Source organism: Zingiber officinale, unplaced genomic scaffold (assembly GCF_018446385.1).
Source record: "Zingiber officinale cultivar Zhangliang unplaced genomic scaffold, Zo_v1.1 ctg251, whole genome shotgun sequence".
Taxonomy (NCBI): Eukaryota; Viridiplantae; Streptophyta; class Magnoliopsida; order Zingiberales; family Zingiberaceae; genus Zingiber; species Zingiber officinale.
In genome coordinates, this window is record NW_024589922.1 from 140,878 (window position 1) to 212,966 (window position 72,089).

At 40.7% G+C, this 72,089-nt stretch overlaps 6 long non-coding RNA genes and 1 pseudogene across 6 annotated transcripts; 6 read left to right on the forward strand and 1 right to left on the reverse strand.

Moving 5' to 3' along the window:
* Positions 1-906: 906 nt before the first annotated feature.
* Positions 907-978, reverse strand: LOC122037313 (annotated as a pseudogene).
* A 335-nt stretch (positions 979-1,313) lies between these two features.
* LOC122037302 lies at positions 1,314-2,566 on the forward strand. Its single transcript, XR_006127605.1, has 4 exons — positions 1,314-2,020; positions 2,147-2,217; positions 2,293-2,356; positions 2,512-2,566. It is a non-coding gene; the product is annotated as an uncharacterized LOC122037302 (long non-coding RNA).
* Positions 2,567-9,144: 6,578 nt separating this feature from the next.
* On the forward strand, positions 9,145-10,397 carry LOC122037305. Its single transcript, XR_006127608.1, has 4 exons — positions 9,145-9,851; positions 9,978-10,048; positions 10,124-10,187; positions 10,343-10,397. It is a non-coding gene; the product is annotated as an uncharacterized LOC122037305 (long non-coding RNA).
* A 6,566-nt stretch (positions 10,398-16,963) lies between these two features.
* On the forward strand, positions 16,964-18,216 carry LOC122037304. The gene is made up of 4 exons (XR_006127607.1): positions 16,964-17,670; positions 17,797-17,867; positions 17,943-18,006; positions 18,162-18,216. It is a non-coding gene; the product is annotated as an uncharacterized LOC122037304 (long non-coding RNA).
* A 6,533-nt stretch (positions 18,217-24,749) lies between these two features.
* On the forward strand, positions 24,750-26,002 carry LOC122037306. Its single transcript, XR_006127609.1, has 4 exons — positions 24,750-25,456; positions 25,583-25,653; positions 25,729-25,792; positions 25,948-26,002. It is a non-coding gene; the product is annotated as an uncharacterized LOC122037306 (long non-coding RNA).
* Positions 26,003-32,558: 6,556 nt separating this feature from the next.
* Positions 32,559-33,811, forward strand: LOC122037301. The gene is made up of 4 exons (XR_006127604.1): positions 32,559-33,265; positions 33,392-33,462; positions 33,538-33,601; positions 33,757-33,811. It is a non-coding gene; the product is annotated as an uncharacterized LOC122037301 (long non-coding RNA).
* A 6,571-nt stretch (positions 33,812-40,382) lies between these two features.
* LOC122037303 lies at positions 40,383-41,635 on the forward strand. Its single transcript, XR_006127606.1, has 4 exons — positions 40,383-41,089; positions 41,216-41,286; positions 41,362-41,425; positions 41,581-41,635. It is a non-coding gene; the product is annotated as an uncharacterized LOC122037303 (long non-coding RNA).
* Positions 41,636-72,089: the final 30,454 nt, after the last annotated feature.

A 72,089-nucleotide genomic window follows, 5' to 3' on the forward strand; every position in this document is an offset into this window, starting at 1 on the left:
GACATCTTTAGTGCTTATTTCAGTCCCTGAGAATTCGATATCTTTTATTATTACTTACGATATATCCATACACTTGCGGAGAGTCAATAAGTCTTTGGCGCCGTTGCCGGGGACTGCGCTATAACATTAGAGATTATCAATTGAGTTAGACTAAACATAACATAACTTTTCTTTTCATTTGCATAGTTGAATCTAATTGTTAGAATTCTGTTTTTATAAGTTTTTTCTTTCTTGTATAACATTCTTGTCAATTCTTTTTGTTGTAATTCTAATTCTGCATTTTTTATTCAAACATTTTTGTCTAACTTTTCTCTGTTTTTCTTTGGATTTAGTTTCTCTCTTCTTTTTCTTTTGTAAACATATCTTGCTATCTTGCTCTTGTGTATGCGAAGATCTAACTTTGCAGGAGAACTTCTTCCTCTAGATCTTGAGATAGACAGAACATTTCATAGAAAGAAAAATTCTACAAAGACAACAAGAAGAATAAGAACATTCTATCATGGCTAATAGACCACTAAAGGATTATGCAACACCTTACGCTAGAGGTTTTCGATCTAGTATTTCAAGGCGTTCAGTTGAAGCAAATAATTTTGAGATCAAACCTGTAATTATATCTATGGTGCAGCAAAATCAGTTGAGTGGAGGACCGCATGAAGACCCCAACCAACATTTAGAGGTCTTCTACGAGATATGCGGCACAATGAAGATGAATGGTGTTCCTTCTGAGGCGGTGCGCCTATTATTATTTGGGTTCTCTTTGAGATATAGAGCCAAGCAATGGTTAAAATCTTTGGCTCCAAATAGCATCACCACATGGGAGCAATGTGAGTAACAATTCCTTGACAAATTATATCCTCCAAGTAAAACGACTCATATGAGGAATCTTATTGCAAGCTTCAAGCAAGCGGACTCAGAATCTCTATTTGAAGCTTGGGATAGATACAATAGTATGCTCAGACAATGCCCACACCATGGTTTGGAAAGGTGGTTAGTGCTACATACATTTTATAATGGCATCAACTATCATACAAAGGTGTCCCTTGATTAAGCTGTTGGAGGGACACTTATGAATAAGAGTTTGGATAAAGCCGAAGAAATAATTGAAAGCGTAGCACAAAATCACCATCAATGGTCTAATGAAAGAAGTGGTGGCTATTCTTGTGTGAACTTAACAACAAAAGCATCAGGAAAGTTTGATGTCGATGCAGTTACTTTATTGGCTGCAAAACTGGATGCTCGTACGGAATATTAATAAGGGAATTTTCCGGAATTTTTAGAAATTTTTCGGGAATTTTTCGGAGCTCGTACGGACGAGTTAACGGGGATAAAAATGGGGTCCGGAAAAGCCTGTTTAGGCTACCTCGTTTTAAAGAGGAAATGTTTGATTTTTCTCCCTTTTTCTTTATTCTTTTTCTTATTTTCCTCCGCCGTTTTCTTTCATTGCCGCGCGCCCGAAGTCCTCACCCCCTTGCCCTAACCGGCGCCGAGCTAACCGCTCGCGATTTAAGCCCCGATCAAGGTTTGTTCCTTTTTCTTCTTCTCCGCTCTGCCGTCCCCAAATCGCCGGTGCCTAGCCTCTGCCCCGACTCCAGCGATGCCACTGCCGGCACCGATTTCCCAGCCTCGGCTGCCTTTCCTCTATGCCCTAGCATCTCTGCCGATGCCACTGTCTCTCTTTCTCCCGACGCCGAGCAGCACCGAGCCCTAGGTGCCAACGCCGTCGACGCCTTTTTCCGACCTCTTCTGTGCCACTCCGAGACTCCTTGTCCGAGTTCTCACCGTGCCCTAGCCCCCGCTCAGCAGATAGCCGGCTGCCAACACTCAAAGCAATTGTCGATTTGTAGCCTCTGCCCTAGCCTCTGTTTCCGACGCTGGTAAGGGTTCTGCCGTGGCCACCACTTGGGATCTGTATGTCGTCGTCGCCCCTTTGCTCTGGTTTACTGCCTCAGTAGCCCTTGCTGGAAACAACACCGGTGACCTAACTCCTCCGTCCTCTAATCCAGTGAGCTACTGGATGAAGGTAAGGATTAGGTTGAAATTTTAGTTGTGCACTAGTAGTTGATTGGGTTGTTGATGCATTTGTAGTGTGATTTCTTTCGATTCGATTGTTGGAAGACAGTGACCTAGTTGGTTCCGGTTATCACAGCATCAAGAGTTTGTTGCTGTCTCTGTTTGATTCCGGCCACCACCCCCTGTCAACAGCTTGACACACCTGAGGTAAGATTAGGTTGTAAGATGGGTTGTTGTTTGATTTGTGATTCCCAATTATTGATCTCAACATGATCTGATCAGTAGGAAGGATTCCAGCAGCAAACGATCCTACTTCCAACAGTGATAAAACGGCTGTGAGTTTCAGGTAAGGCATAGGAATTTGATATATGCTATTGATCATGTATGGGTTGAATTGGGTTTATGTGTTGGTCAGGGATTTGCCCTAAACTAGGGTTAGAGAGTTATTTAGCTATTTATGAGAATGTAGCTAAATGAAATATATTTATATTCGTGACACAGGATCTTGACGCGAGACGAGTATCTTGGAGTCAGATTTGGATCACTTTATTGGAGGCGGGTACTTTGACTTGTGTCTTTTGATATGCATGATAATATGTTTAACATATAACAGTAATTGTGTTACTTGTTTATTTCGGTTGGTCACTACATGATTAGTACATGTTGTTTGTTTATTTATTCTGCATTGCATATTGTCTACCTGATCACATATGCCTTAGGTAGTGACCTAACCACATGCTCTGTTATATTCTGGATCTAGGGTTTATTTGATACCCTCTTCGATTTGTGTACCTTCTATTTGATACGTCTTCTTGTGGTACACACTTTGTATCTATTTATATGGATCATGCCATGTTATTCATGAGATTGCCATGTTCAGTATCATGCATCATGATTGCATGCTGTGCGATTGTCGGCTCTACTTTGGTTGAGCTCATCGCCAGTTACATGTACTGCACACATCACCCATGGATTTGTATATCTGGCTGGTGTGTGGCGGTTCTGCTGTTTGGCTCCGTTGGTCAGGCGACTCAGCGTGGTAGCCGGCAGTCAGTTCCGCTCTGTTTGGCTCCGTTGGCATTTAGGGTAGCAGCGTGGTAGCCGGCAGATGGTGGACTTTGTTTGGCTCCGTTGGTCAGGAGACTCAGCGTGGTAGCCGGCAGAGATATCCTCCCCGTCATCGTGTACCGGGAGATGAGAGCATTGAGCTCCCCCATTTTTGGGGTCACAGGACAGGAGTACTCCGACAGCATCCCGTTTACTCTGTCATTGCACAGGAGCATTGATTTCAGAGTATGGGGTTGACATATGCATTTATTGCATTTTTATTTGCTTGTGATTGCTGCACTTATATGCTGCATTTGTTTGGATGCATTGATTGACATGCATACAGGATTATGACTCACTCGGTCTGACGACCTGTTACCTTTATACTTTGATCCGGTCAGTACAGTTATCTTCTGATTTCATTTCAGTTGCATTTATCCTCCTCATATTCAGGAGACTGTACGCATGATTAGTGTTGTCTGTTATTTGTTTTATTATGCATATCAGTTGTACCTGCTGAGTGTTGGACTCACCCCGCCTCCATTGTTGATATATTTTCAGGTTGAGGCTGTCCGGAGCAGTTCCAGTCGCTGGCCCCCATCTGCACGTAGAGCTAGTTCTCTACTAGGTTGTTATTTGCTTTATTTTGGTTTTTCTTCCATCAGACTATGTTTTAGTTTTGTTTTGGATTTTATTTATGGATATTGTACGGATTGTTACCGTTTGATGGATTTTTGGATGGTTTGGTTTTTATTCTACTATATGCCTGCCTAGACGGCAGAAGAGGTGAGTTCGTTGGATTTGAGCTTTACGAATGTAGTGGAGTAGGGTGGATTTCGAGTCAGAGTCCTATTGTTGTTGTTTACTATTATTAACTGCGTGGTTGTGACAGCCAGAGGCTGGATATCTTTATTAACTGCGTGGTGTTTGTCTTTATTTTTTTGTTATCATTCCAGCCGCCTGTGGCTGATGTATATGTGATATGTAGAAAGTTTCATATTGTCCGCCGTACAGGGGAGATGCTGCCGAAATTTCTTCGGACAGAGACTCCTCTGGGGCGTGACAATTTAGTGGTATCAGAGCAGGTATACGATACTTGCTGTGTGTTTTGGATTTTTACGATCTTTGTTTTCGTATTTTGCATAGTTGGTATAACCTGATACCAATTGATATGGTATCAGAGCGCCAAAGTTTGGCGATACTTGTTGGATTTTCGTGTGTTGGATTTTTGAGATTTATCTGATACCAATTTATTTGGTATCAGAGCGGGTTATGATACCTGCTTTCGGTGTTCTGGTGATTTATCGGATACCTGTTTTTGGGTATTCTGGATTTTTGGATTTAGCCCAAGTTTGCGAGTCAAACTGGGTAGTTGTTTGAGTGACATGAATTTTTCCATTACGATTGGGTTTGGATTTCCGTTTCGGATTTATATGGATTTCCGTTGTTGTTCTCGATCGGAAATTTTGAGGTCAATTTGGGGACTGGACAGCGACGGAACATCTCCAGACGGCATATAGGTATGATGTTTAATTTTATAGTTTATGACAGGTATTAGCATTCTTTATTTAGTACCTGTCTGGTTGCTGTAGCACATATTTTTTGTGATGAGTTAGCCATTAAGCATGGTTGACCTTAATAGAGATCAAGGATTATAGTCTCTGGTGATTTTTCACATCATACCATCAGTAGATTTTAGCTTCTGTTACTATTAGTAGGAGATGGAGGCACATACCAGCCTCTGCTATTGTTAGCTGGGTAGTGGATGATACCTACATATTTATGTTGTTTTAGCCAGTGGAGGTTTTATACTCATATCTTTTGGATATTAGGATACCCGATATGATGAAAAATTGTTCATTAGGGGAGTTACCATGTTTGATCATTATTGAGAATGGTTTGAGGTTGAGGGATATTGTGAGATCAGATATTTTGATGTGTTGATTTCTAATGATTTAAGAGAGTAAATGTTATGTGGTTGTTGATGATCTTTTAGTGGATAACTATTTTGATGATCTTTTATTTGGGTTGTCATTGATGGTGATATAGTGAGTATCATGTATGATGTTCACAGGTTGATGTTTATAGTTGGTGATCAGATTATAAATTGGAAGCTAGAGAGTTTATGTGCCTATGAGATTTTTGATTTTAATAAATCTGGTTAATTATGGTTAGTTAACAGGATGATAAAATTGATATTTGTTTCATCTGATATTGAACTATGTGGATAAATAATGATTTGATGTTTTGAATGCTAACTTACCCTCATGGAGAGTAGAGACTTATTCATCTGATATTAGTGGGCTGATATTTTTGAGGATAAAAAAAAAATGAGGGTGTCTTGATGATATTGAATTCTAGCTTTTTCTTTTGGGTCGTACACATTTATTCATATGATATTATGTGGATTGACATTCTCTAGTTTGAGATGATGTATTAGTGTTGAATTGACCCATGAACTGATTTAGTTATTTGATAATGTAGTATACCATTTGATCGTAGTTTGATATACCTTAGTTGCTTGTGGAGGATTAAGGTATTCTTGATTAGTTAGTAGATGAATGATTTAGTTTTGTTGGTTGATCAGTAGAGGATTGTCATACTCTATTCTTAGAGGTTTGAACCTTTAGGTTGTTTGTGCTTAGTTATGTATCTAGAGCACATTTGAGTACATGCTTTGTACTGACGTGGAAAGGACGGATTCAGCCGTATATCATTGTCGGCTTGGATAGGTTATAGAGGATCGATGTATCCTATTCCATGAAAACTTTGACCATGGACTGTATATATCTGGTGGGATAACTTAGAGGGTGCATTGGGATATATGACCCCGCTGATGTAAGGAAGTGTAGAGTTAATTGCTTAACACTTATGGGATACACTCGTTACTAGTGTATACTGGGAGAGTACATTTGGATTTGTGATGATAAAATTCTTCCCATTTGATATAGTCTTGGTAGGGTATGACATTGACTTGCAATGTTATACCACGGCTGTGTATATTTTTCTTGTCCGATACTAGTTCCTTTGAACTTAGAGCAGGGTTGTTACTGGATGATTAGGCTGCTCCATTTTGAGTTGCTTTTGATTGATGTATTCATGCTTGATACATATGCATGAATTTTGTTTAGATATACCCGTAACCCATGAGTGTTGGTAGCATAAGGTTGGTCTCTTTGATTGAGCTGGTATGCTGATTTTGCATGTCTATATTGCACGTATATGATGATTGTTATGTGTTGTAGGAATCCTGGGTGGACTGTCCATTTGTAAGTAGTATATGTATCCATGTTCTGATATGGTTTGAAGGTTCCTTGTGAATCATAGATATGTAGTTGGGTGTATGTATCTGGAGGTATTATTGAAGATATCTTGTTGATTAAATCCGAGATGTAGTATATGTACATCGGTGGTGTTTTGTTGGAGGCATTTTGTCGATTTAATCTGAGTTGTGATATGTACATATGTGTTTGGTGTGGTATCTGAGGTATCTTTTTGATTATGTTTGATTTTATGAGTGCACCTGGGTTTAGTAGGTTTTATTGGAATTATATGTTGGTTATACTATATGTTATGTGAGTGTTGTTTGAGGTGTATTGTTGATTTTACCTACATTGATTTTGCACACGTGTTCGGTATGTATTGTTGGAGGTATCATACTGAATATACCTGAGTTGTGAGTATGAATGGTGTATAATAATTGGAGGATTTTGTTGATCATACATATATTGTGTGAGCATGAGTGCTAGGTGTATACATTGGTAGCAGTATGATGATTCTACTTATACTGAATGCAGAATGTGGAGTGACTGCATTATGTCATTTGTTGAATTAACCCATCAACTAATTTTCCTATCAGTGGATGACCCACTAGGATGCTGATAGAGTTGATGATGAATTTGATTAGTTACTAGGTTGTTATATCCTAGGATAACCACAGCGAATTGTGGTAGAGAGATCTTGTACAGTCTCTAGCTGGATAGTTAGGTGCCTTGGGGTACTTAGGTATTGTTTTGTGGTGGAGCGTTGCTCCCACATATCACGGATTGCTGGTAGCGGAGCATTGCTCCTATATTTATTGCAGATACATATTTCAGATTATTTGTGGTGGAGTGTTGCTCCCACATATTGAGGATTTCTTGTGGTAGAGCGTTGCTCCCACATATGTAGTATTTCCTGTGATGGAGCGTTGCTCTCACCCTGGAGGATCTATTCTTTGGTGATTTATGTTATTGATGATCAGATTTTTCGATTTATTATTGGAGATCTTATGAATAGGAATGTCTGTGATACAGACATTATGTGTATTGGTTTTTGCCATATAGGCTTACAGTGCCTTAGATGTTTTCAGGGACTCAATAATCCTGGTATGTCGAGGATGTTTGGATAGGTGTCCATTATCTTTGTGGACGATGTTGTGGTTTATTACGGATCCGAGGTGAGTCACGTACACTATCTTTGCATAGATCTAGAGATGATTCGACGAGAACATCTATATGTGATTATCAGTAGTGCTGGTTTGGATTGTCTTTTGTTATGATGTTTGGAACACACGGTCACCAGTAGGAGTATACCGTGGTTCCACAGGAGATAGAGGTTGTTACCGTTGGGAGCAGCCGAAGTCAGTGTAGGAGATCCGCAGTCTTTTGTGACTCGCAGGATATTACAGACCTTTCGTCGAGGGTTTCTTCCGCATAGCTATGCTACTTTCACGCGTGACCATGAAAGGCGTGAAGTTTACTCGGACTGAGGATTGCAAGACCAGCTTTTAGGAGCTGAAGCGGAGACTAGTGTCGGCTTCGATTTTTGGTTTTTACCTTCTGGAGAGGACGGATATGTCCTCTACACCAACGCATCTATTCAGGATTTGAGCGCTGTTCTGATGCAGCACGATTGAGTAGTCTCTTATGATTCTCGATGGTTGAAGGAGCATGAGAAGAGTCTACTCAGTACATGATCCGTAAATGGCCGCTATTATTTTTGCCCTGAAGATTTGGCGGCAGTACCTGTATGATATTACATTGAGATTCTCACTGACCATCGGAATCTCAAATATCTGTTCACTCAGAAGGAACTTAATCTTCGACCGAGGAGATAGATGGAGTTCTTGAAGGATTATGATTGTACCATTAGCTATCACCTGGGAAAAGCTAATGTGGTTACCGATGCACTTAGCTAGAGGTCTAGAGGGACTTTAGCTTGCCACCGAGTTGTGGTCACAGATTTGATTCAGGATTTCTCTGAGTTAGACATTGAGGAGCAGGGACAGACAGAGCAGGGTATTCTTGTTACCATAGTTGCTCAGTCGTTAATCAGGACGAGAATCCGAGAGGCCCAGTTGTTGGGACCTCATAGAGCTCAACGTGAGGCAAAGTGGTCCATACTATCGGACAGAAGATGTTAGAGGCATATGACTGCTAGAAGAGTTACGCTGACCGGAGTGGGAGACTCTTAGAGTTCTCCATTTGTGACCAGGTATTTTTGCGAGTTTCACCCAAGAAAGGGGTGAAGAGATTGACCTCAGAGGTAAGCTAGCTCTGTGATACATTGGACCTTTCTAGATCTTAGAAAGGATTGGAGCAGTAGCTCACTAGTTGGTAGTATCGCCGTCCTTGATTGGCGTGCACGATGTATTCCACGTATCCATGCTGATGAGATACGTGCCCGACCCGACGCATGTGCTGACAGATATTCCAGTTCCAGTTCAGCCTGACATAACTTATGAGGAGGTTCCGGTACGGATTCTCGACCGGAAAGAGCGTCAGTTGCGGAACAAGACTATCCGGCTGGTTAAAGTCGGATGGCAGCATCATTCGGATGAGGAAGTTACTTGGGAGCTCGAGGATACGATCCGAGCTCGATACCCCATCTTTTCACTTGTGGTATGTGATTTAATTTACCGTTCAGCATTTATTATTGTTACTTGTTATTAGTACTTGCTGATGGTAGATACTGAAATTTGGGGACCAAATTTTTATTAGTGGGGGAGAATGTAAAATACCGGGAAAAAAAATAGGGAATATTAATAAGGGAATTTTCCGGAATTTTTAGAAATTTTTCGGGAATTTTTCGGAGCTCGTACGGACGAGTTAACGGGGATAAAAATGGGGTCCGGAAAAGCCTGTTTAGGCTACCTCGTTTTAAAGAGGAAATGTTTGATTTTTCTCCCTTTTTCTTTATTCTTTTTCTTATTTTCCTCCGCCGTTTTCTTTCATTGCCGCGCGCCCGAAGTCCTCACCCCCTTGCCCTAACCGGCGCCGAGCTAACCGCTCGCGATTTAAGCCCCGATCAAGGTTTGTTCCTTTTTCTTCTTCTCCGCTCTGCCGTCCCCAAATCGCCGGTGCCTAGCCTCTGCCCCGACTCCAGCGATGCCACTGCCGGCACCGATTTCCCAGCCTCGGCTGCCTTTCCTCTATGCCCTAGCATCTCTGCCGATGCCACTGTCTCTCTTTCTCCCGACGCCGAGCAGCACCGAGCCCTAGGTGCCAACGCCGTCGACGCCTTTTTCCGACCTCTTCTGTGCCACTCCGAGACTCCTTGTCCGAGTTCTCACCGTGCCCTAGCCCCCGCTCAGCAGATAGCCGGCTGCCAACACTCAAAGCAATTGTCGATTTGTAGCCTCTGCCCTAGCCTCTGTTTCCGACGCTGGTAAGGGTTCTGCCGTGGCCACCACTTGGGATCTGTATGTCGTCGTCGCCCCTTTGCTCTGGTTTACTGCCTCAGTAGCCCTTGCTGGAAACAACACCGGTGACCTAACTCCTCCGTCCTCTAATCCAGTGAGCTACTGGATGAAGGTAAGGATTAGGTTGAAATTTTAGTTGTGCACTAGTAGTTGATTGGGTTGTTGATGCATTTGTAGTGTGATTTCTTTCGATTCGATTGTTGGAAGACAGTGACCTAGTTGGTTCCGGTTATCACAGCATCAAGAGTTTGTTGCTGTCTCTGTTTGATTCCGGCCACCACCCCCTGTCAACAGCTTGACACACCTGAGGTAAGATTAGGTTGTAAGATGGGTTGTTGTTTGATTTGTGATTCCCAATTATTGATCTCAACATGATCTGATCAGTAGGAAGGATTCCAGCAGCAAACGATCCTACTTCCAACAGTGATAAAACGGCTGTGAGTTTCAGGTAAGGCATAGGAATTTGATATATGCTATTGATCATGTATGGGTTGAATTGGGTTTATGTGTTGGTCAGGGATTTGCCCTAAACTAGGGTTAGAGAGTTATTTAGCTATTTATGAGAATGTAGCTAAATGAAATATATTTATATTCGTGACACAGGATCTTGACGCGAGACGAGTATCTTGGAGTCAGATTTGGATCACTTTATTGGAGGCGGGTACTTTGACTTGTGTCTTTTGATATGCATGATAATATGTTTAACATATAACAGTAATTGTGTTACTTGTTTATTTCGGTTGGTCACTACATGATTAGTACATGTTGTTTGTTTATTTATTCTGCATTGCATATTGTCTACCTGATCACATATGCCTTAGGTAGTGACCTAACCACATGCTCTGTTATATTCTGGACCTAGGGTTTATTTGATACCCTCTTTGATTTGTGTACCTTCTATTTGATACGTCTTCTTGTGGTACACACTTTGTATCTATTTATATGGATCATGCCATGTTATTCATGAGATTGCCATGTTCAGTATCATGCATCATGATTGCATGCTGTGCGATTGTCGGCTCTACTTTGGTTGAGCTCATCGCCAGTTACATGTACTGCACACATCACCCATGGATTTGTATATCTGGCTGGTGTGTGGCGGTTCTGCTGTTTGGCTCCGTTGGTCTGAGGACTCAGCGTGGTAGCCGGCAGTCAGTTCCGCTCTGTTTGGCTCCGTTGGCATTTAGGGTAGCAGCGTGGTAGCCGGCAGATGGTGGACTTTGTTTGGCTCCGTTGGTCAGGAGACTCAGCGTGGTAGCCGGCAGAGATATCCTCCCCGTCATCGTGTACCGGGAGATGAGAGCATTGAGCTCCCCATTTATGATTTGGGGTCACAGGACAGGAGTACTCCGACAGCATTCTGTCATTGCACAGGAGCATTGATTTCAGAGTATGGGGTTGACATATGCATTTATTGCATTTTTATTTGTTTGTGATTGCTGCACTTATATGCTGCATTTGTTTGGATGCATTGATTGACATGCATACAGGATTATGACTCACTCGGTCTGACGACCTGTTACCTTTATACTTTGATCCGGTCAGTACAGTTATCTTCTGATTTCATTTCAGTTGCATTTATCCTCCTCATATTCAGGAGACTGTACGCATGATTAGTGTTGTCTGTTATTTGTTTTATTATGCATATCAGTTGTACCTGCTGAGTGTTGGACTCACCCCGCCTCCATTGTTGATATTTTCAGGTTGAGGCTGTCCGGAGCAGTTCCAGTCGCTGGCCCCCATCTGCACGTAGAGCTAGTTCTCTACTAGGTTGTTATTTGCTTTATTTTGGTTTTTCTTCCATCAGACTATGTTTTAGTTTTGTTTTGGATTTTATTTATGGATATTGTACGGATTGTTACCGTTTGATGGATTTTTGGATGGTTTGGTTTTTATTCTACTATATGCCTGCCTAGACGGCAGAAGAGGTGAGTTCGTTGGATTTGAGCTTTACGAATGTAGTGGAGTAGCGTGGATTTCGAGTCAGAGTCCTATTGTTGTTGTTTACTATTATTAACTGCGTGGTTGTGACAGCCAGAGGCTGGATATCTTTATTAACTGCGTGGTGTTTGTCTTTATTTTTTTTTGTTATCATTCCAGCCGCCTGTGGCTGATGTATATGTGATATGTAGAAAGTTTCATATTGTCCGCCGTACAGGGGAGATGCTGCCGAAATTTCTTCGGACAGAGACTCCTCTGGGGCGTGACAATTTTAGTGGTATCAGAGCAGGTATACGATACTTGCTGTGTGTTTTGGATTTTTACGATCTTTGTTTTCGTATTTTGCATAGTTGGTATAACCTGATACCAATTGATATGGTATCAGAGCGCCAAAGTTTGGCGATACTTGTTGGATTTTCGTGTGTTGGATTTTTGAGATTTATCTGATACCAATTTATTTGGTATCAGAGCGGGTTATGATACCTGCTTTCGGTGTTCTGGTGATTTATCGGATACCTGTTTTTGGGTATTCTGGATTTTTGGATTTAGCCCAAGTTTGCGAGTCAAACTGGGTAGTTGTTTGAGTGACATGAATTTTTCCATTACGATTGAGTTTGGATTTCCGTTTCGGATTTATATGGATTTCCGTTGTTGTTCTCGATCGGAAATTTTGAGGTCAATTTGGGGACTGGACAGCGACGGAACATCTCCAGACGGCATATAGGTATGATGTTTAATTTTATAGTTTATGACAGGTATTAGCATTCTTTATTTAGTACCTGTCTGGTTGCTGTAGCACATATTTTTTGTGATGAGTTAGCCATTAAGCATGGTTGACCTTAATAGAGATCAAGGATTATAGTCTCTGGTGATTTTTCACATCATACCATCAGTAGATTTTAGCTTCTGTTACTATTAGTAGGAGATGGAGGCACATACCAGCCTCTGCTATTGTTAGCTGGGTAGTGGATGATACCTACATATTTATGTTGTTTTAGCCAGTGGAGGTTTTATACTCATATCTTTTGGATATTAGGATACCCGATATGATGAAAAATTGTTCATTAGGGGAGTTACCATGTTTGATCATTATTGAGAATGGTTTGAGGTTGAGGGATATTGTGAGATCAGATATTTTGATGTGTTGATTTCTAATGATTTAAGAGAGTAAATGTTATGTGGTTGTTGATGATCTTTTAGTGGATAACTATTTTGATGATCTTTTATTTGGGTTGTCATTGATGGTGATATAGTGAGTATCATGTATGATGTTCACAGGTTGATGTTTATAGTTGGTGATCAGATTATAAATTGGAAGCTAGAGAGTTTATGTGCCTATGAGATTTTTGATTTTAATAAATCTGGTTAATTATGGTTAGTTAACAGGATGATAAAATTGATATTTGTTTCATCTGATATTGAACTATGTGGATAAATAATGATTTGATGTTTTGAATGCTAACTTACCCTCATGGAGAGTAGAGACTTATTCATCTGATATTAGTGGGCTGATATTTTTGAGGATAAAAAAAAAATGAGGGTGTCTTGATGATATTGAATTCTAGCTTTTTCTTTTGGGTCGTACACATTTATTCATATGATATTATGTGGATTGACATTCTCTAGTTTGAGATGATGTATTAGTGTTGAATTGACCCATGAACTGATTTAGTTATTTGATAATGTAGTATACCATTTGATCGTAGTTTGATATACCTTAGTTGCTTGTGGAGGATTAAGGTATTCTTGATTAGTTAGTAGATGAATGATTTAGTTTTGTTGGTTGATCAGTAGAGGATTGTCATACTCTATTCTTAGAGGTTTGAACCTTTAGGTTGTTTGTGCTTAGTTATGTATCTAGAGCACATTTGAGTACATGCTTTGTACTGACGTGGAAAGGACGGATTCAGCCGTATATCATTGTCGGCTTGGATAGGTTATAGAGGATCGATGTATCCTATTCCATGAAAACTTTGACCATGGACTGTATATATCTGGTGGGATAACTTAGAGGGTGCATTGGGATATATGACCCCGCTGATGTAAGGAAGTGTAGAGTTAATTGCTTAACACTTATGGGATACACTCGTTACTAGTGTATACTGGGAGAGTACATTTGGATTTGTGATGATAAAATTCTTCCCATTTGATATAGTCTTGGTAGGGTATGACATTGACTTGCAATGTTATACCACGGCTGTGTATATTTTTCTTGTCCGATACTAGTTCCTTTGAACTTAGAGCAGGGTTGTTACTGGATGATTAGGCTGCTCCATTTTGAGTTGCTTTTGATTGATGTATTCATGCTTGATACATATGCATGAATTTTGTTTAGATATACCCGTAACCCATGAGTGTTGGTAGCATAAGGTTGGTCTCTTTGATTGAGCTGGTATGCTGATTTTGCATGTCTATATTGCACGTATATGATGATTGTTATGTGTTGTAGGAATCCTGGGTGGACTGTCCATTTGTAAGTAGTATATGTATCCATGTTCTGATATGGTTTGAAGGTTCCTTGTGAATCATAGATATGTAGTTGGGTGTATGTATCTGGAGGTATTATTGAAGATATCTTGTTGATTAAATCCGAGATGTAGTATATGTACATCGGTGGTGTTTTGTTGGAGGCATTTTGTCGATTTAATCTGAGTTGTGATATGTACATATGTGTTTGGTGTGGTATCTGAGGTATCTTTTGATTATGTTTGATTTTATGAGTGCACCTGGGTTTAGTAGGTTTTATTGGAATTATATGTTGGTTATACTATATGTTATGTGAGTGTTGTTTGAGGTGTATTGTTGATTTTACCTACATTGATTTTGCACACGTGTTCGGTATGTATTGTTGGAGGTATCATACTGAATATACCTGAGTTGTGAGTATGAATGGTGTATAATAATTGGAGGATTTTGTTGATCATACATATATTGTGTGAGCATGAGTGCTAGGTGTATACATTGGTAGCAGTATGATGATTCTACTTATACTGAATGCAGAATGTGGAGTGACTGCATTATGTCATTTGTTGAATTAACCCATCAACTAATTTTCCTATCAGTGGATGACCCACTAGGATGCTGATAGAGTTGATGATGAATTTGATTAGTTACTAGGTTGTTATATCCTAGGATAACCACAGCGAATTGTGGTAGAGAGATCTTGTACAGTCTCTAGCTGGATAGTTAGGTGCCTTGGGGTACTTAGGTATTGTTTTGTGGTGGAGCGTTGCTCCCACATATCACGGATTGCTGGTAGCGGAGCATTGCTCCTATATTTATTGCAGATACATATTTCAGATTATTTGTGGTGGAGCGTAGCTCCCACATATTATTGTTGTTGTGGTAGAGCGTTGCTCCCACATATGTGGTATTTTCTGTGATGGAGTGTTGCTTTCATACTGGAGGAGCTATTCTTTGGTGATTTATGTTGTTGGTGATCAGGTTTCCGACTTATTATCAAGGATCTTATGGTTAGGAATGTCTGTGATACAGACATTATGTGTATTGGTTTTTGCCATATAGGCTTACAGTGCCTTAGATGTTTTCAGGGACTCGATGATCCTGGTATGTCGATGATGTTTGGATAGGTGTCCATTATCTTTGTGGACGATGTTGTGATCTATTACGGATCCGAGGTGAGTCACGTACACTACCTTTGCATAGATCTAGAGATGATTCGACGAGAACATCTATATGTGATTATCAGTAGTGCTGGTTTGGATTGTCTTTTGTTATGATGTTTGGAACACACGGTCACCAGTAGGAGTGTACCGTGGTTCCACAGGAGATAGAGGTTGTTACCGTTGGGAGCAGCCGAAATCAGTGTAGGAGATCCGCAGTCTTTTGTAACTCGCAGGATATTACAAACCTTTCGTCGAGGGTTTCTTCCGCATAGCTATGCTACTTTCACGCGTGACCATGAAAGGCATGAAGTTTACTTGGACTGAGGATTGCAAGACCAGCTTCTAGGAGCTGAAGCGGAGACTAGTGTCGGCTTTGATTTTTGGTTTTTACCTTCGGAAGAGGACGAATTTGTCCTCTACACCGACGCGTCTATTCAGGATTTGAGCGCTGTTCGATGCAGCACGATATGTTAGTCTCTTATGATTCTCGTCGGTTGAAGGAGCATGAGAAGGTCTACCCTGTACATGATCTGTAGATGGCCGCTGTTATTTTTGCCCTGAAGATTTGGCGGCAGTACCTGTATGATATTACATTGAGATTCTCACTGACCATCGGAATCTCAAATATCTGTTCACTCAGAAGGAACTTAATCTTCGACCGAGGAGATAGATGGAGTTCCTGAAGTATTATGATTGTACCATTAGCTATCACCTGGGAAAAGCTAATGTGGTTACCGATGCACTTAGCTAGAGGTCCAGAGGGACTTTAGCTTGCCACCGAGTTGTGGTCACAGATTTGATTCAGGATTTCTCTGAGTTAGACATTGAGGAGCAGGGACAGACAGAGCAGGGTATTCTTGTTACCATAGTTGCTCAGTCGTTAATCAGGACGAGAATCCGAGAGGCCCAGTTGTTGGGACCTCATAGAGCTCAACGTGAGGCAAAGTGGTCCATACTATCGGACAGAAGATGTTAGAGGCATATGACTGCTAGAAGAGTTACGCTGACCGGAGTGGGAGACTCTTAGAGTTCTCCATTTGTGACCAGGTATTTTTGCGAGTTTCACCCAAGAAAGGGGTGAAGAGATTGACCTCAGAGGTAAGCTAGCTCTGTGATACATTGGACCTTTCTAGATCTTAGAAAGGATTGGAGCAGTAGCTCACTAGTTGGTAGTATCGCCGTCCTTGATTGGCGTGCACGATGTATTCCACGTATCCATGCTGATGAGATACGTGCCCGACCCGACGCATGTGCTGACAGATATTCCAGTTCCAGTTCAGCCTGACATAACTTATGAGGAGGTTCCGGTACGGATTCTCGACCGGAAAGAGCGTCAGTTGCGGAACAAGACTATCCGGCTGGTTAAAGTCGGATGGCAGCATCATTCGGATGAGGAAGTTACTTGGGAGCTCGAGGATACGATCCGAGCTCGATACCCCATCTTTTCACTTGTGGTATGTGATTTAATTTACCGTTCAGCATTTATTATTGTTACTTGTTATTAGTACTTGCTGATGGTAGATACTGAAATTTGGGGACCAAATTTTTATTAGTGGGGGAGAATGTAAAATACCGGAAACAACCCGGGAATATTAATAAGGGAATTTTCCGGAATTTTTAGAAATTTTTCGGGAATTTTTCGGAGCTCGTACGGACGAGTTAACGGGGATAAAAATGGGGTCCGGAAAAGCCTGTTTAGGCTACCTCGTTTTAAAGAGGAAATGTTTGATTTTTCTCCCTTTTTCTTTATTCTTTTTCTTATTTTCCTCCGCCGTTTTCTTTCATTGCCGCGCGCCCGAAGTCCTCACCCCCTTGCCCTAACCGGCGCCGAGCTAACCGCTCGCGATTTAAGCCCCGATCAAGGTTTGTTCCTTTTTCTTCTTCTCCGCTCTGCCGTCCCCAAATCGCCGGTGCCTAGCCTCTGCCCCGACTCCAGCGATGCCACTGCCGGCACCGATTTCCCAGCCTCGGCTGCCTTTCCTCTATGCCCTAGCATCTCTGCCGATGCCACTGTCTCTCTTTCTCCCGACGCCGAGCAGCACCGAGCCCTAGGTGCCAACGCCGTCGACGCCTTTTTCCGACCTCTTCTGTGCCACTCCGAGACTCCTTGTCCGAGTTCTCACCGTGCCCTAGCCCCCGCTCAGCAGATAGCCGGCTGCCAACACTCAAAGCAATTGTCGATTTGTAGCCTCTGCCCTAGCCTCTGTTTCCGACGCTGGTAAGGGTTCTGCCGTGGCCACCACTTGGGATCTGTATGTCGTCGTCGCCCCTTTGCTCTGGTTTACTGCCTCAGTAGCCCTTGCTGGAAACAACACCGGTGACCTAACTCCTCCGTCCTCTAATCCAGTGAGCTACTGGATGAAGGTAAGGATTAGGTTGAAATTTTAGTTGTGCACTAGTAGTTGATTGGGTTGTTGATGCATTTGTAGTGTGATTTCTTTCGATTCGATTGTTGGAAGACAGTGACCTAGTTGGTTCCGGTTATCACAGCATCAAGAGTTTGTTGCTGTCTCTGTTTGATTCCGGCCACCACCCCCTGTCAACAGCTTGACACACCTGAGGTAAGATTAGGTTGTAAGATGGGTTGTTGTTTGATTTGTGATTCCCAATTATTGATCTCAACATGATCTGATCAGTAGGAAGGATTCCAGCAGCAAACGATCCTACTTCCAACAGTGATAAAACGGCTGTGAGTTTCAGGTAAGGCATAGGAATTTGATATATGCTATTGATCATGTATGGGTTGAATTGGGTTTATGTGTTGGTCAGGGATTTGCCCTAAACTAGGGTTAGAGAGTTATTTAGCTATTTATGAGAATGTAGCTAAATGAAATATATTTATATTCGTGACACAGGATCTTGACGCGAGACGAGTATCTTGGAGTCAGATTTGGATCACTTTATTGGAGGCGGGTACTTTGACTTGTGTCTTTTGATATGCATGATAATATGTTTAACATATAACAGTAATTGTGTTACCTGTTTATTTCGGTTGGTCACTACATGATTAGTACATGTTGTTTGTTTATTTATTCTGCACTGCATATTATCTACCTGATCACATATGCCTTAGGTAGTGACCTAACCACATGCTCTGTTATATTCTGGATCTAGGGTTTATTTGATACCCTCTTCGATTTGTGTACCTTCTATTTGATACGTCTTCTTGTGGTACACACTTTGTATCTATTTATATGGATCATGCCATGTTATTCATGAGATTGCCATGTTCAGTATCATGCATCATGATTGCATGCTGTGCGATTGTCGGCTCTACTTTGGTTGAGCTCATCGCCAGTTACATGTACTGCACACATCACCCAGATTTGTATGTCGGCAGGCAGTTGGCTTTGTTTAGCTCCGTTGGTCGGTGACTCGGCGTGGTAGTGGCCGTGATCGATTCCTCTGTTTGGCTCGTTGGCATTTAGGGTAGCGGCGTGGTAGCCGTGAGATGGTGGACTTTGTTTGGCTCCGTTGGTCGGAGACTCAGTAGTAGCCGGCAGAGATATCCTCCCCGTCATCGTGTACCGGGAGATGAGAGCATTGAGCTCCCCCATTTATGATTTGGGGTCACAGGACAGGAGTACTCCGACAGCATCCCGTTTACTCTGTCATTGCACAGGAGCATTGATTTCAGAGTATGGGGTTGACATATGCATTTATTGCATTTTTATTTGCTTGTGATTGCTGCACTTATATGCTGCATTTGTTTGGATGCATTGATTGACATGCATACAGGATTATGACTCACTCGGTCTGACGACCTGTTACCTTTATACTTTGATCCGGTCAGTACAGTTATCTTCTGATTTCATTTCTGTTGCATTTATCCTCCTCATATTCAGGAGACTGTACGCATGATTAGTGTTGTCTGTTATTTGTTTTATTATGCATATCAGTTGTACCTGCTGAGTGTTGGACTCACCCCGCCTCCATTGTTGATATTTTCAGGTTGAGGCTGTCCGGAGCAGTTCCAGTCGCTGGCCCCCATCTGCACGTAGAGCTAGTTCTCTACTAGGTTGTTATTTGCTTTATTTTGGTTTTTCTTCCATCAGACTATGTTTTAGTTTTGTTTTGGATTTTATTTATGGATATTGTACGGATTGTTACCGTTTGATGGACTTTTGGATGGTTTGGTTTTTATTCTACTATATGCCTGCCTAGACGGCAGAAGAGGTGAGTTCGTTGGATTTGAGCTTTACGAATGTAGTGGAGTAGGGTGGATTTCGAGTCAGAGTCCTATTGTTGTTGTTTACTATTATTAACTGCGTGGTTGTGACAGCCAGAGGCTGGATATCTTTATTAACTGCGTGGTGTTTGTCTTTATTTTTTTGTTATCATTCCAGCCGCCTGTGGCTGATGTATATGTGATATGTAGAAAGTTTCATATTGTCCGCCGTACAGGGGAGATGCTGCCGAAATTTCTTCGGACAGAGACTCCTCTGGGGCGTGACAATTTAGTGGTATCAGAGCAGGTATACGATACTTGCTGTGTGTTTTGGATTTTTACGATCTTTGTTTTCGTATTTTGCATAGTTGGTATAACCTGATACCAATTGATATGGTATCAGAGCGCCAAAGTTTGGCGATACTTGTTGGATTTTCGTGTGTTGGATTTTTGAGATTTATCTGATACCAATTTATTTGGTATCAGAGCGGGTTATGATACCTGCTTTCGGTGTTCTGGTGATTTATCGGATACCTGTTTTTGGGTATTCTGGATTTTTGGATTTAGCCCAAGTTTGCGAGTCAAACTGGGTAGTTGTTTGAGTGACATGAATTTTTCCATTACGATTGGGTTTGGATTTCCGTTTCGGATTTATATGGATTTTGTTGTTCGGAATTTTGAGGTCAATTTGGGGACTGGACAGCGACGGAACATCTCCAGACGGCATATAGGTATGATGTTTAATTTTATAGTTTATGACAGGTATTAGCATTCTTTATTTAGTACCTGTCTGGTTGCTGTAGCACATATTTTTTGTGATGAGTTAGCCATTAAGCATGGTTGACCTTAATAGAGATCAAGGATTATAGTCTCTGGTGATTTTTCACATCATACCATCAGTAGATTTTAGCTTCTGTTACTATTAGTAGGAGATGGAGGCACATACCAGCCTCTGCTATTGTTAGCTGGGTAGTGGATGATACCTACATATTTATGTTGTTTTAGCCAGTGGAGGTTTTATACTCATATCTTTTGGATATTAGGATACCCGATATGATGAAAAATTGTTCATTAGGGGAGTTACCATGTTTGATCATTATTGAGAATGGTTTGAGGTTGAGGGATATTGTGAGATCAGATATTTTGATGTGTTGATTTCTAATGATTTAAGAGAGTAAATGTTATGTGGTTGTTGATGATCTTTTAGTGGATAACTATTTTGATGATCTTTTATTTGGGTTGTCATTGATGGTGATATAGTGAGTATCATGTATGATGTTCACAGGTTGATGTTTATAGTTGGTGATCAGATTATAAATTGGAAGCTAGAGAGTTTATGTGCCTATGAGATTTTTGATTTTAATAAATCTGGTTAATTATGGTTAGTTAACAGGATGATAAAATTGATATTTGTTTCATCTGATATTGAACTATGTGGATAAATAATGATTTGATGTTTTGAATGCTAACTTACCCTCATGGAGAGTAGAGACTTATTCATCTGATATTAGTGGGCTGATATTTTTGAGGATAAAAAAAAATGAGGGTGTCTTGATGATATTGAATTCTAGCTTTTTCTTTTGGGTCGTACACATTTATTCATATGATATTATGTGGATTGACATTCTCTAGTTTGAGATGATGTATTAGTGTTGAATTGACCCATGAACTGATTTAGTTATTTGATAATGTAGTATACCATTTGATCGTAGTTTGATATACCTTAGTTGCTTGTGGAGGATTAAGGTATTCTTGATTAGTTAGTAGATGAATGATTTAGTTTTGTTGGTTGATCAGTAGAGGATTGTCATACTCTATTCTTAGAGGTTTGAACCTTTAGGTTGTTTGTGCTTAGTTATGTATCTAGAGCACATTTGAGTACATGCTTTGTACTGACGTGGAAAGGACGGATTCAGCCGTATATCATTGTCGGCTTGGATAGGTTATAGAGGATCGATGTATCCTATTCCATGAAAACTTTGACCATGGACTGTATATATCTGGTGGGATAACTTAGAGGGTGCATTGGGATATATGACCCCGCTGATGTAAGGAAGTGTAGAGTTAATTGCTTAACACTTATGGGATACACTCGTTACTAGTGTATACTGGGAGAGTACATTTGGATTTGTGATGATAAAATTCTTCCCATTTGATATAGTCTTGGTAGGGTATGACATTGACTTGCAATGTTATACCACGGCTGTGTATATTTTTCTTGTCCGATACTAGTTCCTTTGAACTTAGAGCAGGGTTGTTACTGGATGATTAGGCTGCTCCATTTTGAGTTGCTTTTGATTGATGTATTCATGCTTGATACATATGCATGAATTTTGTTTAGATATACCCGTAACCCATGAGTGTTGGTAGCATAAGGTTGGTCTCTTTGATTGAGCTGGTATGCTGATTTTGCATGTCTATATTGCACGTATATGATGATTGTTATGTGTTGTAGGAATCCTGGGTGGACTGTCCATTTGTAAGTAGTATATGTATCCATGTTCTGATATGGTTTGAAGGTTCCTTGTGAATCATAGATATGTAGTTGGGTGTATGTATCTGGAGGTATTATTGAAGATATCTTGTTGATTAAATCCGAGATGTAGTATATGTACATCGGTGGTGTTTTGTTGGAGGCATTTTGTCGATTTAATCTGAGTTGTGATATGTACATATGTGTTTGGTGTGGTATCTGAGGTATCTTTTTGATTATGTTTGATTTTATGAGTGCACCTGGGTTTAGTAGGTTTTATTGGAATTATATGTTGGTTATACTATATGTTATGTGAGTGTTGTTTGAGGTGTATTGTTGATTTTACCTACATTGATTTTGCACACGTGTTCGGTATGTATTGTTGGAGGTATCATACTGAATATACCTGAGTTGTGAGTATGAATGGTGTATAATAATTGGAGGATTTTGTTGATCATACATATATTGTGTGAGCATGAGTGCTAGGTGTATACATTGGTAGCAGTATGATGATTCTACTTATACTGAATGCAGAATGTGGAGTGACTGCATTATGTCATTTGTTGAATTAACCCATCAACTAATTTTCCTATCAGTGGATGACCCACTAGGATGCTGATAGAGTTGATGATGAATTTGATTAGTTACTAGGTTGTTATATCCTAGGATAACCACAGCGAATTGTGGTAGAGAGATCTTGTACAGTCTCTAGCTGGATAGTTAGGTGCCTTGGGGTACTTAGGTATTGTTTTGTGGTGGAGCGTTGCTCCCACATATCACGGATTGCTGGTAGCGGAGCATTGCTCCTATATTTATTGCAGATACATATTTCAGATTATTTGTGGTGGAGTGTTGCTCCCACATATTGAGGATTTCTTGTGGTAGAGCGTTGCTCCCACATATGTAGTATTTCCTGTGATGGAGCGTTGCTCTCACCCTGGAGGATCTATTCTTTGGTGATTTATGTTATTGATGATCAGATTTTTCGATTTATTATTGGAGATCTTATGAATAGGAATGTCTGTGATACAGACATTATGTGTATTGGTTTTGCCATATAGGCTTACAGTGCCTTAGATGTTTTCAGGGACTCAATAATCCTGGTATGTCGAGGATGTTTGGATAGGTGTCCATTATCTTTGTGGACGATGTTGTGGTTTATTACGGATCCGAGGTGAGTCACGTACACTATCTTTGCATAGATCTAGAGATGATTCGACGAGAACATCTATATGTGATTATCAGTAGTGCTGGTTTGGATTGTCTTTTGTTATGATGTTTGGAACACACGGTCACCAGTAGGAGTATACCGTGGTTCCACAGAGATAGAGGTTGTTACCGTTGGGAGCAGCCAAGTCGGTGTAGGAGATCCGCAGTCTTTTGTGACTCGCAGGATATTACAGACCTTTCGTCGAGGGTTTCTTCCGCATAGCTATGCTACTTTCACGCGTGACCATGAAAGGCGTGAAGTTTACTCGGACTGAGGATTGCAAGACCAGCTTTTAGGAGCTGAAGCGGAGACTAGTGTCGGCTTCGATTTTTGGTTTTTACCTTCTGGAGAGGACGGATATGTCCTCTACACCAACGCATCTATTCAGGATTTGAGCGCTGTTCTGATGCAGCACGATATGTTAGTCTCTTATGATTCTCGTCGGTTGAAGGAGCATGAGAAGGTCTACCCTGTACATGATCTGTAAATGGCCGCTGTTATTTTTGCCCTGAAGATTTGGCGGCAGTACCTGTATGATATTACATTGAGATTCTCACTGACCATCGGAATCTCAAATATCTGTTCACTCAGAAGGAACTTAATCTTCGACCGAGGAGATAGATGGAGTTCTTGAAGGATTATGATTGTACCATTAGCTATCACCTGGGAAAAGCTAATGTGGTTACCGATGCACTTAGCTAGAGGTCTAGAGGGACTTTAGCTTGCCACCGAGTTGTGGTCACAGATTTGATTCAGGATTTCTCTGAGTTAGACATTGAGGAGCAGGGACAGACAGAGCAGGGTATTCTTGTTACCATAGTTGCTCAGTCGTTAATCAGGACGAGAATCCGAGAGGCCCAGTTGTTGGGACCTCATAGAGCTCAACGTGAGGCAAAGTGGTCCATACTATCGGACAGAAGATGTTAGAGGCATATGACTGCTAGAAGAGTTACGCTGACCGGAGTGGGAGACTCTTAGAGTTCTCCATTTGTGACCAGGTATTTTTGCGAGTTTCACCCAAGAAAGGGGTGAAGAGATTGACCTCAGAGGTAAGCTAGCTCTGTGATACATTGGACCTTTCTAGATCTTAGAAAGGATTGGAGCAGTAGCTCACTAGTTGGTAGTATCGCCGTCCTTGATTGGCGTGCACGATGTATTCCACGTATCCATGCTGATGAGATACGTGCCCGACCCGACGCATGTGCTGACAGATATTCCAGTTCCAGTTCAGCCTGACATAACTTATGAGGAGGTTCCGGTACGGATTCTCGACCGGAAAGAGCGTCAGTTGCGGAACAAGACTATCCGGCTGGTTAAAGTCGGATGGCAGCATCATTCGGATGAGGAAGTTACTTGGGAGCTCGAGGATACGATCCGAGCTCGATACCCCATCTTTTCACTTGTGGTATGTGATTTAATTTACCGTTCAGCATTTATTATTGTTACTTGTTATTAGTACTTGCTGATGGTAGATACTGAAATTTGGGGACCAAATTTTTATTAGTGGGGGAGAATGTAAAATACCGGGAAAAAAAAATAGGGAATATTAATAAGGGAATTTTCCGGAATTTTTAGAAATTTTTCGACGGACGAGTTAACGGGGATAAAAATGGGGTCCGGAAAAGCCTGTTTAGGCTACCTCGTTTTAAAGAGGAAATGTTTGATTTTTCTCCCTTTTTCTTTATTCTTTTTCTTATTTTCCTCCGCCGTTTTCTTTCATTGCCGCGCGCCCGAAGTCCTCACCCCCTTGCCCTAACCGGCGCCGAGCTAACCGCTCGCGATTTAAGCCCCGATCAAGGTTTGTTCCTTTTTCTTCTTCTCCGCTCTGCCGTCCCCAAATCGCCGGTGCCTAGCCTCTGCCCCGACTCCAGCGATGCCACTGCCGGCACCGATTTCCCAGCCTCGGCTGCCTTTCCTCTATGCCCTAGCATCTCTGCCGATGCCACTGTCTCTCTTTCTCCCGACGCCGAGCAGCACCGAGCCCTAGGTGCCAACGCCGTCGACGCCTTTTTCCGACCTCTTCTGTGCCACTCCGAGACTCCTTGTCCGAGTTCTCACCGTGCCCTAGCCCCCGCTCAGCAGATAGCCGGCTGCCAACACTCAAAGCAATTGTCGATTTGTAGCCTCTGCCCTAGCCTCTGTTTCCGACGCTGGTAAGGGTTCTGCCGTGGCCACCACTTGGGATCTGTATGTCGTCGTCGCCCCTTTGCTCTGGTTTACTGCCTCAGTAGCCCTTGCTGGAAACAACACCGGTGACCTAACTCCTCCGTCCTCTAATCCAGTGAGCTACTGGATGAAGGTAAGGATTAGGTTGAAATTTTAGTTGTGCACTAGTAGTTGATTGGGTTGTTGATGCATTTGTAGTGTGATTTCTTTCGATTCGATTGTTGGAAGACAGTGACCTAGTTGGTTCCGGTTATCACAGCATCAAGAGTTTGTTGCTGTCTCTGTTTGATTCCGGCCACCACCCCCTGTCAACAGCTTGACACACCTGAGGTAAGATTAGGTTGTAAGATGGGTTGTTGTTTGATTTGTGATTCCCAATTATTGATCTCAACATGATCTGATCAGTAGGAAGGATTCCAGCAGCAAACGATCCTACTTCCAACAGTGATAAAACGGCTGTGAGTTTCAGGTAAGGCATAGGAATTTGATATATGCTATTGATCATGTATGGGTTGAATTGGGTTTATGTGTTGGTCAGGGATTTGCCCTAAACTAGGGTTAGAGAGTTATTTAGCTATTTATGAGAATGTAGCTAAATGAAATATATTTATATTCGTGACACAGGATCTTGACGCGAGACGAGTATCTTGGAGTCAGATTTGGATCACTTTATTGGAGGCGGGTACTTTGACTTGTGTCTTTTGATATGCATGATAATATGTTTAACATATAACAGTAATTGTGTTACTTGTTTATTTCGGTTGGTCACTACATGATTAGTACATGTTGTTTGTTTATTTATTCTGCACTGCATATTGTCTACCTGATCACATATGCCTTAGGTAGTGACCTAACCACATGCTCTGTTATATTCTGGATCTAGGGTTTATTTGATACCCTCTTCGATTTGTGTACCTTCTATTTGATACGTCTTCTTGTGGTACACACTTTGTATCTATTTATATGGATCATGCCATGTTATTCATGAGATTGCCATGTTCAGTATCATGCATCATGATTGCATGCTGTGCGATTGTCGGCTCTACTTTGGTTGAGCTCATCGCCAGTTACATGTACTGCACACATCACCCATGGATTTGTATATCTGGCTGGTGTGTGGCGGTTCTGCTGTTTGGCTCCGTTGGTCAGGTGACTCAGCGTGGTAGCCGGCAGTCAGTTCCGCTCTGTTTGGCTCCGTTGGCATTTAGGGTAGCAGCGTGGTAGCCGGCAGATGGTGGACTTTGTTTGGCTCCGTTGGTCAGGAGACTCAGCGTGGTAGCCGGTAGAGATATCCTCCCCGTCATCGTGTACCGGGAGATGAGAGCATTGAGCTCCCCCATTTATGATTTGGGGTCACAGGACAGGAGTACTCCGACAGCATCCCGTTTACTCTGTCATTGCACAGGAGCATTGATTTCAGAGTATGGGGTTGACATATGCATTTATTGCATTTTTATTTGCTTGTGATTGCTGCACTTATATGCTGCATTTGTTTGGATGCATTGATTGACATGCATACAGGATTATGACTCACTCGGTCTGACGACCTGTTACCTTTATACTTTGATCCGGTCAGTACAGTTATCTTCTGATTTCATTTCAGTTGCATTTACCCTCCTCATATTCAGGAGACTGTACGCATGATTAGTGTTGTCTGTTATTTGTTTTATTATGCATATCAGTTGTACCTGCTGAGTGTTGGACTCACCCCGCCTCCATTGTTGATATTTTCAGGTTGAGGCTGTCCGGAGCAGTTCCAGTCGCTGGCCCCCCATCTGCACGTAGAGCTAGTTCTCTACTAGGTTGTTATTTGCTTTATTTTGGTTTTTCTTCCATCAGACTATGTTTTAGTTTTGTTTTGGATTTTATTTATGGATATTGTACGGATTGTTACCGTTTGATGGACTTTTGGATGGTTTGGTTTTTATTCTACTATATGCCTGCCTGGACGGCAGAAGAGGTGAGTTCGTTGGATTTGAGCTTTACGAGTGTAGTGGAGTAGGGTGGATTTCGAGTCAGAGTCCTATTGTTGTTGTTTACTATTATTAACTGCGTGGTTGTGACAGCCAGAGGCTGGATATCTTTATTAACTGCGTGGTGTTTGTCTTTATTTTTTTTGTTATCATTCCAGCCGCCTGTGGCTGATGTATATGTGATATGTAGAAAGTTTCATATTGTCCGCCGTACAGGGGAGATGCTGCCGAAATTTCTCCGGACATTTAGTGGTATCAGAGCAGGTATACGATACTTGCTGTGTGTTTTGGATTTTTACGATCTTTGTTTTCGTATTTTGCATAGTTGGTATAACCTGATACCAATTGATATGGTATCAGAGCGCCAAAGTTTGGCGATACTTGTTGGATTTTCGTGTGTTGGATTTTTGAGATTTATCTGATACCAATTTATTTGGTATCAGAGCGGGTTATGATACCTGCTTTCGGTGTTCTGGTGATTTATCGGATACCTGTTTTTGGGTATTCTGGATTTTTGGATTTAGCCCAAGTTTGCGAGTCAAACTGGGTAGTTGTTTGAGTGACATGAATTTTTCCATTACGATTGGGTTTGGATTTCCGTTTCGGATTTATATGGATTTCCGTTGTTGTTCTCGATCGGAAATTTTGAGGTCAATTTGGGGACTGGACAGCGACGGAACATCTCCAGACGGCATATAGGTATGATGTTTAATTTTATAGTTTATGACAGGTATTAGCATTCTTTATTTAGTACCTGTCTGGTTGCTGTAGCACATATTATTTGTGATGAGTTAGCCATTAAGCATGGTTGACCTTAATAGAGATCAAGGATTATAGTCTCTGGTGATTTTTCACATCATACCATAGTAGATTTTAGCTTCTATTACTATTAGTAGGAGATGGAGGCACATACCACCTCTGCTATTGTTAATGGGTAGTGGATGATACCTACATATTTATGTTGTTTTAGCCAGTGGAGGTTTTATACTCATATCTTTTGGATATTAGGATACCCGATATGATGAAAAATTGTTCATTAGGGGAGTTACCATGTTTGATCATTATTGAGAATGGTTTGAGGTTGAGGGATATTGTGAGATCAGATATTTTGATGTGTTGATTTCTAATGATTTAAGAGAGTAAATGTTATGTGGTTGTTGATGATCTTTTAGTGGATAACTATTTTGATGATCTTTTATTTGGGTTGTCATTGATGGTGATATAGTGAGTATCATGTATGATGTTCACAGGTTGATGTTTATAGTTGGTGATCAGATTATAAATTGGAAGCTAGAGAGTTTATGTGCCTATGAGATTTTTGATTTTAATAAATCTGGTTAATTATGGTTAGTTAACAGGATGATAAAATTGATATTTGTTTCATCTGATATTGAACTATGTGGATAAATAATGATTTGATGTTTTGAATGCTAACTTACCCTCATGGAGAGTAGAGACTTATTCATCTGATATTAGTGGGCTGATATTTTTGAGGATAAAAAAAAATGAGGGTGTCTTGATGATATTGAATTCTAGCTTTTTCTTTTGGGTCGTACACATTTATTCATATGATATTATGTGGATTGACATTCTCTAGTTTGAGATGATGTATTAGTGTTGAATTGACCCATGAACTGATTTAGTTATTTGATAATGTAGTATACCATTTGATCGTAGTTTGATATACCTTAGTTGCTTGTGGAGGATTAAGGTATTCTTGATTAGTTAGTAGATGAATGATTTAGTTTTGTTGGTTGATCAGTAGAGGATTGTCATACTCTATTCTTAGAGGTTTGAACCTTTAGGTTGTTTGTGCTTAGTTATGTATCTAGAGCACATTTGAGTACATGCTTTGTACTGACGTGGAAAGGACGGATTCAGCCGTATATCATTGTCGGCTTGGATAGGTTATAGAGGATCGATGTATCCTATTCCATGAAAACTTTGACCATGGACTGTATATATCTGGTGGGATAACTTAGAGGGTGCATTGGGATATATGACCCCGCTGATGTAAGGAAGTGTAGAGTTAATTGCTTAACACTTATGGGATACACTCGTTACTAGTGTATACTGGGAGAGTACATTTGGATTTGTGATGATAAAATTCTTCCCATTTGATATAGTCTTGGTAGGGTATGACATTGACTTGCAATGTTATACCACGGCTGTGTATATTTTTCTTGTCCGATACTAGTTCCTTTGAACTTAGAGCAGGGTTGTTACTGGATGATTAGGCTGCTCCATTTTGAGTTGCTTTTGATTGATGTATTCATGCTTGATACATATGCATGAATTTTGTTTAGATATACCCGTAACCCATGAGTGTTGGTAGCATAAGGTTGGTCTCTTTGATTGAGCTGGTATGCTGATTTTGCATGTCTATATTGCACGTATATGATGATTGTTATGTGTTGTAGGAATCCTGGGTGGACTGTCCATTTGTAAGTAGTATATGTATCCATGTTCTGATATGGTTTGAAGGTTCCTTGTGAATCATAGATATGTAGTTGGGTGTATGTATCTGGAGGTATTATTGAAGATATCTTGTTGATTAAATCCGAGATGTAGTATATGTACATCGGTGGTGTTTTGTTGGAGGCATTTTGTCGATTTAATCTGAGTTGTGATATGTACATATGTGTTTGGTGTGGTATCTGAGGTATCTTTTGATTATGTTTGATTTTATGAGTGCACCTGGGTTTAGTAGGTTTTATTGGAATTATATGTTGGTTATACTATATGTTATGTGAGTGTTGTTTGAGGTGTATTGTTGATTTTACCTACATTGATTTTGCACACGTGTTCGGTATGTATTGTTGGAGGTATCATACTGAATATACCTGAGTTGTGAGTATGAATGGTGTATAATAATTGGAGGATTTTGTTGATCATACATATATTGTGTGAGCATGAGTGCTAGGTGTATACATTGGTAGCAGTATGATGATTCTACTTATACTGAATGCAGAATGTGGAGTGACTGCATTATGTCATTTGTTGAATTAACCCATCAACTAATTTTCCTATCAGTGGATGACCCACTAGGATGCTGATAGAGTTGATGATGAATTTGATTAGTTACTAGGTTGTTATATCCTAGGATAACCACAGCGAATTGTGGTAGAGAGATCTTGTACAGTCTCTAGCTGGATAGTTAGGTGCCTTGGGGTACTTAGGTATTGTTTTGTGGTGGAGCGTTGCTCCCACATATCACGGATTGCTGGTAGCGGAGCATTGCTCCTATATTTATTGCAGATACATATTTCAGATTATTTGTGGTGGAGTGTTGCTCCCACATATTGAGGATTTCTTGTGGTAGAGCGTTGCTCCCACATATGTAGTATTTCCTGTGATGGAGCGTTGCTCTCACCCTGGAGGATCTATTCTTTGGTGATTTATGTTATTGATGATCAGATTTTTCGATTTATTATTGGAGATCTTATGAATAGGAATGTCTGTGATACAGACATTATGTGTATTGGTTTTTGCCATATAGGCTTACAGTGCCTTAGATGTTTTCAGGGACTCGATAATCCTGGTATGTCGAGGATGTTTGGATAGGTGTCCATTATCTTTGTGGACGATGTTGTGGTTTATTACGGATCCGAGGTGAGTCACGTACACTATCTTTGCATAGATCTAGAGATGATTCGACGAGAACATCTATATGTGATTATCAGTAGTGCTGGTTTGGATTGTCTTTTGTTATGATGTTTGGAACACACGGTCACCAGTAGGAGTATACCGTGGTTCCACAGGAGATAGAGGTTGTTACCGTCGGGAGCAGCCGAAATCAGTGTAGGAGATCCGCAGTCTTTTGTGACTCGCAGGATATTACAGACCTTTCGTCGAGGGTTTCTTCCGCATAGCTATGCTACTTTCACGCGTGACCATGAAAGGCGTGAAGTTTACTTGGACTGAGGATTGCAAGACCAGCTTCTAGGAGCTAAAGCGGAGACTAGTGTCGGCTTCGATTTTTGGTTTTTACTTTCTGGAGAGGACGGATATGTCCTCTACACCAACGCGTATCTACAGGGTATGGGTGATGTTCTGATGCAGCACGGTAGAGTATTCTTATATGCTTCTCGATAGTTGAGGGAGCCTGAGAAGAAAATACTCAGTTCATGATCTGGAGTTGACCGCTATTATTTTTGCCCTGAAGATTTGGCGGCAGTACCTGTATGATATTACATTGAGATTCTCACTGACCATCGGAGTCTCAAATATCTGTTCACTCAGAAGGAACTTAATCTTCGATCGAGGAGATAGATGGAGTTCCTGAAGGATTATGATTGTACCATTAGCTATCACCTGGGAAAAGCTAATGTGGTTACCGATGCACTTAGCTAGAGGTCTAGAGGGACTTTAGCTTGCCACCGAGTTGTGGTCACAGATTTGATTCAGGATTTCTCTGAGTTAGACATTGAGGAGCAGGGACAGACAGAGCAGGGTATTCTTGTTACCATAGTTGCTCAGTCGTTAATCAGGACGAGAATCCGAGAGGCCCAGTTGTTGGGACCTCATAGAGCTCAACGTGAGGCAAAGTGGTCCATACTATCGGACAGAAGATGTTAGAGGCATATGACTGCTAGAAGAGTTACGCTGACCGGAGTGGGAGACTCTTAGAGTTCTCCATTTGTGACCAGGTATTTTTGCGAGTTTCACCCAAGAAAGGGGTGAAGAGATTGACCTCAGAGGTAAGCTAGCTCTGTGATACATTGGACCTTTCTAGATCTTAGAAAGGATTGGAGCAGTAGCTCACTAGTTGGTAGTATCGCCGTCCTTGATTGGCGTGCACGATGTATTCCACATATCCATGCTGATGAGATACGTGCCCGACCCGACGAATGTGCTGACAGATATTCCAGTTCCAGTTCAGCCTGACATTACTTATGAGGAGGTTCCGGTACGGATTCTCGACCGGAAAGAGCGTCAGTTGCGGAACAAGACTATTCGGCTGGTTAAAGTCGGATGGCAGCATCATTCGGATGAGGAAGTTACTTGGGAGCTCGAGGATACGCTCCGAGCTCGATACCCCATCTTTTCACTTGTGGTATGTGATTTAATTTACCGTTCAGCATTTATTATTGTTACTTGTTATTAGTACTTGCTGATGGTAGATACTGAAATTTGGGGACCAAATTTTTATTAGTGGGGAAGAATGTAAAATACCGGGAAAAAAAAATAGGGAATATTAATAAATGAATTTTCCGGAATTTTTGGATATTTTTCGGGAATTTTTCGGAGCTCGTACGGACGAGTTAACGGGGATAAAAATGGGGTCCGGAAAAGCCTGTTTAGGCTACCTCGTTTTAAAGAGGAAATGTTTGATTTTTCTCCCTTTTTCTTTATTCTTTTTCTTATTTTCCTCCGCCGTTTTCTTTCATTGCCGCGCGCCCGAAGTCCTCACCCCCTTGCCCTAACCGGCGCCGAGCTAACCGCTCGCGATTTAAGCCCCGATCAAGGTTTGTTCCTTTTTCTTCTTCTCCGCTCTGCCGTCCCCAAATCGCCGGTGCCTAGCCTCTGCCCCGACTCCAGCGATGCCACTGCCGGCACCGATTTCCCAGCCTCGGCTGCCTTTCCTCTATGCCCTAGCATCTCTGCCGATGCCACTGTCTCTCTTTCTCCCGACGCCGAGCAGCACCGAGCCCTAGGTGCCAACGCCGTCGACGCCTTTTTCCGACCTCTTCTGTGCCACTCCGAGACTCCTTGTCCGAGTTCTCACCGTGCCCTAGCCCCCGCTCAGCAGATAGCCGGCTGCCAACACTCAAAGCAATTGTCGATTTGTAGCCTCTGCCCTAGCCTCTGTTTCCGACGCTGGTAAGGGTTCTGCCGTGGCCACCACTTGGGATCTGTATGTCGTCGTCGCCCCTTTGCTCTGGTTTACTGCCTCAGTAGCCCTTGCTGGAAACAACACCGGTGACCTAACTCCTCCGTCCTCTAATCCAGTGAGCTACTGGATGAAGGTAAGGATTAGGTTGAAATTTTAGTTGTGCACTAGTAGTTGATTGGGTTGTTGATGCATTTGTAGTGTGATTTCTTTCGATTCGATTGTTGGAAGACAGTGACCTAGTTGGTTCCGGTTATCACAGCATCAAGAGTTTGTTGCTGTCTCTGTTTGATTCCGGCCACCACCCCCTGTCAACAGCTTGACACACCTGAGGTAAGATTAGGTTGTAAGATGGGTTGTTGTTTGATTTGTGATTCCCAATTATTGATCTCAACATGATCTGATCAGTAGGAAGGATTCCAGCAGCAAACGATCCTACTTCCAACAGTGATAAAACGGCTGTGAGTTTCAGGTAAGGCATAGGAATTTGATATATGCTATTGATCATGTATGGGTTGAATTGGGTTTATGTGTTGGTCAGGGATTTGCCCTAAACTAGGGTTAGAGAGTTATTTAGCTATTTATGAGAATGTAGCTAAATGAAATATATTTATATTCGTGACACAGGATCTTGACGCGAGACGAGTATCTTGGAGTCAGATTTGGATCACTTTATTGGAGGCGGGTACTTTGACTTGTGTCTTTTGATATGCATGATAATATGTTTAACATATAACAGTAATTGTGTTACTTGTTTATTTCGGTTGGTCACTACATGATTAGTACATGTTGTTTGTTTATTTATTCTGCATTGCATATTGTCTACCTGATCACATATGCCTTAGGTAGTGACCTAACCACATGCTCTGTTATATTCTGGATCTAGGGTTTATTTGATACCCTCTTCGATTTGTGTACCTTCTATTTGATACGTCTTCTTGTGGTACACACTTTGTATCTATTTATATGGATCATGCCATGTTATTCATGAGATTGCCATGTTCAGTATCATGCATCATGATTGCATGCTGTGCGATTGTCGGCTCTACTTTGGTTGAGCTCATCGCCAGTTACATGTACTGCACACATCACCCATGGATTTGTATATCTGGCTGGTGTGTGGCGGTTCTGCTGTTTGGCTCCGTTGGTCAGGCGACTCAGCGTGGTAGCCGGCAGTCAGTTCCGCTCTGTTTGGCTCCGTTGGCATTTAGGGTAGCAGCGTGGTAGCCGGCAGATGGTGGACTTTGTTTGGCTCCGTTGGTCAGGAGACTCAGCGTGGTAGCCGGCAGAGATATCCTCCCCGTCATCGTGTACCGGGAGATGAGAGCATTGAGCTCCCCAATTTATGATTTGGGGTCACAGGACAGGAGTACTCCGACAGCATCCCGTTTACTCTGTCATTGCACAGGAGCATTGATTTCAGAGTATGGGGTTGACATATGCATTTATTGCATTTTTATTTGCTTGTGATTGCTGCACTTATATGCTGCATTTGTTTGGATGCATTGATTGACATGCATACAGGATTATGACTCACTCGGTCTGACGACCTGTTACCTTTATACTTTGATCCGGTCAGTACAGTTATCTTCTGATTTCATTTCAGTTGCATTTATCCTCCTCATATTCAGGAGACTGTACGCATGATTAGTGTTGTCTGTTATTTGTTTTATTATGCATATCAGTTGTACTGTTGGACTCACCCGCCTCCATTGTTGATATTTTCAGGTTGAGGCTGTCCGGAGCAGTTCCAGTCGCTGGCCCCCCATCTGCACGTAGAGCTAGTTCTCTACTAGGTTGTTATTTGCTTTATTTTGGTTTTTCTTCCATCAGACTATGTTTTAGTTTTGTTTTGGATTTTATTTATGGATATTGTACGGATTGTTACCGTTTGATGGATTTTTGGATGGTTTGGTTTTTATTCTACTATATGCCTGCCTAGACGGCAGAAGAGGTGAGTTCGTTGGATTTGAGCTTTACGAATGTAGTGGAGTAGGGTGGATTTCGAGTCAGAGTCCTATTGTTGTTGTTTACTATTATTAACTGCGTGGTTGTGACAGCCAGAGGCTGGATATCTTTATTAACTGCGTGGTGTTTGTCTTTATTTTTTTGTTATCATTCCAGCCGCCTGTGGCTGATGTATATGTGATATGTAGAAAGTTTCATATTGTCCGCCGTACAGGGGAGATGCTGTCGAAATTTCTTCGGACAGAGACTCCTCTGGGGCGTGACAATTTAGTGGTATCAGAGCAGGTATACGATACTTGCTGTGTGTTTTGGATTTTTACGATCTTTGTTTTCGTATTTTGCATAGTTGGTATAACCTGATACCAATTGATATGGTATCAGAGCGCCAAAGTTTGGCGATACTTGTTGGATTTTCGTGTGTTGGATTTTTGAGATTTATCTGATACCAATTTATTTGGTATCAGAGCGGGTTATGATACCTGCTTTCGGTGTTCTGGTGATTTATCGGATACCTGTTTTTGGGTATTCTGGATTTTTGGATTTAGCCCAAGTTTGCGAGTCAAACTGGGTAGTTGTTTGAGTGACATGAATTTTTCCATTACGATTGGGTTTGGATTTCCGTTTCGGATTTATATGGATTTCCGTTGTTGTTCTCGATCGGAAATTTTGAGGTCAATTTGGGGACTGGACAGCGACGGAACATCTCCAGACGGCATATAGGTATGATGTTTAATTTTATAGTTTATGACAGGTATTAGCATTCTTTATTTAGTACCTGTCTGGTTGCTGTAGCACATATTTTTTGTGATGAGTTAGCCATTAAGCATGGTTGACCTTAATAGAGATCAAGGATTATAGTCTCTGGTGATTTTTCACATCATACCATCAGTAGATTTTAGCTTCTGTTACTATTAGTAGGAGATGGAGGCACATACCAGCCTCTGCTATTGTTAGCTGGGTAGTGGATGATACCTACATATTTATGTTGTTTTAGCCAGTGGAGGTTTTATACTCATATCTTTTGGATATTAGGATACCCGATATGATGAAAAATTGTTCATTAGGGGAGTTACCATGTTTGATCATTATTGAGAATGGTTTGAGGTTGAGGGATATTGTGAGATCAGATATTTTGATGTGTTGATTTCTAATGATTTAAGAGAGTAAATGTTATGTGGTTGTTGATGATCTTTTAGTGGATAACTATTTTGATGATCTTTTATTTGGGTTGTCATTGATGGTGATATAGTGAGTATCATGTATGATGTTCACAGGTTGATGTTTATAGTTGGTGATCAGATTATAAATTGGAAGCTAGAGAGTTTATGTGCCTATGAGATTTTTGATTTTAATAAATCTGGTTAATTATGGTTAGTTAACAGGATGATAAAATTGATATTTGTTTCATCTGATATTGAACTATGTGGATAAATAATGATTTGATGTTTTGAATGCTAACTTACCCTCATGGAGAGTAGAGACTTATTCATCTGATATTAGTGGGCTGATATTTTTGAGGATAAAAAAAAATGAGGGTGTCTTGATGATATTGAATTCTAGCTTTTTCTTTTGGGTCGTACACATTTATTCATATGATATTATGTGGATTGACATTCTCTAGTTTGAGATGATGTATTAGTGTTGAATTGACCCATGAACTGATTTAGTTATTTGATAATGTAGTATACCATTTGATCGTAGTTTGATATACCTTAGTTGCTTGTGGAGGATTAAGGTATTCTTGATTAGTTAGTAGATGAATGATTTAGTTTTGTTGGTTGATCAGTAGAGGATTGTCATACTCTATTCTTAGAGGTTTGAACCTTTAGGTTGTTTGTGCTTAGTTATGTATCTAGAGCACATTTGAGTACATGCTTTGTACTGACGTGGAAAGGACGGATTCAGCCGTATATCATTGTCGGCTTGGATAGGTTATAGAGGATCGATGTATCCTATTCCATGAAAACTTTGACCATGGACTGTATATATCTGGTGGGATAACTTAGAGGGTGCATTGGGATATATGACCCCGCTGATGTAAGGAAGTGTAGAGTTAATTGCTTAACACTTATGGGATACACTCGTTACTAGTGTATACTGGGAGAGTACATTTGGATTTGTGATGATAAAATTCTTCCCATTTGATATAGTCTTGGTAGGGTATGACATTGACTTGCAATGTTATACCACGGCTGTGTATATTTTTCTTGTCCGATACTAGTTCCTTTGAACTTAGAGCAGGGTTGTTACTGGATGATTAGGCTGCTCCATTTTGAGTTGCTTTTGATTGATGTATTCATGCTTGATACATATGCATGAATTTTGTTTAGATATACCCGTAACCCATGAGTGTTGGTAGCATAAGGTTGGTCTCTTTGATTGAGCTGGTATGCTGATTTTGCATGTCTATATTGCACGTATATGATGATTGTTATGTGTTGTAGGAATCCTGGGTGGACTGTCCATTTGTAAGTAGTATATGTATCCATGTTCTGATATGGTTTGAAGGTTCCTTGTGAATCATAGATATGTAGTTGGGTGTATGTATCTGGAGGTATTATTGAAGATATCTTGTTGATTAAATCCGAGATGTAGTATATGTACATCGGTGGTGTTTTGTTGGAGGCATTTTGTCGATTTAATCTGAGTTGTGATATGTACATATGTGTTTGGTGTGGTATCTGAGGTATCTTTTTGATTATGTTTGATTTTATGAGTGCACCTGGGTTTAGTAGGTTTTATTGGAATTATATGTTGGTTATACTATATGTTATGTGAGTGTTGTTTGAGGTGTATTGTTGATTTTACCTACATTGATTTTGCACACGTGTTCGGTATGTATTGTTGGAGGTATCATACTGAATATACCTGAGTTGTGAGTATGAATGGTGTATAATAATTGGAGGATTTTGTTGATCATACATATATTGTGTGAGCATGAGTGCTAGGTGTATACATTGGTAGCAGTATGATGATTCTACTTATACTGAATGCAGAATGTGGAGTGACTGCATTATGTCATTTGTTGAATTAACCCATCAACTAATTTTCCTATCAGTGGATGACCCACTAGGATGCTGATAGAGTTGATGATGAATTTGATTAGTTACTAGGTTGTTATATCCTAGGATAACCACAGCGAATTGTGGTAGAGAGATCTTGTACAGTCTCTAGCTGGATAGTTAGGTGCCTTGGGGTACTTAGGTATTGTTTTGTGGTGGAGCGTTGCTCCCACATATCACGGATTGCTGGTAGCGGAGCATTGCTCCTATATTTATTGCAGATACATATTTCAGATTATTTGTGGTGGAGTGTTGCTCCCACATATTGAGGATTTCTTGTGGTAGAGCGTTGCTCCCACATATGTAGTATTTCCTGTGATGGAGCGTTGCTCTCACCCTGGAGGATCTATTCTTTGGTGATTTATGTTATTGATGATCAGATTTTTCGATTTATTATTGGAGATCTTATGAATAGGAATGTCTGTGATACAGACATTATGTGTATTGGTTTTTGCCATATAGGCTTACAGTGCCTTAGATGTTTTCAGGGACTCAATAATCCTAGTATGTCGAGGATGTTTGGATAGGTGTCCATTATCTTTGTGGACGATGTTGTGGTTTATTACGGATCCGAGGTGAGTCACGTACACTATCTTTGCATAGATCTAGAGATGATTCGACGAGAACATCTATATGTGATTATCAGTAGTGCTGGTTTGGATTGTCTTTTGTTATGATGTTTGGAACACACGGTCACCAGTAGGAGTATACCGTGGTTCCACAGGAGATAGAGGTTGTTACCGTTGGGAGCAGCCGAAGTCAGTGTAGGAGATCCGCAGTCTTTTGTGACTCGCAGGATATTACAGACCTTTCGTCGAGGGTTTCTTCCGCATAGCTATGCTACTTTCACGCGTGACCATGAAAGGCGTGAAGTTTACTCGGACTGAGGATTGCAAGACCAGCTTTTAGGAGCTGAAGCGGAGACTAGTGTCGGCTTCGATTTTTGGTTTTTACCTTCTGGAGAGGACGGATATGTCCTCTACACCAACGCATCTATTCAGGATTTGAGCGCTGTTCTGATGCAGCACGATATGTTAGTCTCTTATGATTCTCGTCGGTTGAAGGAGCATGAGAAGGTCTACCCTGTACATGATCTGTAAATGGCCGCTGTTATTTTTGCCCTGAAGATTTGGCGGCAGTACCTGTATGATATTACATTGAGATTCTCACTGACCATCGGAATCTCAAATATCTGTTCACTCAGAAGGAACTTAATCTTCGACCGAGGAGATAGATGGAGTTCTTGAAGGATTATGATTGTACCATTAGCTATCACCTGGGAAAAGCTAATGTGGTTACCGATGCACTTAGCTAGAGGTCTAGAGGGACTTTAGCTTGCCACCGAGTTGTGGTCACAGATTTGATTCAGGATTTCTCTGAGTTAGACATTGAGGAGCAGGGACAGACAGAGCAGGGTATTCTTGTTACCATAGTTGCTCAGTCGTTAATCAGGACGAGAATCCGAGAGGCCCAGTTGTTGGGACCTCATAGAGCTCAACGTGAGGCAAAGTGGTCCATACTATCGGACAGAAGATGTTAGAGGCATATGACTGCTAGAAGAGTTACGCTGACCGGAGTGGGAGACTCTTAGAGTTCTCCATTTGTGACCAGGTATTTTTGCGAGTTTCACCCAAGAAAGGGGTGAAGAGATTGACCTCAGAGGTAAGCTAGCTCTGTGATACATTGGACCTTTCTAGATCTTAGAAAGGATTGGAGCAGTAGCTCACTAGTTGGTAGTATCGCCGTCCTTGATTGGCGTGCACGATGTATTCCACGTATCCATGCTGATGAGATACGTGCCCGACCCGACGCATGTGCTGACAGATATTCCAGTTCCAGTTCAGCCTGACATAACTTATGAGGAGGTTCCGGTACGGATTCTCGACCGGAAAGAGCGTCAGTTGCGGAACAAGACTATCCGGCTGGTTAAAGTCGGATGGCAGCATCATTCGGATGAGGAAGTTACTTGGGAGCTCGAGGATACGATCCGAGCTCGATACCCCATCTTTTCACTTGTGGTATGTGATTTAATTTACCGTTCAGCATTTATTATTGTTACTTGTTATTAGTACTTGCTGATGGTAGATACTGAAATTTGGGGACCAAATTTTTATTAGTGGGGGAGAATGTAAAATACCGGGAAAAAAAATAGGGAATATTAATAAGGGAATTTTCCGGAATTTTTAGAAATTTTTCGGGAATTTTTCGGAGCTCGTACGGACGAGTTAACGGGGATAAAAATGGGGTCCGGAAAAGCCTGTTTAGGCTACCTCGTTTTAAAGAGGAAATGTTTGATTTTTCTCCCTTTTTCTTTATTCTTTTTCTTATTTTCCTCCGCCGTTTTCTTTCATTGCCGCGCGCCCGAAGTCCTCACCCCCTTGCCCTAACCGGCGCCGAGCTAACCGCTCGCGATTTAAGCCCCGATCAAGGTTTGTTCCTTTTTCTTCTTCTCCGCTCTGCCGTCCCCAAATCGCCGGTGCCTAGCCTCTGCCCCGACTCCAGCGATGCCACTGCCGGCACCGATTTCCCAGCCTCGGCTGCCTTTCCTCTATGCCCTAGCATCTCTGCCGATGCCACTGTCTCTCTTTCTCCCGACGCCGAGCAGCACCGAGCCCTAGGTGCCAACGCCGTCGACGCCTTTTTCCGACCTCTTCTGTGCCACTCCGAGACTCCTTGTCCGAGTTCTCACCGTGCCCTAGCCCCCGCTCAGCAGATAGCCGGCTGCCAACACTCAAAGCAATTGTCGATTTGTAGCCTCTGCCCTAGCCTCTGTTTCCGACGCTGGTAAGGGTTCTGCCGTGGCCACCACTTGGGATCTGTATGTCGTCGTCGCCCCTTTGCTCTGGTTTACTGCCTCAGTAGCCCTTGCTGGAAACAACACCGGTGACCTAACTCCTCCGTCCTCTAATCCAGTGAGCTACTGGATGAAGGTAAGGATTAGGTTGAAATTTTAGTTGTGCACTAGTAGTTGATTGGGTTGTTGATGCATTTGTAGTGTGATTTCTTTCGATTCGATTGTTGGAAGACAGTGACCTAGTTGGTTCCGGTTATCACAGCATCAAGAGTTTGTTGCTGTCTCTGTTTGATTCCGGCCACCACCCCCTGTCAACAGCTTGACACACCTGAGGTAAGATTAGGTTGTAAGATGGGTTGTTGTTTGATTTGTGATTCCCAATTATTGATCTCAACATGATCTGATCAGTAGGAAGGATTCCAGCAGCAAACGATCCTACTTCCAACAGTGATAAAACGGCTGTGAGTTTCAGGTAAGGCATAGGAATTTGATATATGCTATTGATCATGTATGGGTTGAATTGGGTTTATGTGTTGGTCAGGGATTTGCCCTAAACTAGGGTTAGAGAGTTATTTAGCTATTTATGAGAATGTAGCTAAATGAAATATATTTATATTCGTGACACAGGATCTTGACGCGAGACGAGTATCTTGGAGTCAGATTTGGATCACTTTATTGGAGGCGGGTACTTTGACTTGTGTCTTTTGATATGCATGATAATATGTTTAACATATAACAGTAATTGTGTTACTTGTTTATTTCGGTTGGTCACTACATGATTAGTACATGTTGTTTGTTTATTTATTCTGCATTGCATATTGTCTACCTGATCACATATGCCTTAGGTAGTGACCTAACCACATGCTCTGTTATATTCTGGATCTAGGGTTTATTTGATACCCTCTTCGATTTGTGTACCTTCTATTTGATACGTCTTCTTGTGGTACACACTTTGTATCTATTTATATGGATCATGCCATGTTATTCATGAGATTGCCATGTTCAGTATCATGCATCATGATTGCATCTTTGTCGATTATCGGCTCTACTTTGGTTGAGCTCATCGCCAGTTACATGTACTGCACACATCACCCATGGATTTGTATATCTGGCTGGTGTGTGGCGGTTCTGCTGTTTGGCTCCGTTGGTCAGGTGACTCAGCGTGGTAGCCGGCAGTCAATTCCGCTCTGTTTGGCTTCGTTGGCATTTAGGGTAGCAGCGTGGTAGCCGGCAGATGGTGGACTTTGTTTGGCTCCGTTGGTCAGGAGACTCAGCGTGGTAGCCGGCAGAGATATCCTCCCCGTCATCGTGTATCGGGAGATGAGAGCATTGAGCTCCCCCATTTATGATTTGGGGTCACAGGACAGGAGTACTCCGACAGCATCCCGTTTACTCTGTCATTGCACAGGAGCATTGATTTCAGAGTATGGGGTTGACATATGCATTTATTGCATTTTTATTTGCTTGTGATTGCTGCACTTATATGCTGCATTTGTTTGGATGCATTGATTGACATGCATACAGGATTATGACTCACTCGGTCTGACGACCTGTTACCTTTATACTTTGATCCGGTCAGTACAGTTATCTTCTGATTTCATTTCAGTTGCATTTATCCTCCTCATATTCAGGAGACTGTACGCATGATTAGTGTTGTCTGTTATTTGTTTTATTATGCATATCAGTTGTACCTGCTGAGTGTTGGACTCACCCCGCCTCCATTGTTGATAGGTTGTCCGGAGCAGTTCCAGTCGCTGGCCCCCCCATCTGCACGTAGAGCTAGTTCTCTACTAGGTTGTTATTTGCTTTATTTTGGTTTTTCTTCCATCAGACTATGTTTTAGTTTTGTTTTGGATTTTATTTATGGATATTGTACGGATTGTTACCGTTTGATGGATTTTTGGATGGTTTGGTTTTTATTCTACTATATGCCTGCCTAGACGGCAGAAGAGGTGAGTTCGTTGGATTTGAGCTTTACGAATGTAGTGGAGTAGCGTGGATTTCGAGTCAGAGTCCTATTGTTGTTGTTTACTATTATTAACTGCGTGGTTGTGACAGCCAGAGGCTGGATATCTTTATTAACTGCGTGGTGTTTGTCTTTATTTTTTTTTGTTATCATTCCAGCCGCCTGTGGCTGATGTATATGTGATATGTAGAAAGTTTCATATTGTCCGCCGTACAGGGGAGATGCTGCCGAAATTTCTTCGGACAGAGACTCCTCTGGGGCGTGACAGTCAATGCCATTGTTTCTTCTTGTGAAGTATGTGGAAGTTCTGAACATTCAGATGACTCATGTCCATTGGGAGCTATAACTGCACAAACAATCAATTAAGCAATGTGACGCCATCATGGGTTTTAATCAAAGGCAGAACAACCCATACTCAAATACCTACAACCCTGGATGGAAAAGTCATCCTAATTTCTCCTACCGAAATAACCAAGATCAAGGACCATCCATGGGGGCAAGACCTAATTTTCAGCCTGGGCAGCAGCATTTTAAACAGCGACAATCTTCTCAAGGCTTTCCTATTTCTAAAATTGAAAAGATATTTGAAGAAATTATCTCCAATCAAAATGAAATGAAGCAGGACATTTTTAAACTTACATAGAGAATGGATAATTCTTATAAACATCAAAAGATTCTGGATAGTTAGATTACCCAACTAGCTTCCTCATCTTCTAGAGCACCAGGACAACTACCTAGCAAGCCTGATGTCAATTCTATGGAGCACTGCAATAGAATTGAGCTTAGGAGCGGACGGACCTTTGGAGATCCCCAAGTGACTGCTCCAAAAGGGATGCACACTGAAGAGGAGCTCTCTCTCCTCCAACATCAAATCAGATTCAAGATAATGAGGAGAGTACCACTAAGGTTGAAGAGACTATTCCACTCAACCATCAAAGTATAGCATCCCCTTTTCCTCAAAGACTTATTATGTTAAAGAAGGATGAAGAGTTTGGCAAATTTTTGGAGAAGTGAAAGAAATTTGTGTTGAGGTACCTCTTATTGATGCAATTTTTCAAACGCCCAAGTTTGCCAAATTCTTGAAGGATATCATGTCGAACAAAAGAAGGAATCTTGATAAGTTTTCAAATTTTTCAAATGCCCAAGTTTGCCAAGTATAGCGTCCAAGCGGATGTAGTTCCTCTTCATAGCCTCAAATTAGCTAGGCTTGCCATCTTGATAAGTTTTCAAGGTTGCTCAGGAGGCCTCCAGCTCATCTTTCATGGTGGCCAGCTCATTATTTTTTGTGGCAAGTTGGCCTTGAAGGGCAGTTTCTTCAGCCGACTGTATCTTCCATTCGGCAACCAGGAAGTCTTCGGCTTCTTTGAACTTCTTAGCGAGGGCCCGCGACTCTTTATTCTTCAGGTCCAGGTCGTCGATGGCCTCGAGCTTTCTTGCATTAGCTGATTCGATCTTAGCATCAAAAGCGGTGACCTGCTTGTTAAGTCGAGCCAACAGAGAGGCCTGCTCTGTGCTCTTTTCTCTCTTGGCCTTGAGCAGGATCGGCCTTCAACTTCGCTACCTCAGCATTTGTCTACTCCTGAGAGGTGGAGGATTGTCCCTCGATGCCTTCAACTTCTTTACTTCCTCCTCCAAAAATACGAGTCTTTGGCACATGGCCAGGCTCTCTACCCAATATTGAGAATAACTAGGAAATTATGAGCGTCAATCGAGGATAAATTATGAAAAACAATAAAACACAACACTTACCCTAGTCGACATCTGGATGTGGCTATCCGCAAGCGCCCTCGAAGGCATCATCGCTCATGGGCTCGGGCATTAGCCCATATCTGTGCAAGCAGCCCCTTGATAATTATTTGTTGCTCGAGGGCTCGGGATGCAGTGCTAGCCGGCCGACTCGCGTCATTCTTCAGTTGGTAGATGGAGAACCACCGTTATATGGCACTGACTGATCGAGACTGACTAGGTAGATGTCGCTGGTCCGGACGGCTGAGACAAGGATGCTGGACGGATACCGAACTTTTTGACCTTGGATGGAGGTGGCATGAAGGCCACTGGCTGGCATGAAGGCCACTGGCGGTGCACAGAGAGTTCCTTCTGGCAGGCTAGATAATGATGGCATTCGATCGGATGACTCAGGGGCAGTGGTCTCTTGGGCGGGAGTGGGGATTGAAGTTTCAACCCGTTCAGCGGACCACACCACCGAGGATGCTGAGCGGGATGAAAGCTACATTAAGGTAGTCCGATCGACTCTTGTATTGTTTCAAGGGAGGCTGACTCGCCACTTTGAGTTGCCAGTGGGTCAGGAAGTCTGGCCGCTTGGGAGGGCGTACAAAAAAGAAGTATTCACTCCAATGCTTATTGGAGGTCGACATTTGTCAAAGAAAACTAAGCCCACTCAAGCTTGGAAAGGAAATGTCCCCGACTCGGACAATTTTGGATAATAAAAATAATGAAAAATCTAGGGAGTGAGAGGAAGGTTGTGCAGATGGAATAGAACAACTACCTCGCACAACAGCCGAAAGGAGTTCGACACTAATTGATGAAGGGAGATGCGAAAGTATTTACAAATGGCGGCAAAGAAGGGATGAATAGAAAATCGTAGACCGACGGTAAACTGATCCTTAAAGAAGGTAAGACAGTCGGGCGTGGAGGATTTGGCCGATCGAATGGAGAAGGAAGAAGAATTTTGTAATTAGAAGGAATTTTGAAAACATCTCTCAAACTTTTAGCGTTGCCTTCGTCGAACCTAGAGTCAATGGATGTGTACCAGAGCCCAGGGATGGAGGCAGGGAGATCTTGCTATTGAAACTAAAGCTTAACAAAAAATAGGGAAGAAATGCGACTTGGGAAAGAGGATCCTACGAGTAATGAATAGCTTCAATAAGAAAAAGAAGGGGGCTTACTAGAGAGGTCGTAGAGATTGCCTAAAAAAGACGGTGATGGAGCAAAGCGCGGTGTCACTAAGAGGCTTGTAGGCGAAGATGACGATGCAAAGTGAAGAGGGTGAAGCAGGCGATGTTTACAAACCCTAGTGTTGGTCAACTGGAGTCGTCCGATCTGGGTCACGAAAACCCAGGCAGAAAATGGGTCATTGAATTTGAAGCATCAAATGTCACATCACCAGCGGATATTCGTCTGTCACGTCAAAGCATGTGACGACAGCGGGTGGGACACGTGGCGCCTCATCATTGGGCCAGCAATTAATGAGGGTAGTTAAGAAGGCATGGGATCACACTCAACCATTATGAGCCGGGATTTGCACGGTCTCCTAGAAATATGGCTGACATAAGCCCGGGTCGTGCTCACCCAAAGAAGCCCAAGAAAGGATTTCCAAGTATGGATGTTCATTGTGTCGATCGTCTTAAGAGAGCAGACCTATGGTTGAATGACAATATTCAACAGGCCGACTGACATAGAGCGGTCACATAGTCGACCGTTGGGCCATGTTAGTCCAATCATAAACCAAGGAGTGTCGAAGTCGATCAGGTGGAAAGCTTCACAGATAATTTTGTCCAGTCAGTCAGACTTACAGCCTCCTTCGACTAGACTTGAGGTTGACATGTGATGCAGTGATGATGAGGGGCCCCACCCCACGGAGGATAGCAGCCACTGTGGAGGTCAAAGTCAAGGCAGTCAACGTGCAGATAGCATCAGTTGGTCTGGCGAGCTTGCCCCAACTGGGGGGAGAAGGTCCCGATCTTATCTCGCCTTCGACACGGGGAGGTGTCAAATGACCGGCTCGGCATTGGCAGAGTGGAACTTCAGTCAAGTGTTTACCCCACACGGCCATGCAACATGTCTCAGTAATGGTAGAGCGGAATTTCGGCCAAGTGACTACCCCGCTCAAACAGGCAACAGGGCTCGGCATTGGGACATTGCAACTTCGGGCGAGCGGTTACCTCACTCGGCCAGGCATCAGGTCTCAGCATTAGCGGAGCAGAACTTTGGTCAGGCGGCTACCCAACTCAGCCAGGCAGCAAGGCTCGACATTGGCAAAGTGAAACTTCGGCCAAGCGCACGAGATGCAAGAGCAGTAGAGTTACGGCTGAGCGGATGGGATACGGGGGCAGTGAGGCTCCGCCTGAGTGGCCAACCCGCTCGTCCTAGTAGCATACTCTCTCTAGTATCCATCGATATCCTTTTGGGAGTTAGTGCCACTGACACTAGGCATGGACACCCAGGAGATCATACGGCGGAAGCTTCCACTGTCACTTTAGAGATATGCTCGGCATGTTAAGGTACTGTGTTAGGGACACTTTACTGATAAGTCCTTTTAGGGAAAACTTTGGGAAGCATACTCACCTTGGGGAACGTGCATGTGCGCTACAGGAGCTCTATATAAAGGGGGGGTCCAAGCATCTGCGAAGGTACGTAATACGCGATAGACACTGTTCTCACTACTGTTCATTCTTTTTTCTCCGCCTTCTACTTCATCGTCAGTGGCTGACTTGTGCGTCGGAGGGCCAATGCTGGGGACCCCTTCCCTGGCTCAACACTGACATAATCTGTGTTGCAGTTCAGAGAGGAATCTACAGACGGTCAGCGGAAGCGCCACATGCCTAGCTTTCCATCTTATCGACTTTTGGACTATATCATTTGCTTATTCTGACTGCCCACGGGACCATCCATGATAGAGTGTTCTCCTGTAGTTAGTTCTTGTTATATGTTGGTCATGTATTTATTCATATAGGAGGGATGTACTATAAGTATTTCAAATCTATTGGTTAGATATGGTTGAGCAGGTTAGTAGGTGTTATATTATTGATTGCACTGTTGGCTAGCAGGTTATTATTTTGGTACCCCCACCTTTGAAGTATGTATTTTGCCTAAGACTGTATCCCATTGATCTCCTTATATTTAGTATCATACATTATCTTCTTGTACCTGCTAAATATGTTATACTCACTACCTCTTGCTTTTTCTTTTATTTCTAGATTAGTAGGCAGATGATATGTTATGTCACTCAGAGATCCTAACTGTCGGTCTCACATCATATCTAAGGATGGTTTTCTAGTTTTGCGTTCTTCTTTATTTACATTTTCAATTTGTAGACCTAACATTGTATTGATTTGACTTGGAGTTGGAGTTTATCCTTGTGGCTTCTTATATTTGCTTTGATGTTGTTGTGTCAAGCCGAGCCGGCTCGCAGTCAGTTGTTTTAGTTTATATGTTTTATCTTGTGTCTTTCGTTATGTTTGATTCTAGCCATGTGGGTTGATTAATATATATTATATAACTGCGTGGTTGTGTTTATTTCTGTTCCAGCCGAGTGGGCTGATTATATAACTGCGTGGTTGTGTATATATATTCCAGCCGTATGTGGCTGATGTATTTTGTATGTATGTAAGCCTCATATTGTGACCCGTACAGGGTAGATGCAGCCCTAGTCCTCTTCATTCTACACATCACTCGAAAATGAAATACTTACTTCTATTGTTTACTACTTTCTATTTTATATACTTAATTGGTGTAAGAGGTTATTCGACTAGAAGAAGATTTTTAGTAGAGCTTTCAAAGTCTTGGACTAACAACCTCCCCTATTGTAACTAAGTTAATTGTTCTTGTCTCTTACTTTATTTTATATTTCTTTTTATTAACTAATTTTTCCTATCTTTGCTAAATTTAGAAAGCAAAAGTGTTGAATTTATTTTAGGGTAATTCTGTTGGGTTTTTCGGGTCGCGAAAACCGCTTTTCGCGTCGCGAAAACCCCGAATCACCCAAAGCCGTAGATCCGTGCAAGGAAAAATTCGAAGACAATACAAGTACGAGTTTCAAAAACTTTAGATCTACTCCTAGATCTATGTGTTGAGAGCTTTTACCTTTGAAGCGTGCCCTCGCAAAATTCCTGCTCGTCCAAAACGCCGGATCTCGAGAGTATCAAGATAGATACCCCTCTAGAAGTATCCACACGAACACGTAGGTGGAGAAAACCACACAAAAGGTGTGCTAGCACCTATGTATGGTTCGGCCAAGTTGAGGAGGAGAGGGAGAGCTTGAGAGGAAGAAGGAAGAAGATACACCCTTGAATTAAAAATGAATTCTCATTCAAAACCAAAAGTGGCCGGCCACTTCCCATAGTGTAACTCCCCATTAAATGCAATTAATGTGAAGTTATTAAGAAAATGACTTTGTAACTTCCATGAGGTGGCACCCATGATGATGTGGAGTAACATCATTGGTCCACTTCAATGCCAACTCACCAATGAGGTGGCATAAAGTCAAGTCTAACTTGACTTTTAATCTTCCTCTCAAGTCAAGTCAAACTTGACCAAATCTCTTCCATGGTTGATCTAATCCAACCATTTGATTCAAGCCAACTTAATATAATGAATCTAATTCATTTAATTAAATTGATTCAATGAGTCAAAATCTAAATTAGACTCATTGAACACATGAATCAACTTGAGTTGAACTCAAGTTAGCCCAATTAGGATTACTCTTAATCCAATTTGATTCATCAAATGAATATAATCCTCTTGGTTCATCATATGAACCTAATCTCCATCTAATTGTCCTTAGTGTGTGACCCTATACGTTCTTGTAACGTTGGCAATGCCCTAAACCCATTTAGGAGCATAAGTAATGAGCGGTATTTAGCAACACATCATTACTACCCAAGTTACAAGAATATCGAGATCCGACATCACCTTGTGACTACTAATTGTGATTCCTCACAATATATGACAAGTGTTCCTTCTATCCTAGACATCTAGATTGGTCAATGTGAGGCATAGACCGTGTCATCCTCTGACCAATCTAAATCTTGAACTCCAAGTAGACTCACTAAATCAAATGAGCTCAATATCCTATATTGACTCATTTGGGCATGGCCATGCACTTCGTGGTCTCACTCTATCAAGAATACCGATGTCTCTCCCGTCATATAGGAGGGATAGATCCCATCTACATCACTCACATCTCACTGCATAATTTGTTATATACCCAGTAATCGCCTTTATAGTCCACCCAGTTACGGGTGACGTTTGACGAAACCAAAGTACATAACTCCTTATGTAGGGATCTATGGTGACTTCAGGTCTAAGGACTAGTAGTCATACTAATAGCCACATGAGAAAGTATATGACACTCATATAACGATCCATGATACTTCCTCATAGCGGGTCATTCAGTATACATTCTCTATTGTATACCCATGTGTCAACTTGATATCTCTATATCCATGACTTGTGAGATCAAGTCATCGAGTTGACCTACATGATAGTCTTATTGCATTAACATTGTCCCTGAATGTTAATACTCGACTATGAATGATTAAGAGTAGTGTTCCCTATATCATCTCACTATCGGTTCAACTAACCGATTGATATAGGTGAGAACCGTCTACTCAGGGACATTATTATACTTAGTTTATTTGGCACCAATACAAGTAAGTATAATAACCAAAATCCAAATGCCTTTATTTATATAGAATATGATACAATAAGTCTAAAATACAATCATCAAATGATTGGCTCTAGAGCTCTAGCTAACAAATTCACCCCCTTCACTATGCCAACAGTTAGGATTTAAGAATGACACTAGTGAGGACATCACTAACAACCATCTAAGTACAAATGGCCAAAGCAAGCATTCATCCACCAAAGTTTGAGAGAGACTTTGTCATTTGGAAGAATAAAATGGAGGAATTCTTCAAGACCAATTTCGATATATTATTAAATATTTTTTTAAAGCACCCAAAGACGTGAATGGAGAAGAAAAAGAAGAGGACTTGTGCAGAAAGAAGTAGAAGATTGAGTTCATGGCGAATGGACGAGTTGAATTCCATATTCTAAGTGTACTACCACTGTAACGCCCGCCCCTCTACTACCCTAAGGGAGGGACGGGGTTACTTACTTGAATCATACATACACACATATATATGCATTTGAAAATCATGGCAGCGAAAGCGAGGTTTAAAATTCAATTTGATCATATGCATATTAACTAAACATGATATGTGAACCATATAATCATATCCCATATCAAACATGCTAACAAGCTAATCCTTTAACATAACATGTGAACATCCTAGTATTCATGCATATAACTTGATTTAATATCAACCATTTGAGACATGATTTATGATATCATAAGCATATTAACATGAACAAGAAGAACATAAGTGCATAACTATCCAGTTATTATCAAAAGCATAAGCATAAAGTCAAAACATGTTTCACATGCACAACTTAGTATATATAAGTTTTGAAACACAAATGGATCTATTCCACCATGCCACTGCCACACACATCTTTCGCCCTTAATGCTGCTCCTCTTAGTGTAGCCATTCCTTACCCTTTTCTGTAGTACAAGGAAAACATAAAACTATAAGCATATAGGCTTAGTAAGATTCTTTCCTACTCACAAAACATAAATCATGCATCTAAACATAAAGTGGTGACATGTTCATTTAACCAACATCTAGATATAAATTTGCATGCTAGCATAAAGTAGAGTCATACTCATGTAAGTAAATCATAACATAGCATGTGAGAACTCATACATAAGTAGTAGCATGATCATCTAGGCATCATAGACATATTTTCAAAAAAAGAAACATCTTACTAAAACATAAAGAAACATTTAGCAAGAATAAACATATGCAAGATGTCCTTTGAAAACATGTATCATGAAATGAGTATATGCAAGATGTCCTTTGAAAACATATATATCATATAAATACTTAAACATAATCTCATCATGAGGGCCCGCCTTTGTACCACATACATGAATTTGCGCGCATCGTAAATAGATCCGAGGTTGCTGATCCCGAACCTATTAGGAACTAGACTCGTTTCCTTGACCATCGACCTAGGGGCACTTAGGAGCCCATCCCTTACTAGGCCCGTTTCTTTGACCATCCACCTAGGGGCAACTTAGGAGCCCATCCCCGGTACAAGCCATACAAAGTAAAAATAACATATCATGTTTCATATCATATCATATCATAGCATATCATGTTCTTGTCATATCATGGCATATCATATTCTTGTCATATCATGAAGAGTGCTCTTAGTCCCAACTTAAGGGAAGCATCTCTTAGGCTTTTCATCATACATAAGCCTTGCATAACATAATGACATAAAGTGCACATAACATATAGCATTTCCTAGAGAAAACATACATGATGGCATAAGTGCACATAACATTTAGCATATCATAGAGAAAATATAAAATGATGGCATAAGTGTACATAACATATAACGTGGTGACATAAAATCCATATTACATCATAAGAAGTCATTATCATGCATGGTTAGGGTTTTGATCTTCCTACAAAACCTAAATCACAACTTAGCGGAGACCTAGAGGTAGGATTCTTGGTTTTTAACCCAACATGAAGCATGGAAACTTAAACTAACCATATATCAAGAATCATACATCATGAGGAAACATAACAAGCATAGTTAGGTTTTAAAACTTTTCCCTAAACCTTTCATTCAATCTTGGCCGAACCCTAAGGGTAAGGTTCTTAAACTTTTAATACAACAAGAAGCATGAAAACTTAAACTATAACATATATGAGATCATACATCATGAAGAAGCATAAACAAGCATAGTTAGATTTCAAACTTTGCTCTAATCCTTATATTTCATCTTGGCCGAAACCTAAAGATAGGGTTCTAAACTTTTGAATACAACATGTAGCATGAAAACTTAAACTCACATCATATAAGAGATCATACATCATGAAGAAGCATAAACAAGCATGATTAGGTTGGGTTCTAAACTTTTGAATACAACATATAGCATGAAAACTTAAATTAACAACATATAAGAGGTCATACATCATGAAGAAGCATAAACAAGCATGATTAGGTTTTAAAACTTTGCTCTAAGCCTTATATTCCTATCTTGGCCGAAACCTAAAGGTAGGGTTCTAAACTTTTGAATACAACATGTAGCATGAAAACTTAAATTAACAACATATAAGAGATCATACATCATGAAGAAGCATAAACAAGCATGATTAGGTTTTAAAACTTGCTCTAAACCTTATGTTCCATCTTGGCCGAAACCTAAAGGTAGTGTTTTAAACTTTTTCTACCATATGTAGCATGAAAATTTAAACTAATCACATATAAGAGATCATCCATCATGAAGAAGCATAACAAGCATGGTTAGATTTCAAAACTTTGCTCCAAGCCTTATATTCAATCTTGGCCGAAAACTCAAGGGTGAGATTCTAGACTTTTTAATACTACATGAAGCATAGATTGAAAACTTGACAACAATAAGTGACCACAAATCCTTATCTTGGCCGAAACTTGCAAGGAAACCCCTAAGTTTTTCAAACAACCTTTAAACATAAAGCATACGAGAACTACTTGTACTGCAGGTGAGGGAATACTTACATCCTCTCGCTTGATTCACTAAGAGAAGGGACCTTGCTTGTGAAGTTTTTCTAAAGAGAAAGCCCTTAGCTTGGATTCGGCAAAATGAAAAGGAGAGCTTTAGGGTACGGTGGAGGAAGGAAGGAGGAGGAAGAGAGAAGACAAAATGAAAATTTTCCTTCCTTTCTCTTATTTATGCCAAAATGAAGGAAGAAGGCAAAACCATCTTCTCATTGGGAAGGAAGAAGAAAACTCAAACTTCTCCTTCTAAGTCTCCTTCTAAGTGAAAGGGCCTTCACCTTAACTACAATCTCCCTTCTTTTCCTAACAGCACACCCCTGCTGGGGCTACTGGTTATCACATACATGCATCTAACAAGAGGTCCAAGGTTCAAACCTTGATTATGCCTCTTTTTGGTTCTATTTCCTTTTTATTTTTGAAAAATCTACATAAAGCCTATTTTAATCATGGGAAAGTAATTCATAAAATTGCTAGGGATCCTATGGGTGTTACAACCACCTCGAGAACTCAACTGCATCGGTGCCTACAATTCCGTAAAGGAACTCTAGGAGAAATTCCTAGAACTACATGAAGGCACATCTGAAATAAAGCTAGTCAAATTAGATCTACGTATAAATCAACTAAGCAACCAAAAATTAGAGAAAGGTGACTTAGTTGCCCATCATCAAGCAAGGATCATGGAAAAACCACCTCGAGAACTCAACTGCATTGGTGCCTACAATTCTGCAAAGGAACTCTAGGAGAAATTCCTAGAACTACATGAAGGCACATCTGAAATAAAGCTAGTCAAATTAGATCTACGTAGAAATCAACTAAGCAACCTAAAATTAGAGAAAGGTGACTCAGTTGCCAATCATCAAGCAAGGATCATGGAGCTCATCATCAGGATTGCAACTTTAGAGAAATGGTTACCAATCGAGACTCTCTATAGTTTGCTCTAAATATGTTTCTATGAAACTCGATATGGTCGCTAGAAATTGATTCTTATTATATTTCTAAGGATCTAAGGTACGTAAGTGATGTGCGTAGATTATATACTCTTTTATGCATACTTTGACGCACATCTACTTGTATTTCATTGACATAATCTATGTTTATTGCACCCTATTTCATTAGAATGTCATACTTTCATTATATTCTGTTCGGAGATCTACTCTTTGCTTATTTTGATTGACAGGACGTGATTTGGAGTAAAAACAGAGTTTAAATGAAGTCTAGAGCTTCCAGAGTAACATTGGCATGCAAAACTATGTTTTCTTCATGTTCTGGCCGTGTAGAACTCACATGGGCGTGTTAAGGCCGTGCAGGGGTCATGTTGGGGCCGTGTGAACCTCACACGGCCGTGTGAGGTTTTCTGCACTGCAGACTGAAACTAAAACGACCATAACTTTGTGTTCGGTTGGAGATTTGGGCTGTTCTTTATACCGACTTGTAGATAACTTCAAGATCTACATCTTTGATGAAGACTTCAACGGGAGAAAACCCCATCTTGGTGGCTTAAAAGATGTTGCAAGGAAACATAACTATTCAAAGCTAAGACAAAGGGTGTGCAAGGGCCATGCAAGGGGGGTGAGCTGCACACGGCCATGTATGGCATCCAGTGCTGAAACCTTACATGGCCGTGTAAATCTACACGGCCGTGCAAAGGAAACAGAAGCAGAACCTCACATGACCGTGTTCCGCACATGGCCGTGTGAGGTTGGCAGAGAAGGAAGTGGTGCAGGCCGTGTGAGCCTCACACGGTCGTGCCACGGGCCGTGTGGCACCCGTGCCAAGCCTATAAAAGGGGTTTTCTTCCCCTTTTCTCACATCTTGGGCTGGTCTTTGGCTTGGGGCTCTTCCCCATTGCTTGGGGAAGGGTTCTCCCCCTTGGAGGAACCCTAGATCTTCGATCCTTCGCCGATCCGTCCACCTCCGGAGCAAAGATTGCATCCAAGAAGACCGGTGCTACATGGATAAGCTTTCCCTTCTCTTCTCCTTATGTTTTGAGTTGTAGATAGCTTTATTTCTTGTCTCTTGATTGTAATTATCTTGCAATGGAGTAGATCTTTAGATCTAGGATGTAGGAAGTATTTGTGATGAGATGAATGATGTAAAACTATGAAGACACCATGATTCTATTCAATGACTTGTTGATGCATTGTTCTTGTTTAATGTAATGTGATTGTATACAAACCTTTGTGGATTTGTCATTTTCTTGTTTCCATGATATTGCCTTGTTTGTACCTATTTGATCTTGTGTGGAATATGGTGATTTGGCTTAATGACCATGCTTGATTGAATGTTTGGATTTCTTGTGGACTTTGTAAAGATAAACTCTCACTCGATCATCAGAGTGATCCACGTGACAGGTGCAAGCCCGTGTAAGGACGTTTGAGAGATAATCTTGAAGAGGAAATAGGATTATTCAAGATAGTAGGATGGATCTTGTAATTAGTTTCTTGTATCTTGATAGATTAATAAGTTGTGGGCTTCTATGTTGATATCCGAGGAAGGCATAGTAATAGGTGCGCTTCTGTGTAAGGACAACGTAGGTTCACGTCTAATTGATCATATCTAGATACATTTCTCAGTCCTTAGCCGGTTATCTATTGCAAGAGAGAACCGGCAACTTTCTACAAGTGTTTGGCAATTGAGGGATAAGAATTGGTGAACCATTTACATTGAATAACATCACAAATAAACCAAAATCCTAGTATCTATTTCCCTCCATTCACTACTCTCATTCTCTCCCTTCTTACTCTCTTTCTTTTCTCTTCTATTTCTTATCCTAACATTTGTAAACCACTTTTCGATTGTCTAGATAATTCGCCGTGCGAAGTTAACTAATGCTTAATCAACAGTCCCTGTGGATACGATAATCTTTTATATTACTTGTGACATTTCCGTACACTTGCGGAGAGCGAACAAGTTTTTGGCGCCGTTGCCGGGGACTATTTCGATTAACATTAGTTGATTAGCATATGAGTTACTCTAGACATTTTTCTTTTTCTTTTTGCATTTTCTTTCTTGTTTTCATTATGCATTTTTTTTCCTGCAATTTAAATTCTGCATTTTATTTTTGTTACTTCTACATGTCTATCTTGTTTTGGCTATAATCATTTAGATGGACATGTATAAACTGATTACTAGATTGAAAACTCTATTTCAAAAGTTTGACTAAATGTTTGTTGGGAACTCTAGTACTCTTTTCTGTGAATTTTGTTGTGCAACTGGTCATATATATGATAATTGTCCAATTTTGCTTGACCGTCCATATAGAATGCATGTTGAAAGAAGGGGTGTTTTCTCTAACTTTAATCATAGGTCAGAGTAAAATTTTTGTAAAGCTTGCAATGAAATAGGCCATTCAATTGAGAGTTGCTACAAGCTATACAATTTGGGATTATCAATAGATGAACTCGATAGAAAGATAGATGAAATGGCTTCATCAAATTCACACACATATGGCTCTGACTCGAATGACCCCCAATTTTCATCATTTATTGATAGAGTGTTGAAAGGTTTAGAGGAGGTTCTATCTATTCAAGCTGAATCACACAAGGCCATCAAGAAAATGCATGCTACACTTGATTGTATAGACTCAATAAATAATAGAAAATCAGCTAATCTAGAGTCTTTAATAAGAAAACGTTGTGATGAGCTTGAAGATCATGAATCTAAGACTTTGATAAAGGAGTGCATCACTTTAACTCCATTACCTCCTAATATTGAAGATCTAGAAGAACCTTCCCTTCCTACATCTGAATCAATTTATAGTCATGTTGTGGAGGGATGTGTAGGGATGACCCAAGAATCACTCCCCTTAATCACACAACCATTAGTCACTTTAGATGATGTAGGACATGAATTAGTTGAAGTTGAGAGTGTAGGGACTTGTGCAATAGAAGCTAAGTCTCAAGAATCACATCTTTTAGAAAGACTACCACTTGAGCCACGAAATTCCTTATCTAAATGTCAAACCATGCTTGATGACTTTCTTACATTAGTGATTGGTAAAAGTCAAATTTCAATTAATTTTTCTATCGTTACTAATCAATTCTTTTTTGAGCATGATGGTGGCAGGACATACGTTGCACAAGAGTCACAAGGTAAAGATAGTGTTGAACCTTTGAAGGAGAGCTTATTTGTTGAAAAACTGAGAACCCTTGGTAAGAAGGTTCTAAAATATCTTACCCCTCCAAGAGCGAGATTTCGATGAATCTAATGAGGTGGTCGAGCTAATGACCTTAAACAAGCGCTTCTTGGGAGGCAACCCAAGTTCATTTTCCTTGTTTTCTTTTATGTCTTTAGTTCTTTCTTTATAATAAACATGTATCCTCTACTTAATTTTTCTTGTCTATCTTATTTTTGTAGAATTCAAAGTTGTGGAGGAATGTGAGCATTGGAGAGAGGAGTATTTTTAAAACATGAATGTCAACCATTTGGAACTCATCACTTGGTAACTTCTCTAAATTTCATGAATATTCTCCACATTGTTTTTAGTTTTCATTGGGACAATGAAAAGTTTAAGTCTGGGGGGATGCATTAGATGCATTTGATTTAGTTTAGTTTTTGCATAATAAATTTTTTGTTTTTGATAGTTGCATCATTCATCATATCATGATTGTTTGTTTCTTAATGTAAAATACTAGCACGTTTGTTCTAGATTTATGTGGTTTATTGGTTACTTATGGTGCTAGTATGTTTAGTGATCTTTCTTTTTCTATCTATGATAGCATGAAGTGAGCAATGTGTTTACTATAAGAGTTTAAGTATTGACCTTGTTTTAGGACCTTTATACACTTTGCCTAGTTTTGATGGTAGATAACTCTGAAAATAGTCATGATTCATAAAACTTGTTTAGTACTAGTGTTTTCATGGTGATTTCTCAAACTACATTTTGGTTACTGGATGATGCTCGAATCATGTCAACTCATTTGGAAAAATCAAAATATCCCAACATTTGCACTTATATGCATTTGTGTTCAAGTGTTGCATCTTGCAATCACTTAAAAAAAATGAAATGATGAAAAAAAATGAATAAGGGATATAAAAAACAGTTGTCGTGAGTGGAAATTAGCAAGTTACCTCTTTGAGACCGAGTTAGGTTACTAGGGAAATAACTGCTATATTTCTCTTGATATCGAGCACACCTTTGAGACCTTGGGTAGATTGAGAAGGATGAACCAAGCGTGTGGCAGGTAAGTGTCTATCGTCGGAAGCATAAGGAACACAATTTTATGACGACTTGACTAGGCTTAGGGATTGAAACTTGATAAACATAGGTCACTTTCGCACTGAGCACGGAGGACTACTATTTAGGTCATACTCAAACTACTTTTGTATCTTGCTCACCAATGAAATCATTTGAAAGGATTAGATTGACTTGCTAGAGATTATGATGCACTATTTAACCACATGAATCTAGATTGTGGGTTTTGCTTGAGGACAAGCAAAAGTTTAAGTCTGGGGGTGTGATGTGCGTAGATTATATACTCTTTTATGCATACTTTGACGCACATCTACTTGTATTTCATTGACATAATCTATGTTTATTGCACCTATTTCATTAGAATGTCATACTTTCATTATATTCTGTTCGGAGATCTACTCTTTGCTTATTTTGATTGACAGGACGTGATTTGGAGTAAAAATAGAGTTTAAATGAAGTCTAGAGCTTCCAGAGTGACATGGGCATGCAAAACTATGTTTCCTTCATGTTCTGGCCGTGTAGAACTCACATGGGCGTGTTAAGGCCGTGTAGGGGTCATGTTGGGGCCGTGTGAGGTTTTCTGCACTGTAGACTGACACTAAAACGACCATAACTTTGTGTTCGGTTGGAGATTTGGGCTGTTCTTTATTCCGACTTGTAGATAACTTCAAGATCTACAACTTTGATGAAGACTTCAACGGGAGAAAACCCCATCTTGTTGTCCTAAAAGATGTTGCAATGAAACATAACTATTCAAAGCTAAGACAAAGGGTGTGCAAGGGACATGCAAGGGGGGTGAGCTGCACACGGCCATGTATGGCATCCAGTGCTGAAACCTTACATGGCCGTGCAAAGGAAACAGAAGCAGAACCTCACATGACCGTGTTCCGCACACGACCGTGTGAGGTTGGCAGAGAAGGAAGTGGTGCAGGCCGTGTGAGCCTCACACGGCCGTGCCACGAGGCCGTGTGGCACCCGTGCCAAGCCTATAAAAGGGGTTTTCTTCCCCTTTTCTCACATCTTGGGCTGGTCTTTGGCTTGGGGCTCTTCCCCATTGCTTGGGGAAGGGTTCTCCCCCTTGGGGGAACCCTAGATCTTTGATCCTTCGCCGATCCGTCCACCTCCGGAGCAAAGATTGCATCCAAGAAGACCGGTGCTACATGGATAAGCTTTCCCTTCTCTTCTCCTTATGTTTTGAGTTGTAGATAGCTTTATTTCTTGTCTCTTGATTGTAATTATCTTGCAATAGAGTAGATCTTTAGATCTAGGATGTAGGAAGTATTTGTGATGAGATGAATGATGTAAAACTATGAAGACACCATGATTCTATTCAATGACTTGTTGATGCATTGTTCTTGTTTAATGTAATGTGATTGTATACAAACCTTTGTGGATTTGTCATTTTCTTGTTTCCATGATATTGCCTTGTTTGTACCTATTTGATCTTGTGTGGAATATGGTGATTTGGCTTAATGACCATGCTTGATTGAATGTTTGGATTTCTTGTGGACTTTGTAAAGATAAACTCTCACTCGATCATCCGAGAGATCCACGTGACAGGTGCAAGCCCGTGTAAGGACGTTTGAGAGATAATCTTGAAGAGGAAAGGGGATTATTCAAGAGAGTAGGATGGATCTTGTAATTAGTTTCTTGTATCTTGATAGATTAATAAGTTGTGGGCTTCTATGTTGATATCCGAAGAAGGCATAGTAATAGGTGCGCTTCTGTGTAAGGGCAACGTAGGTTCACGTCTAATTGATCATATCTAGATACATTTCTCAGTCCTTAGCCGGTTATCTATTGCAAGAGAGAACTGGAAACTTTCTACAAGTGTTTGGCAATTGAGGGATAAGAATTGGTGAACCATTTACATTGAATAACATCACAAAGAAACCAAAATACTAGTATCTATTCCCCTCCATTCACTACGCTCATTCTCTCCCTTCTTACTCTCTTTCTTTTCTCTTCTATTTCTTATCCTAACATTTGTAAACCACTTTTCGATTGTCTAGATAATTCGTCGTGCGAAGTTAACTAATGCTTAATCAACAGTCCCTGTGGATACGATAATCTTTTATATTACTTGCGACATTTCCGTACACTTGCGGAGAGCGAACAGTATGTTAGATAATTTATTTTCAATTTTGGAACTTCAGTAGTCTAGATGTGCAGACTTGAAAGAGAAGGACACACCAAACTTGAACATAGCCCTAAAATCAAAGAAGATTGAGCCAAATTCAAATTCCTCACTCAGCACAGATCAAGAAGTGCTTATGGTAAGTGATACTGTCCGAAAGTCGAGGCAATGGATGCTGGGGACATGTCACTCCTATTGACCATTGGTGGACTCCGAGCTAAAGGATCCTGCAATCACAACATCGGTAGTACCGAGCTAGGGAGGGGTTCCTCAGTGATGGCCCTCCGACGCTTAAGTCAGTCTTCGGCGATGCGTAAGCAAGGAAGTGGAGAAGTAGAGTAATAATGTAGCTACAATGAAGATTATGTATACCTCCGTCGAAGCTTAGGGCCCTTTATATAGGGCTCCGAGGACGCACGTGCACGCTCCTTAAGGCGTGCACGCTTCTCAAAGCTTTCCTTGAAAATACATGTCAGGAAAGCGTCTCTAACACCATACCTCAATAACCCGAGCATATCTCTGACATGACAATAGAAGCTTCCACTATACGATCCTCTGTGTGGCCTTGCCGCCAACCATGCCATCGGCCGATGGCACGAGTTCCCACAAGGATATCGGTTGATCCTCCTTTTGTCTGTTAGTGGGTTGAGCAGGATGGCCGCTCGGCCAGCCCTCAACCGTCCGGGTGGTCTGGCCCTTGGGCCAAGTGGATTGGCCGCTCGACCGACCTTCCACTGTCCGAGCTTCGTTGTTGTGTCAAGCTATATCTGATTGTGACTGCTCATCTGTGATCCCATTTTGTCAGTTCCAAGGTTCGATGTAAGTCCGAGCGAGCTGGCCGCTTGGCATATGCCTCACCGACACACGATTCTCTAAGCGTCGGAACCTCGGTATACGAAGCGCGCTGTGGTAACTTCGGGTTGTTATTGGCTTAGCTCCTTCACCCCAGTCGGGCAAGTGGGTTGTGATACGAACCCCACCAACAAATGTGATGGAACCTAAGACAAAGGTGGATAGAACCCCAAGAACTAAATGACAAGAGCGTGAGTCTTGACCCGTAACCTAGAATTGGCACGAACCAAGCCTGCGAAGGAAAGAAACGCCACACCCGGGGTGATAAGTTTCGATGGGATGAACGCCATGAGAGTAAACTCGATAAGTTCAAAAAGTCCTTTCAAGAACTAAGAGAGCACTCAATCTCACCAAAAACTAACTAAGTTCCTTCATACTAAGATGTCCCTCCCATATATAATGGGAGTGAACAAGGAAAAATACAAGATAAGTGCATTCACAATTAGAGTCCCAATGTTGCATGTCTCATGCAAGCAATCTAGGAACCCAAAACAAAATAAATGCATGCACAATTAGAGTCCCAAGTCGCATGCTTCATTTAACAATCTAAAATACTTAAGTCTTCATGCATGAATGAGTTCCCATGCTTATTAGTGTTCTTCCGTTAAGCACGGTTAGTCATGGATGGTTATGTCCAATTACATGGATTAGGCTACGACTAGCAGTTGGGTCTCTCCTTGCTCATAGTCCTCCCAATGTTTTCTGATTAGCCCATTTAGTGCTTCCTTGAAACGCTTTTCCCACAGTCTTGTAATTGGACCTTCCGGAAGTGATAACTGATCTCTCCTATCTTCAGCCCTTGGGCATACATTATTCTCCCCTTCTTGAAAAGGATTTGTGCTCAAATTATCACCTGCATCAAACGGGGATATTCAGCAACATTAAAAGTAGAATGTACGCCATACTCACCTGGTAGTTCAAGTTTGTAGGCATTATCATTAATGCGCTCTAAAACTTGAAATGGGCCATCCCCTCGAGGTAGAAGTTTAGAACGACATTTATCTAGAAATCGCTCCTTTCGGAGGTGCAACCAAACCCATTCTCCTGGTTCAAACAAAATCTTCTTGCGCCCCTTGTTAGCTTGTTGTATGTAGTGCTGAGTTCTTTTCTCAATATTCAGTTGTGCTTGTTGATGAATCTTCTTTACGAATTCAGCCTTCTGCTTACCATCTAAGTTTATGTGCTCACTTACAACTAAAGGAATCAAATCTAATGGTGACAAGTGATTAAAACCATAAACAATTTCAAATGAAGAAAATTTAGTTGCAGAATGTTGTATGCTCCTATTGTAAGCAAATTCAACATGAGGTAGACAGTCTTCCCATATTCTCAAATTCTTGTTAATGACCGCACGAAGTAAAAAGGACAAGGTTCGATTGGCCACTTCAGTTTACCCATCAATTTAAGGGTGACAAGTAGTAGAGAACAACAATTTAGTTCCTAATTTCCCCCATAAAGTCTTCCAAAAATAACTCAAAAACTTTGCATCCCTATCAGAGACAATGGTCCTAGGCATGCCATGCAACCTAATAACCTCTTTAAAGAACAATTCAGCTATATGCGATGCATCATCAATTTTATGACATGGAATGAAATGCGTCATTTTGGAGAATCTATCTACCACAACAAAAATTGAATCTCTCCCCCTCTTGGTCCGGGGTAATCCCAAAACAAAGTCCATTGAAATATCAGTCCAAGGTTCACTAGGTATAGGCAAAGGGGTATACAAGCCATGGGGTTTCAATTTAGATTTAGCATGTTTGCAAGTAATGCACTTCTCACAGATTCTTTCCACATCACGTTTCATATGAGGCCAAAAGAAATGATCTTGTAAAACCCCTAAAGTCTTAGTAACACCAAAATGACCCATCAAACCACCACCATGGGCTTCCCTAGTGAATAATTTATGTAACGAACACATAGGCACACATAATCTATTTTCACGAAATAAAAACCCATCATGACTATAGAACATACCAAATGCAACCTTATCGCATGCTTTGAACACATCAGAAAAATCAGCATCGTTAGTGTATAAATCCTTGATATATTCAAATCCAAGTAACTTCATATCTAAAGTGGACAGTAAAGCATATCTTCGAGATAGTGCATCAGCAACTACGTTCTCCTTTCCTTGCTTGTATTTGATCATATAAGGAAATGTCTCAATGAATTCTACCCATTTATCATGGCGTCGGTTCAACTTATGTTGGCTCTTCAAATGCTTTAGAGATTGATGATCTGTGTGAATCACGAATTCTTTGGGCCATAGGTAATGTTGCCATGTCTCCAATGCTCTCACCAATGCATACATCTCCTAGTCATATGTGGGATACTTGAGAGTGGCTCCACTTAACTTCTCACTGAAGTAAGCAATGGGTTTCATCTCGTGTATAAGCACAACACCTATACCAACACCAGAAGCATCACATTCGATTTCAAATGTTTTAGAAAAATCTGGTAGGATCAGTAAAGGAGAAAAACTTAGCTTTTCTTTCAAAATGTTGAAGGCCCTCTCTTGCTCCTCTCCCCACTTGAATGACTCATTTTTTTGGATGACTTTAGTAAGAGGAGCTGTAATATTGCTAAAATTACGAACAAACCGTCGATAGAAGCTGGCCAAACCATGGAAACTCCTCACTTGGATAATTGTTGTCGGTGTTGGCCACTCTTGGATTGCTTTCACCTTTTCCTCATCCATCTCAACGCCTTTAGTACTAACAACAAAACTAAGAAACATGACTTTCTCCGTACAAAAGGAGCATTTAACGAGGTTAGCAAAAAGCTTTTCTTCTTTTAGCACACTCAAAACTAACCTTAAATGTGTAACATGCTCTTCTAAGCTTCTACTATAAATCAAAATATCATCGAAATACACAACCACAAATTTTCCTAAGAAAGCACGAAAAACATGGTTCATCAAACTCATAAAAGTGCTAGGAGCATTAGTTAAGCCAAAAGGCATTACTAACCATTCATATAAGCCATGCTTGGTATTAAAACCAGTTTTCCACTCATCACCTTCCTTCATCCTAATCTGATGATATCCACTCCTAAGATCAATATTTGTAAACACACAAGAACCATGCAATTCATCAAGTATACCATCAATCCAAGGAATTGAATGGCGATACTTTACCGTGATGTTGTTGATGACTGGACAATCCACACACATCCTCCATGTTCCATCCTTCTTGGGAATGAGTAACACAGGCACGACGCAAGGGCTCATGCTTTCTCGAACATACCCCTTTTCTAATAATTCATTAACTTGCCTCTGAAGTTCCTTTGCTTCCTTCGGATTGCTTCTATAAGCAAGTCGATTTGGAATGGATGCACTGGGTATGAAGTCAATTTGGTGCTCAATTCCTCTAATTGGAGGTAAACCATGCGAAACCTCTACAGGAAAGACCACCTCGAATTCCTGTAAGAGAAAAACAATAACACTAGGCAAAAAACTGTTAAGGTCGTTAGTGCTCAGGAGTGCCTCCTTATACAAAAGGATAAGCGGCAGTTGATTTGAAAACAAAGCTCCTTTGATCTCACTTTTTTTTGCATAAAAGCTATTTTTCTTTCTCTCTCCTTTTTTTCCTTGCCCACTTCTTTTGTCTCTTTCCTCTCATTTTCTTTCCTCTCATTTTTCTTTTCCTCGACTTCTTTTTTCTCAATTTTTTTTCTATCAATTTCTTTTTCTTTCTTCTTTTCATTTGCTTTTTGTAGTCTCAACTGGTCCTCCATAACTTGTCTTGGAGTCAATGGTACAAGAATAATAGGTTGTCCTTTCAAAGTAAAACTATACCTATTTGTGAGGCCATCATGTGTTACATTTTGATCGAATTGCCAAGGTCTTCCCAACAATAGATGACATGCATGCATGGAAACCACGTCACACAACAGCTCATCTTCATATTTGCTAATGGAGATTGCTACCAAGACTTGTTTTGTTACCTTGATTTCTCCGCAATCGTTTAGCCACTGGAGTCGATAAGGTCGCGAATGTTTTCGAGTTGGTAGTGATAATTTCTCCACGAAATTAGTACTTGCCACATTAGTGCAACTCTCCCCATCAATAATAACATTGCAAACCTTGTTATTGACAAAGCAACGGGTATGAAACAAATTCTCCCTTTGATTACCTTCTTCCTCCTTAGCTTGTAGATTGAGAATTCGTCGGACCACCAATAAGTCTCCAATAACAGCATGTTGTTCATCATCACTATCCCCTTTTTGTGGCACTCCAACTATTTCATCCTCATCTTCCGACTCAAGTTCACCTTGGGCATTTATTACCATCACCCTTTTGATCACACATTGACTAGCTATATGGCCATGGCCTTGACATTTAAAACACTTGATATCACGAGTTTTGGAGGAAATTGGCTCGCGGTTACCTTGAGTAGTAGATGGTGTGGGGTTGGTCATCTTGAAGGGTTCAAACTTTGACTTATTTTGAGGTTGTTCCACCTTTCTTGGAGACGTCCGCCATGTGCCGTGAGTAGTCATTGGTTGTCCCTTCCTAGCCAATCCTCTCCTCTTGAGTTGTTCTTCCACTTTTTGTGCTTGGTGGACCATATCCGACAGCTCGACATAATGGTGCAATTCAACAATATCAGCAATTTCTGGATTTAAACCATGTAAAAACCTGGCCATGGTGGCTTCTCGATCTTCATCAATATTAGCTTGGATCATGGACAACTCCATCTCCTTGAAATATTCATCCACACTTTTGGAGCCTTGAGATAACCTTTGAAGCCGCTGATATAAGCTTCTATAATAATGGCTGGGTACAAACCTCCTTCTCATGAGCACTTTCATCTCCTCCCAAGTGGACACAGGTTGCTCTCTATTCCTTCTCCGAGTCATCACCACTTGATCCCACCAAACAATAGCATAATCAGTGAATTCAATGGCAGCTAACTTCACCTTTTTAAACTTTGGGAATTCATGATAGTCAAACACCATTTCAAGAACTAAGAGAGCACACAATCTCACCAAAAACTAAGTTGTTTCATACTAAGTTGTCCCTCCCTTATATAATGGGAGTGAACAAGGAAAAGTACAAGATAAGTGCATTCACAATTAGAGTCCCAATGTTGCATGTCTCATGTAAGCAATCTAGGAACCCAAAATAAAATAAATGCATGCACAATTAGAGTCCCAAGTCGCATGCTTCATTAAACAATCTAAAAGACTTAAGTCTTCATGCATGAATGAGTTCCCATGCTTATTAACGTTCTTCCGTTAAGTACGGCCAGTCATGGATGGATATGTCCGATTACGTGGATTAGACCACGACTAGCAATTGGGATTATCTTGGTCTCTCCTTGCTCATAGTCCTCCCAATGTTTTTTTGATTAGCCCATTTAGTGATTCCTTGAAATGCTTTTCCCGCAGTCTTGTAATTGGGCCATCCAGAAGTGATAACTTGTCTCCCCTATCTTCAGCCCTTGGGCATACATTGTAACACCCACGAAATATTTAAGCTATACATATGGGTATTCTCTTTGAGAATAAAAGAAAAAATAAAAGGGAAATAGAACCAAAAAGAAATAAAAAGAGAGAGGAGTTAAGGTTTGAACCTTGAACCTCTCACAATAGATAAGGCTAAATTGGTGTATGATAACCACTAGAGACATGAATGATATATGAATAGCAAAGAATGGAAATTATAGTTAAAAGCAAGAGTATGATTAAGTAAGGGAGCAAGAGAAAATCAAGTAGCTTTCCTCCTCTTCCTCTTGGTTAAGAGAAGAAACAAGCAAAAGGACAAATTGCCCTTTTCTTCTTCCTCTTAACATTTTCGTGGGAATGAAGAGGGTGAGGGAATAGAGGAGTCAAGGGGATGAATTGAGGCATTCTCTTTTTTTTTTCTTCCTCATTAAGGATAATAGGAATAAGAGAAGAGAAGGGAAAGAAATTTTGGCTACTTTTTCCTCCTTCTTCTTCTTCCTCCTTCTTTCTCCTTATTCCTCCACCGAGACCTAGAGCTCCTCCCTCTCCCATTTTTGAATCAAAGTTAAGTTTTCTCCCTAAGAAAACTAATTCACAAGAAGGAGTCCTCAAGATCTACTCCTTACAAGCAAGAGAAGAAAAAGGGAGAACTAGGAAGAGAAGCTTCTTCTTCCTCTTCACCAGAGTACTTTCTTTTAAGAAAAACTAAGCAAGAAGTTGTCAGTATCCCCTCACCTGTGGTACAAGTTGTTCATATGTCTTCCATGAGTTTAGATTGTGTAAAAGAAAAAAACCTAAGGTTTCTTATTGAAACTTTCGGCCACTAAAGCATGAAAGAAAACTTAAGAAAAACTTGAAATCAAATCTAGTATGCTCATGGTTTTCTTTATGATATGATATGAAGTTCTTATTCTTACATGTTGTTTAAAACCTAGATGCCTCCACTTAGGGTTTCGGCCATGGTAAGATTAAAGGCTTAGGAAAGCTTAAAACCAATTCTAATATGCTCATGGTTTTCTTTATGATATGATATGAAGTTCTTATGCTTACATGTTGTTTAAAACCTAGATGCCTCCACTTAGGTTTCGGCCATGGTAAGATTAAAGGCTTAGGAAAGCTTAAAACCAATTCTAATATGCTCATGGTTTTCTTTATGATATGATATGAAGTTCTTATACTTACATGTTGTTAAAACCTAGATACCTCCACTTAGGGCTTCGGCCATGGTAAGATTAAAGGCTTAGGAAAGCTTAAAACCAAATCTAATATGCTCATGGTTTTCTTTATGATATGATATGAAATTCTTATGCTTACATGTTGTTTAAAACCTAGATGCCTCCACTTAGGTTTCGGCCATGATAAGATTAAAGGCTTGGGAAAGCTTAAACTCAAATCTAATATGCTCATGGTTTTCTTTATGATATGATATGAAGTTCTTATGCTTACATGTTGTTAAAACCTAGATGCCTCCACTTAGGGTTTCGGCCATGGTAAGATCAAAGGCTTAGGAAAGCTTAAAACCAAATCTAATATGCTCATGGTTTTCTTTATGATATGATATGAAGTTAGCTTGATGTTCTTATGCTTGCATGTTGCTTAAAACCAAGATGCCCTCCACTTAGGGTTTCGGCCATGATAGAATTTAAGGGCCTAAGAAAGCTTGAAACCAAATCTAACATGCTCATGATTTTCCTTATGATATGATATGAAGTTAGCTTGATGTTCTTATGCTTGCATGTTGCTTAAAACCTAGATGCCCCCCACTTAGGGTTTCGGCCATGATAGAATTTAAGGGCCTAAGAAAGCTTGAAACCAAATCTAACATGTTCATGATTTTCCTTATGATATGATATGAAGTTAGCTTGATGTTTTTATGCTTGTAGGTTGCTTAGACTTAGTTTCATGCTCCTTAAAGTTTCGTCCACAACAAGTTAAAGGACCTAGGAAGCTTAGAACCTAAACTAAATATGCTCATGATGTTCCTTATGGTATATAATTGGTTTAGGGCTTACATGCTTTTATGTTGCTTGTAACCTAGAAACATGCTTAACAAGTTTCGGTCACAACAAGTTAAAGGACCTAGGAAGCTTAGAACCTAAACTAAATATGCTCATGATGTTCCTTATGGTATATAATTGGTTTAGGGTTTACATGCTTTTATGTTGCTTATAACCTAGAGACATGCTTAACAAGTTTCGGCCACAACAAGTTAAAGGGCCTAAGAAGCTTAGAACATAAACTAAACATGCTCATGATGTTCCCTATGGTATAAGATATGAAATTGGTTTAGGGTTTACATGCTTTTATGTTGCTAGTAACCTAGATCCATGCTTGGCAAGTTTCGGCCATGATAGGATTAAAAGACCTAGGAAGCTTAGAACCTAAACTAAACATTCTTATGATGTTCTTATGATAAGTGTTATGAAGTGGTTTAGGGTTCATATGCTCATGAAGTGGTTTGTAACTAGGGAAATCCTTGCATGTTTCGCAATATGCAATTAGGTTGGTTTCATCAAGAACGAAGATGAACTTTGTGTCATACCCATCAATACTTACTTGTATTCTAGGGATTGGGATGTCCTTCCCATCAAACAAATTCTCCCTTTGATTCAATCAATACTTACTTGTATTGGTGCCAAATAAACTAAGTATAATAGCGTCCTTGAGTAGAAGGTTCTCACCTATATCAATCGGTTAGTTGAACCGATTGTGAGATGATATAGGGAACACTACTCTTAATCATTCCTAGTCGAGTAGTAACATTCAGGGACAATGTTAATGCAATAAGACTAGCATGTAGGTCAACTCGATGACTTGATCTCACAAGTCATGGATATAGAGATATCAAGTTGACACATGGGTATACATTAGAGAATGTATACTGAATGACCCGCCATGAGAAAGTATCATGGATCATTAATTGAGTGTTATATACTTTCTCATGTGGCTATTAGTATGACTACTAGTCCTTAGACTTGAAGTCACCATGGTTCCCTATATAAGGAGTTATGTACTTTGGTTTCGTCAAACGTCACCCGTAACTGGGTGGATTATAAAGGCGATTACTGGGTATGTAACAAATTATGCGAAGGGATGTGAGTGATGTAGATGGGATCTATCCCTCTTATATGACGGGAGAGACATCGGTATTCTTGATAGAGTGAGACCACGAAGTGCATGACCATGCCCAAATGAGTCAATATGAGATATTGAGCTCATTTGATTTAGTGAGTCTACTTGGAGTTCAGGATTTAGATTGATCAGAGGATGACACGGTCTATGCCTGACATTGATCAATCTAGATGTCTAGGATAGAAGGACACTTGTCATATATTGTGAGGAGTCACAATTAGTAGTCACAAGGTGATGTTGGATCTCAACATTCTTGTAACTTGGGTAGTAATGATGTGTTGCTAGATACCGCTCATTACTTATGCTCCTAAATGGGTTTAGGGGCATTGCCAACGTTACAAGAACCTATAGGGTCACACACTAAGGACAATTAGATGGAGATTTGGTTCATATGATGAACCAAGAGGATTAGATTCATTTGATGAATCAAATTGGATTAAGAGTAATCCTAATTGGGCTAATTGAGTTGGACTCAAGTTGATTCATGTGTTTAATGAGTCTAATTTATATTATGACTCATTGAATCAATTTAATTAAATGAATTAGATTCATTATATTAAATTGGCTTGAATTAAATGGTTGGATTAGATCAACCATGAGAGAGATTAAGTCAATTTGACTTGACTTGAGAGGAAGATGAAGAGTCAAGTTTGACTTGACTTTATGCCACCTCATTGGTGAGTTGGCATTAAGTGACCAATGATGAGGTGCCACATCATCATGTTTAGCACATGTGTGTGCCACCTCATGGAGGTTACAAATCTCTTAATGGCCACACTTAATGCAAACATGGGGGTTACACTTTGGGAAAGTGGCCGGCCACTTTTGTTGTGAATGAGAATTCATTTTCTCATTCAAGGCAATTCACTTCATCTCCTTCCTCTAGCTCTCCCTCTTCCTCTCCTCCTCAACTTGGCCGAATCATCAAAAGGTGCTAGCACATCTTTTGTGTGATTTTCCATCTACGTGTTCGTGTGGATACATATAGAGAGTTGTCTACGTTGACAACTTCGAGATCCGGCACCATTTGGACGAGCGGGAACGCGAAGGGCTTCGCTTCAAAGGTATAACCTTTTTCCCTTGTAGATCTAAGCGTAGATCTAGGTAGAAACTCGTACTTGTATGTTATCAAACTTTTTCTTTGCACGGATCCGTTGGCTAGGGGCTTTCGGGGTTTCCACAACGCGGAAAAGCGATTTTCGTGGCCCGATAATCCCAACAGTGGTATCAGAGCCACGTACGAAGATGAATACAAGTTTATTTTGGTTTTTATGAAAAATAAACATTCTGTGAATTTCTGTAATTTCATGATTTTTATAGTTTTAAAGGGTATTTTTCTCGTAGAAGCGAAGCACAAGTGTTTAGACACTTGTAGGCTTCGACTACTGAGAAGTTTTTTCCGTTACGGCAATGTTTCGACCCAAAACCTTTTGGGACAGTGGGCTAAGGCACTGTAGGATCGCTTAGGAGCAACTCGCGATGGTTAGATCGCGGGTAGGGGTACTGCCCCTAACCCCGCAAGGGGATTTGCTCCGCGATTGCGCCCGAAATCGCTAATCGGGTCCGCCGAGAAAAATTTACTCATAAAATTGTAAAAATTATAAAAAAAAATTACATAAAATTATGAAAATATATAATTTTGAATTATATATTATTTTTGTGATAGTCATGGCCCCAAAAGACCCAATATGATTGAATTTGTGTTGTAATTTATAATACGGCCTGCGTGCCGTCATGTGTTTGTGTGTGCTGTATTTGATACGCGACCTGCGCGTCGTGCCTCCCTATTTATATTCTGGTTGTAAATTAGATTTAGACTTGAATGTAACTCGAGTTTCAAAATTGTAATGTAAATTTTGAAGCGGTGGAAGGTCCACTCAAGACGGAGTTTCGAGGAAGGCACGAGCAACACAAGGTGGTCAAAAGGGAGGCGCTTGAGAAGTTGTTGACCTTAGGTTGACCATCTGATCTTCTCATTGGCTTGAGAAGATCGTAGTAGGGCCATGACATAATCACAAAATTTAGTTAATTACTTGTGTATGTGA